Below are 62,878 nucleotides of genomic sequence, written 5' to 3'. Positions count from 1 at the left end.
CGTAGTCGCCTCAGAGGTATGCTGGGCAAAGTGAGACTTCAGGTCTCAGGAACCCCGAGTGAAACATGAGCTTTGCAGCACGTCTGCAAAGAGCCAAACATGCCATCATCCACGGGCTGCGAGAAACCAGGACAGGACTGGGAATCACACAATGATTTATGCTAACATTGCCTTCTACCAGAAACTTTAAGTAAAGATGACCAAATGATGCACAAATTTTATATTTGAACACATTTGTTGTTTCAGTTAGGATAAGGCACACACAACTACATAAATCACAAGCAAATACAGAATTGTATTTCCGTGAGGACATGATTAGGCAGTCAGTGGAAACACCGCATGCATCAGTTTAAAAGCTCAGTGCTCCTGTGTCTTCTGGATCTCCTCCCATTCTTACACCAGCTCTGTCCTTCCCAGAGATACATTTGCACAGCCATCAGTAAATCAGGTTGAAGATCTGATTCAAATTAGAAGTAACAGAGGAAAAGAAGGTTGTTTGTTTGTTTGTGAAAAATTCCTCCTATCAGTTAGTTATATAGAGATGAGACAGAGTTCATGTTTTTCCTATGAAAAACACCCAGGTAGCAATATGGATTGTCGCTACTTTGGACAGCAACTTCTGTGTTCTAAGGTCCCACCCACAAAGGCACAGGGGATGTCCTGCTTCATTAAATGAGGGCTTACAGACCTGGGTGTAGTTAGAGCTTCATTATCACTTCTATCTTCATTCTTAAAATCTTTCATAAAATGTGATTATATAGCACTTAAATTTCTTGTACTACATAGAGATATGATTCACTGAAATACTATTCTGAGACATGTTATTTAGTTATTTAGTGAAGACTCATTGTAGGTTCAGACATTATACTCCAGTGAAGTGACACTTGAAATCAGCGGTGCTTACACAGCCCATTCTGGTTGCTCATACGTGTCTCCAAGCATCCAACCATGCTGCTCACAGAAAGACGTGTAACTGCCTGAACACAGTGCACCCACAACATTCTGGTGGCATCACCAGGCTAGCCAAATGCTGCTGCAGAAGCAGGCATGGTGGCCAAAGGGCACGTTCCCTGGCCTCATGTTACTTGAGAGCAGTACTGACAGGGACCTGGTGCGCAGATGGAAGAGCTGCGCAGCTCTGTGGTTGAAATGTGTCACAGGCCCTGGGCTTCACTGAATCCTTCACACTCCCCTTTAATTTAAGCAGGGGAGCAGACAGGAAAGAGACACTCTGTCCCCTCCACAAAGCTTGGCTGAAGAAAATATACAGTTTGCAAATATCTTTTTCAAAGGTTTAAATTTCAATTTTAAAGCCGTCTCCCAGGCAACATCAAGAAAGATTAAAATGATACCTATCTTTTACCAAAATGCTTTCAGAGCTTGTATCACCACCTCCAGGAAAAAAAAAGAAAAGTAAGTAACAGTCATATGAGTTTATTTCCTCTCCACTTTCCAGTCTAACTAGAGAAAGCAAAAAACAAATAAAAAAAGTCGCACAAACACCATAAAACCAAGACACCATTTTCATCTCAAATCTCTTTGCATAATACAGGGCAAACAACTGTTTCTCTCACTCTCCTACCAGCCAAACCGACAGAGCCTGCAGGCTGAGGTCTTATACTATGGTTTCTCTATCATAGAAACACCAACACTGGAAAATGCCTACAAGATCCTCCAGTCCAATCAATCTCATACCTCCACCATTTCCCACTAATCCATGTCCCTCAGTACAACATCTAAATGTTTCTTGAATACCTCCCTGGGCATTCCATTCCAGCACCTGACCACTCTTTCGGATAAGAAATATTTCCTATGTTGCACAAGGTATCATTATCTTGTACCATTTACTTGTTATTTCTTAGATAGTTAGGTCCTGTGCAATTTGACACTGGGCTGCATACAGAATGATATTATTCTATTCTTCTTTTGAACTACTGATATTCTCAAAAAACAGAAAACATAGCTTTAAGGTTTTCTATAGGTATACCCTTGCAAATTGTATAGAATCTTTATTTTAGCAACTTTACCACCAGAATTACACATTAATGAAACTGAGAAAAGAGTGATCTTATTAAACTGATGATAATACTTCCACTGTCTTCAGGAAGGCAGGAGGTCAGCTTTTATTTGGAACAGTCTGCCTAGAGATATATTCAAAACCTATGCAGCTGCATTCCTGTGCGATCTGCTGTAGGGAACCTGCTGTAGCAGAGTGGGTAAACTAGATGAGCTCCAGAGGTATCTTCCAATCCTTGCAATTATTTAATTCTGTATAATATAATATCTGAGGAACCTGGCCTTAAAGAACACCAGAAAGTGACGAAAACCTCTATCTCTGCCAGTCTACATTACTTATGTCATTTACACACCAAAGAAGAACAAGAACAAGTAGCTCTGCAGAGATCACTGCAGAAAAGCTGGGTACAAATCATAACAAATAAATGGAAAGAAAATGGGAGAATAATCACAATTCAAATAAAATCTATATTTCCTGAAGAAATGCTTGGACTTATCAAGAGTCATTGCAGCAGAATGAAAAGGCAAGATCTTTTCACCACATTTATTTTGGAAACATTCATTTCTGAGAAGGAACAGGGAGTAGAAATCTCAACTCACTGTGTAAATGACAGGGCTTTATGGGACAGAGTCCTTGAGTGGCTTCTGACCTCAGCCTGCAATGGGCTCTCTGGCCAAGCCTCCCATATAGCAGGTGTGGATTTCCAATGAGAGCGCTGGTGGCCGGGGACTCCCCATAGCTGCCTGGCATGGCATGCATGCTCTGGGTCATATGAGCACTGTGGGGCTATTCTAGCCCCGGGTAGTGTTATTTCCATCACTACCTATCTCGTGTGTTCTTATTTTCACTCTCCAAATTCAACAGTGCAATTGCTATTTGCAGGTGTAAAAGATCAGGCCTAAATAGCAACACTGCCACCCTGCTGCTTCTTGCCTAACTCCTAGGTTAAGTTTTCTTGGCAATAAAAGTCCAGTAATAGTTCTGTGCACCTTTAGCACACCCAGGTCAATTTGTGTTTAGCCTGTGCGTAAGTGTTTTACTGAACAAAAAAAAGTTATTTGGATGAGTTATTCAAAACTGAACGTGAGCCTATGTGGCAAGTTGGCATAAATTTGTGTTAAAGAATGAGATTTGCTCACAATGATTTAAGGATATTATTATTATAAGACATACAACAGAAAACAGATGAGGACAAAGAGACCCACTACAGTTCTCCCTTCACCAACTGAATTTTTTATGAAGATATTTTTTCAGCCATAAGAAAACTTTGTGCTATTTCTTTCATGCTTCTGAGTCTTCATAAAAATATCCCTTTCAGGCCAGATGGAGCAATGATATGGTAAATATGTTTATAAAAATATTAGTGAACATATCTGTTTAATGTACCATACACCCACTCATATCACAACAGCTCTGGTGTTAAGGATTAGTCCTTTCCTGTTTTCTCCATTATAACATTAACAACTACTTCATGCCAGGCTTGGGTTTCTCAATGACCATGCTTAATCTCATTCTTGTTGTGTGTGTAATCTCGGAGTGCTAACACATTGATTCTGTGATTTGGGTTAATTCTTTTTTTCCCATTTTTGTTGTTTTGTTTCCTAGTGAAGAGTTACAAATTGCCTATAGGCCTGGTCCCATTCACTTGACTCTCATCCACTAGATATCTATAAGCATTGATAAGATTCCCTCTTTGCCTTCCCTTCTCCAGGCTGAACAGTCAGGTCTCAGCCTTTCCTCAAAAGGGAGACGCTCCAGGCTCCTCATCATCTTTGCAGCCCTCTGCTGGACTCTTTACGGTAGTTCCCTGTCTTCAACTGAGGAGCCTAGACCTGGACACAAGACTCTGTATGTGGCCTCACCAGGGCAGAGGATCACCTCCCCCAACCTGCTAGCCACACTCTTTGATGTACACCAGGATACTGTTGACCTTCTTGGCCATAAGGGCCAAGCTGTTGTCCACCAGGACCCCCAAGTCCTCCACAGAGCTCCTTTCCAGCAAGTCAGTGCATATGGCCCAGGTACAGAACCCTACACTTGCCCTAGTTGAACTTTATCAGGTTCCTCTTCACCCAGCACTCCAGCCTGTCCAGGTCTCAATGAATGGCAGCACAACCTTCTGGCATGTCAGTCACTCCTCCCAGCTGCCCTCAGCAGCAAACTTACCGGGAGGGGGGGGGGGGGGGGGGGTGGGGGGGGTGGTAGGGGGTGGGGGGGTTGGGGTGGGAGGTACTCTATCCCTTCCTCCAGCTCACTGTTAGAGATGTTGAACAAGACTGCTGCCATCGTACAGGTTGGAAATGCTTGCTATTTCTCCGTGCTTAACAGTGTAATTCATTGACTACTATGTTTATTTATAGAGGTTAATGCCAACTTTCCATCTGATATCTTGGAGCTTTAGATCACTCAAAAAAAAAAATCTTATCTAGTTCCAAAAATAACATAGCTAATGACTTGTATTTGCTAGTTGGTGTCAGTCTATGGCATATGTTGCCACATCTGCAGGAAATAACTTGGAATAATAATGAGAAAACATACCTATTGCTAAATTTCACAAGAGTTTCTACTGAAAGCTGAATGAATATTAATAATTCAGCCACTATGAAATGTTTCTTGATGGAATTTGTACTCAGATATTTAAAAGTAAATTGGCATATTTTAAAAGTGAGTGAGATAATTTTTTACTATATTATTTTAGATTATGTTGTTTGTTTTTTTGTTTGTTGGTTTTTGTTTTTCTTTTGTTGTTGTTGTTGTTGTTTTTTTCCTAACTGATATGGAGAATGTATCTCTAAGAAAATTCTACCAGGTTAGGTACATCTAGGATATTAACTAATGGCTGTGGGTAGCTCTATGATGGGAATACTTTTAGAAGCTTCTGGTGATTGAAGAACAGTATAAATGGCTACAGAAAGACTGATTTGCAACATTAGGAGTTGTTTAACGATGTTTATGCTTTGAACTTGACTAAGTTCAGAGCAGCTAGGTCTACAAATACAGAGGAGAACACCACTTGTAGAAGACCAGGAGCCTAGAGTTGCTACTCAGTTCGTAGGACTGGGCCTATGTGAAGTCACTTTTTTGGCATCTGCTATCACACCTGTTCCTTATCTGTGCTGCCAGTAGAAGAGAATTTTCCACTATTCATTTGAAGCTATAGGATGGCTCTAAATTGTGCCTACTTGGAAAAATAAAAAATGAAAAAAAGAAAGAAAAAGAGAAAAAGAATCATTTGATTCATGGATACCAATGAACCACCAAAGTAGCTTGCATTCTGTGCATGGTTCCTGCTTTCTCCAAATACTGTGAATTAAGATAATAAGCAGATTCAAACAATAGAAGGAATTCACTTCTTGAATACTGCAGCGATCTTCAGCATGCTGTTTTTCACTTAGGAATTGCAGTGTGTAGTAAGAAACAGGAGTTTTAGGGCCAGAATAAAACTGCGATGAATTTTCTCTAAATCTCTTTTCCCACTGTCCCCCAGAAGGCACACTGTCTTCTTTTCCAACTCTTTTACCACAGGACCAAAACAATAAAGCAATTAAGTACACATACACTACAAGTGTCCAGAAAAATGCAGTGAAGCTGTGAGGAGTTCTGGCACACAAGTCATAGAGGGATTGACTGAGGGAACTGGGACTGTTCAGTTTGGAGAAGAGGAGGCTCAGGTGAGACTGCATCGCTCCCTATAAGGACCTGAAGGGAGGTTGTAGTGAGGTGGAGGTTGGCCTCTTCTCCTGGACAACAGTGACAGGTGACAGCCTCAAGTTGTGCCAGGGGAAATTCAGTCTGGATATTAGGAAAAATTTATTCTCAGAAAGAGTGGTGAGGTATTGGAACAGGCTGTCCAGGGAGGTGCTGGAGTCACTGTCTGAAATGTGGATATGTGGCACTAAGGGAAATGGTTTAGTAGGCACTGAGGTAATAGGTTGATGGTTGGACTAGACAATCTTAGTGGTGTTTTCCATTCTAACTATTCTTTGATACTATAGTTTTATCAGAAAACTATCATTTTATTTTCCAAGACTATATTATTCAAGAGATTATCTAATGGTAAGTCAGTCAGCTGTAGCAAGAATGAACCCGTACAGTTTCAAACTGAGTATCTTTGTCCTACAGGTACAGTGCCACACAGCCAAAGGCAGCCAAGGCCACTCTGAGCCACTCGTATGTTTCCCACAAGTTCTCCTACCAAGCTCAGACTTAGGGGAAGGTGCCAGCCCAGTCCTGGTGTACTCAGTGCCAGTGTGCATCCTCTCTCTGCCTCACCTGGAGGCTGCAGCTGAGCACTGGGCCCACACAAAGCCATGTGGCTGTGTGCAGGAACGAATCCCCGCACTCCAACCACAGCAACGCACGCGCGCACGGGGCCGCCACGGGTTTCGAACCCGTGTCACTCCCGCACGCCCCGCCCTGTTGTCTCGTGACAGACGCTGCGGCGAGATCAGCTGACCCGGCGTCTCACGTGACGCGGCGGTGCTTGTGCGGGCGGCGCGCGGCCGCGGTGCGGGATGGAGCAGTGACGGGTGAGCGCTGCGCGGGGGCGGGCGGGAGGGAGGCCGCGACCGGGCCCGGCCCGAGCGGCGCTGCCGCCGTCGTCTGCCTTCCTCCGGCCCTCAATGCTGCGGCGGGGCCTAGCGGGGAGGGCGGCGTGGGCCGGGCCGGGCCCGGCCCGTGGCTCCGCGGTCGGCCTGCCGCCGCAGGTTGTGCTTGCAGCTCCCGCTCTCCGGGCCGGCCGCGGGCTCTGTGTGCCCGGGTGCGTAGGCGCGGCCGTGAGGCGGCCCGTAGCTGTGCTGCTCCGCAGTCGGAGCTGCGGCCTCTGCCTGTGGTGCTCGGCTCTGAGGGCCGCGCACCCGGTGCCTGCCGTGAGTTGTAGGAACGGGCGCGGAGAGGCGACGTGGGGAGGCTCGGTGCTGCCGGCCTCGGCGCAACCGGGGAATGTTTGTGCTGAATGGGAAGTACGGTTCCTTCACTTCCCTCTCCGGCCTCGTCGCAGTGCAGATTCTGTTTTGACATTGCTGTGTCTGTTCCCATCGTTGAGACATGCATTCAGGGGCTTCGTTGCTTACATTAGAGCATCCTGCACAAGTGACTTTTCTTTGGAAATTCATTCCATGCAAAAATTAAGCAATATCATTCATTAGTAGTAATGCAAGCGACATTAAAAATAATACATCCATCTGGTGTCAGCTACTGGGGCTCAAAAGAGATACTTTAGAAGGAAACTTAAGAGATGGAATTTTTCAAGAATATTGTAGAAGTGAGCGGTGGTTATTCAACAGGCAGAGCATCCTGGCAGCATGCTTATGTTACCTGAACCTCTTTACAATGGCACGTGGAAGGTGTTTGTACACCTCAGAGGCCTGTTGCAGACATGGTTAGGTGAAGGCATCAAGGAAATCGTGGAGAGCTGCTCTGTTATTGAATCAGAATTGAGCATCCTTTATGAGTGCTAAGTTACTGGTCTTCCAAGGTTAAGTTATTTTCATTAACTTTTAAGATACCAATACTCCAGTACTGGTAATACAATCTAATACTCCCATGCTATCAGTACAGGAGTAGGAATTTCATGACGTGCAGCACTGTAAGAATTGCTGTCACCAGCTTAATGCTGTGTGTAAACTAAAATAAGGGTGATTTGCTTCAGATGTTAGGAAGAAGCTCTTTACTCAGAGGGTGGTGGGGCACTGGCATGGGCCTCCCAGTGGAGCTGTGGTTGTTCCATCCCTGGAGGCATTAAAGGGCAGGGTGGATGGGGCTCTGGACAGTGTTCTGGTGGGTGGCAACGCTAGGGGGTTGGAACTGGGTGGACTTCTAAGGTCCCTTCTAACCCAAGCCATTTTATGATAAAGCTGAAACTCCAGAACCTGCTCTTACAACTTCTACTTAAGTTCTAAAACTGATTCCAAACTTCTGAACTTTGGTTCAGTATTGTCTACAGAGAAATTTTTGTGTAAACTTTGTTTCTTATGTTCCTGACTTAATGAGTTAAGACTTTTTTTTTTTTTATTTCCCAGCTTCATAGCCAATGCTTCTTGCTAAATTGGCCAGAAGGTACAGTGACATCTCAAGAGGTCTTTCACTCCTTGACAGGTAGCTTTATCCATATTCAGCAGAATTAGCACTATGGTTCCTACTTGGCTTAGAATCACTGTGGGTATAGTACTGAATGAACATTAAGACTTAGATTAAATATGTTGCTGCTGTGGAATTGAGTGTTTTAAGTTGATATATTTGTGTGGTAGACAGTTCCATTAGGAATGTGGATATCTGTTTATGAATGTTTCTGCTCTTTTATGAGCGTGCCTCAGAAATAATGGGAATAGCTAAAATAGCTAACAGTAATTAGGTGGAACTATACTATGTCAACTTCTACTCAGTGGCATGTCACAGGGCAGTGCCAGTCATAGATGTATGAGTTGTAAGCAGAAGTTCTTTTGTCAGCTCTTACTGCTGCTTCTTAGTTTTGTACTTGCTAGATCCTTGGCTTTCCCCTGTGTTTGTTGTTCAAAAACATGAAAGCAGACAAGATGAGGAAAACTTTGATTGGAATGATGCTGAGGCTTCCAGTTTGCAAATTCTAGTTGACCTAAAGAGAGAATAAATTTTGCACAGTTGTGGATCTCAAGGAAGGCTTTATGATATATATAAATATCATCTTATAATTAATAAATGTGAGGGGGCTGGAGCATCTCTCCTATGAGGAAAGGTTGAGGGAACTGGGCTTGTTTAGCTTGGAGAAGAGAAGGCTCTGGGGAGACCTCATTGTGGCCTTCCAGTACTTGAAGGGAGTGCATGAACAGGAGGGGGAATGATTGTTTACATGGGTGGATAGTGATAAGACCAGGGGGAATGGTTTTAAACTAAGATGGGAGATTTAGGTTAGATGTTAGGAGGAAGTTTTTCCACTCAGAGGGTGGTGATCTGGAACGGGTTGCCCAGAGAGGTTGTGGATGTCCCATCCCTGGAGGCATTCAAGGCCAGGCTGGATGTGGCTCTGGGCAGCCTGCTAGTGGTTTTGCAACCCTGCCCATGGCAGAAGGGTTGAAACTGCATGATCTTTGAGGTTATTTTCAACCCAGGCTGTTCTACAATTCTGTTATATGACTCTATGAAATTTATATATACCATTATTTGCAATTCTAAGGAAAAAAATAATATTAAAAAAAAAAGCTCTCAACATACTTACATGATCTGAACACTTAGTGTTTCCTGCTTTATTCTCTGGTGCTGTTTAAGTGTGACAGCACTTCTCCTTTTTCCACTTCTTGTTCGTTGTTCTCTTGTTCCGATTGAAAACTCCATCTTCCTTACATTAAACAAACATGCAAGCAAGCATGTAGAACTCCATAAGCTTTTCTGCCTTGTGTCTATTTGAAAGTGTTTCTGGCCCCATAAAAAAGTCCTGCTGCTCAAATTAGTCGGTGTAACTGGCTGGAGTAGTGCTGAGCTGTTGGTCTTTCATCCACAACAAATAATCCTCAGCTCTGCTGGGGTCAGGAATGGGCTGTTAGAAGTGGAGCAGCACTTCAGGAATGTCAGTCGTGCCGGAGGAGAATGGTGGGGCAGGAGAGAGGAATTACCCAGCTCTGCAATTACTGGGAGCTACAGCTGCTGCACCCCTGCTACATTTGTGCAGCTCAATAGTCAAGATCAATTCATTTTTCCCTCAGATATTATGGAATCATGAATTGCTTCTGTTCATTGTTTATTAAGCAAAGATTTGCTGAAGTCTGTAAGGTGTTTTTAACTTTTTTTGTTTGTAGTAGACTTGTCTTAATTTGATATTAGAGTAGTTAATCTTTGAAAACTTGTCTTTAAAAGGCTGAAAAACTAACCAAGGAAATGATACTTTGCAATGGATCTGTTAACATGTCTTCCCAGAAAAAAAATCTTCTAGATTTTTAATAGTGGGATGTTTTACTTTTCCAGTCTGTAACACAGTGAACGAGACAAACTCATGGTGAACGCAGAACTGTTTCCACAGATCATATCATCTAAGGAAACTTTAAACGTTTTCTTTAAGAGCTATTTATTTTTTGGTGGAAAGCTTGAGAGTGTGGTGTTCCATCTATTGCTATGAGCAGGAGCCTTGGGCTTCTGTGTTACAGCTCTTCTGCCTTCTACAAGCACTCTGCTGCTGCCACCTGAACTAGTTCCTCTTATTTATCATCCAACATTCATTCCAAAGCCTCTTCAAGTTCTGGTGTAGCCAGCTCCAAACAAAACAGTCTAAAGATTAAACACTTGGGTGTATGTGCAAGCTGCAGCAGTGTCTCCTGGCGGGCTGAAGTTGAATGTAAACTTGGGGATATATATTTTTTCTTATAGGATCAGGGTTCAGTGAAGCACAGGGAAAAGTAACGTCATGTATTCGCTTAGTTTGGCATGCATTAGGGAATACAATGCATCTGAGTCACTAAATGAAGAAATACTGTCTCATTCCAAAGCGTTGGTAGCAGACCTCCTGTGACAGCCCATTAGTACAGTTAGTGTTTCCCTAAACAAACTCCATAAGATAATCTGTATTTAGTATGTGTACTGTCTTGAATAAAATTAGAATTAGTATGATCTGTGGTAAGAACAGGGGTACCAAGGATAAAAGAGCCCCTCTTCATGTTGAAATGGTTGTTTGCTGGGGAGTCCTCTTTGCTCAAATGAATAAACCAAGGTACCTCATTGAATTTATTTTTTTTCCTGGTATTTACTCACTTCAGAACACTGTCTGAAGCTGAAAAGTCGTTGCAAAAGGTGTAGGGTCAGAGGTGGAATTTATTTTTTCTATATATTTAGAGAAAGTTGTCTGTTCCATTGATACTGGAGACCATGCACAGCTGTGAAAACATGATTGGATCCCACGTTCATAGAATCAGAGAACAATTTGGGTTGAAAGGGACCCTTAAGATCATCTATTTCCAACCCTCCCTGCTATAGGCAGGGCCCCCTCCCTCTAGACCAGGTTGTCACAGCCCCATCCAGCCTACCCTTGAGTGCTTCCAGATAGGGGGCAGCCACAGCCTCATGGGGCAACCTGTGCCAGTGTCTCACCACCCTCACAGTAAATAATTTCTTGATTTATAGTCTGGATGTATCCTTGTCCAATTTAAAGCCATTTCCTCTCGTCCTGTCACTGCATGTCCTTATAAGAAGTCACTACATGTCATTATAACAAGTTCTTCACCAGCTTTCCTGTAGGCCCCCTTCAGGCACTGGAAGGCTGCTATAAGGTCTAATCTCCAGTGTGAAGAGCCCCTGCTCACTGAGTTACTGGGTTTATTTTCAGTTGGATTGCATGTGATCTTTTGTAGGAGTTGCAGGTGTTAACATTGCAAACTCAGTCTTTAATGTGTGGGTTGGGCAGTTTAAAAAGACTGCAACTGTGCAAATGTGATTTGTAAGATGGGAAGAGAATTTGGAACCAGGTGATCAGTGTCAGTAGAATCTCATCAGGTGGCCAGGACTGTACTTTGGTTACATGGAACAAGATGTTTTTCTTCAGGTAAAGCTTAAATCTGGAACTAATGAAGATATTCTTTCTCCCCCAACCCTCTCCTGCTAGCATCTTGCCTCTGTCTTCAGAAGCAGAAAGCGTCACGATAGAGACACAAAGATGACTGAGTTTTGGCTGATTTCTGCTCCTGGGGAAAAAACCTGTCAACAGACATGGGAGAAACTACATGCAGCAACAACAAAGCATAACAATCTCTCTACTAATTCCAAGTTCAATATTCCAGACCTGAAGGTAGGTGAGCCCTCTGTCACGTACCAGGAAATGCATTTTTTTTTTTTGCAGAGTGTTTCTTTCTTTTCTGAAACTGTAGGTGGTGAATGCTTGCAGCCTTTTTGCAAAAATAAACAGCTGATGTCGTTGGAGTATGTGTGGATCCAGAAAATTAATTTAGGCAATCAGTTATCTTTTCATCTGGAAGTCTAAGATAAAATATCTTCACACTGTAAGTTTTAAAGGTTCAGCAAGCTGTGCTCTTTTGGAGAATACAGCATTTTTTTTTCAGGAAAAGCATCTTGGTCTCATGCTGCTAGCAGCTGGACAGAGAAAAAAATTAACTTTGGAAGTTAAAGTGCAAGATGCAATGAAATGCTCAATTTAAAACAGGGCAGATGATCAAACAGCTGTTGTCTTTATGTTAAGAAGTAGCATACTTCAGGTAGAGTAGCAGCTGAGCATTCCAGTGTGACCTGCCAATGTGTGTTACAGAAAATAGGTAGAACACTATTTGAACTATTAGTATAAGAAGGATTGTTCCTCTACAAGCAGGTTTCTCTCAGTTAACTACAATTACCAGGGAAAAGGTAGGAAGATAATGTGTTAAAGAAAAGATCTATCTGATACCTGAATGCTTCTTGAACAAAAAGAATGGGAAGCTTAGTTTAACTTCTAAGAACTAAAAATGGAGGAGAAAAATGCCACCCCTATCTGTCTGTATACAGAGTGGTTCAAGCGGTGTGATGTTTTATCCTGTCTTTGCTGGGGAATAGACCTAGAGCACACTGTTTTTCTGACTCTTAAGGGAATCTTCCGTTTGTGAGGTTAATGTTCTCCTTTAGACCATCCTGAGTTATTTCAGGAGATGCACTCGTAGAGGTGTGAGGGCCCTTAGCAGATGTCAGTCTTCTCCCCAGAGTGCCTTGGACACAAGTCAGGATGATGTTCAACTTAGAAGATGCCAGCAGTATTTAGAAGAGTTAATTCTGAAAATTTGTGTGGTCATTACAGCTATTAACAGTCATTCTTTTTTCTATTCTTGCATTTCCTATGAACTAAAATTATTCAGCTTCTGCCTCCGTTAAGAATATGCTTTATGTACAATGAGACATAATCTGGCTTCTGTGTATCTAGTAAAACTATTTTAGGAGTGACATGCTTAGAGAAAGCTTGTTATTAGAAACAGTCTCCACTGAACAACAGCCGTATTACTCAAGGACTTACTTATCCTGTGTCCTGTAAGCGACCAGTCAGAACAATACCTTCCTTATTCTTGCATGTAGCTCGAAAGAGGGTGAGTCTGGGAAAGATTTTATGACATTGCTTAAGCAGTTGTTCCTCTTTCTGCTTCAAGGCTGAAGAAAGCAGGGATCGTGCCAAGATGAGTGGTCAAATGTATGGATGGAATAAAGATAATAGACTGAAAGATACTGTCATCTTAACTAGGTGGATTTGATTTTGTATAACAATACTCTAGCAAGAAATATAAGCAAATAGCTGAAATTTTAAGAGTTTGAGAGCCATCTTTTTGGAGATATCTCCTATTTTCATTGAACAGAATGAACAAATGTCTCAGTGCTTGAAGAGGGAACCAAAGAAACTCTTATAATTTGACGTATTCAAAACAAAATCTCAATTTGTCTGTTTAATGTGAGCATTACAGGGTTGTTTTTTTTTAAGGTTGTTTGAAATTTGTGTATGAATAAACTAAATCATGGTAACTACTGTGCTGTAATCTTCATGCTTAAATTATACTGAGTCTAACATAGTCATCCCTGACCCTAAAAAGTATGTGTATTGCTCTAGATTATTATATGAGGTTTAGGAAGAAAGTGTTGTCTAGCGGGGTGTGGAAGAAAGTAAAAGCTTGTAGACAAGCTAAAAATATTTAATTACTGTGGATATAGAAAGTCTTAAACTTTTTGGGCAGTCTGCTGCAGAACTATTGCATCTTCAGCATTTTCAAAGTTCTGGTTGCTTTCAGCACAAAGATACCCAACTATAGAAATTTCAGACATGATCTGAAGTAGTAAATTAAATGCTAAATCAAGTCTCCTGTGGCAAATGCAGCCAATTCTTAATATATGAGTTGCTTTAATATGCTTTGAGTGGCTAGAATGCTGCAACAGCATGCTAAGGTAGAGTAAGTTAGATCTAGTGCAGTTGAACTTTAGGGATATTTTAGGCAAATGAAGGAAAGTGTGACTTTCCTAGACAAACATGTCTGAAAACTTTGAGTGCAATATTCTACATAGTTCTGCAAAGGTCCCTATTCAGGAGATTTGGCTTTTATTGTCATGTTTTTATCTTTTTAGGTTTACATACAAGTGCTGACACGTTTTGGTCTTTCCTTCTAGGTTGGCACACTGGATGTTTTGGTTGGTCTGTCAGATGAGCTGGCTAAGTTGGATGCATTTGTGGAGAGGTAACATTTTATTTTTACTAACATGCAAAACATTGGAGTACTTATGTTGATGGTTTACCAATCCATAATGATGCATGGGCTGTTTTCAACTTGTTTTCATGTTGATCTTCTTAGCCTACTAAAATCTTAGCTCATTGATTCACCACAGAAGATGCTGTTTCTTCTAGTATTTGTGTTTGGGGGGAGGGGAAGAATTCAGACTTCTCATGGAATAATGGGACATGATGTATTGATGAAGGATGGTTCCCCCTTTAATAGTGCTGTGTGCTATCAGATACTGGAGAACTGTTAAGAATTGAACTTGACAGCAGCAGGAAGTGCTGAAAACAGACTTTGAAATGGAGTAAAATGTGTTCTTCTAGCATGGTAGAATACTGTTTACAGGCTTCAGGAAGATTCCTAACTGGCAGAGGTAATTAAACAACATTAAATTTTAAAGCTGTCCATTTTGAAGAAGAAAATAATGGTCCTTTGAAAGCAATTTTGAGCAAATGTAACAGAACTTTACATAGCCAGAATTTGTGGAGCCATCTTCTGTTTCAAGGAGGGAATTAAGTAGTTGTTTTTAAGTTATGTTAGAATACTCAGTTGTTCCCAGTGTGGTGTGAGTAATAGTGATCATTGCTTTTCTAGTGGAGAAAGCAGGTCTTGTGCCTCATATCTCATGAGGCTTAGAGCTGGAATTTCTCTGTACTTCTTCAGTTATCTTTGCTGTCTTACTGTCTCAGTTGCCTTGTTTAAATTTTTTTTATTTATTGGCTTCTATCTCACAGTCTATTTTGAGAGAGGAGTTAGGATTTTGAAATTATTGCAGACTTAAAGGATGGAGTATGGCAGAAAGTAACGTCACCTTGTTGAGAACTGATGAACTGCAACACTAGAAAAGGATTTTAAAGAATTCTGACATGTATTTGAGATACTGAGCACAGTCTTCATCTCTCTTTGAAAAGCTGATATATCAAGCAGTTAACACTTTTTTGATTCAGTCTCTTAATTCTTTCCCATGGCAATTTTAAATGTGTTTTATGAATGGTGTTTGTCAAAATGGCAATTTTTCCCTTTTTTTCATGGCTTTATCTTTCATTTTTCAGTGTTGTAAAGAAGGTGGCCCAGTACATGGCTGATGTTTTAGAAGACAGTAAAGATAAAGTTCAGGAAAATCTTCTGGCTAATGGAGGTAAAGTGTTAATATTATTGTAAGAGTGGTGGGAGGGAAGGTGGTGATCCAGAAACATACTTATTGCTGCTTCTCTTCAATGATCTGAAAGTCTGGTTTAGGCATGGAAGTAAGTTTTCCTATGAGTCATTTGCAGTGGAAGAAGTGATAAGATCCAAAGTAGTAAGTTATTATAGATCAGCATATTAAATATTCACCTGTGGAGGCCTTTTGATCCTTTAAGGCTGTCATCACCAGTCTCTGAAGGAAGGAACATAAAGGTTGCTGATGGTTGTAAACATTCTTAGTATTAGTCTGCTATCTGAATAGGTGTGGTTTTATGTAAATTATGCTGGAATACTCTGTTGCTCACAAATATTGGTAGAATGTCTTCATAAAACCAGCTGTCCCATGGAAGTATTCAGCCATGCTAAAGAGTTGTACTATTGTTTTCAGAAGCATTTTCATAAAACTTAAGTGTTAGTTGTCACAGGAGAGGTTAGTACGGACAGGTTAAAATGAGGGGGGAACGTGTAGGTCCTAATGAACACATCTATTCTTAGGGACTTGCAGTAGGTCCCTCATTTAGTTTTGCCAAGCTTCTGCTTCATGTCAGCCTTATAATCTTTTTTCCCCTTGTAAACTTACCAGCTTCTGCTCATTTTTTCCATACAGAATGAAGTAATAGTTGATTTTTTTTCTTTGTGTGTAAGGTTAACAGAATGAATAATACCAAATGGTATTATAACCAAGATATTTTATTGATGGTACAGGTAGACAGATTATTGTGATGAAAACGAGACCTTTGAAATAAAGGGAAAAAATGCTCACCCACATCCTAGGCTCACAATAGGAAACTCAAAAGGAGCTTCCTATCCTTCCCTAGTGGTGGTCAGCCCTTAAATGGGGACTAGGAGAGGTGGAGTCAGATTCCACCCTTTCTGGTCACACAGTGCATTGCCTTCACCTGTGCTGCTGCAGCTGACTCAGTGATTCATCAGTGGTTCAGGCCATGATTCAACAGTTCCCATACACTATGCTTCTCCAGCCATCATAGACTTAATAGTAAATGTCTTTTAGGACATACAGAGATGAAGAAACCAGTATCTGAAGATAGAGATCACAGATGATTTAACACTGGTAGTTTATTTTCAAATTTCTAATGAAAGAAGGCTACGTATCTGTGGAGGTCCACAAACTGTACTACAGTGCCCTGCAGTTCCAGCAGTCCTAAGTGGAATGTAATAAATACATCAGTCTCTTTATTGTCTGTCTTAAAGCCCCTCTTTATCACTTTAGTTGACTTGGTCACCTATATAACAAGGTTCCAGTGGGATATGGCCAAATATCCAATAAAGCAATCATTGAAGAATATTTCAGAAATCATTGCAAAGGTAAGGTCATCTGTTTTTTAAAACTTTCATGATTTTTTGTTATTTCATGCACAATGTGATGTTCAAAGCTTGTTTCTATTTTGCCAGCTTTCTTTAACTTTGACAATAGTAGCAAACCTATAATAGCATTTAGAGTTGTAGTAACCAAATTCAGAATGGGGACAGGAACTGGACACTGTGCTCACTGAAGGCCACATGCTGTGTTTGCTGGTTTTATTTCCTAAGTTAACAAATAACTAGCAGTTATTTTACTTAATTAATTTTTTGCTGTACTAGCTTTACATTTGTCTGACATTATCAAACTTCGTGAGCTGTTAACATTGTAACCACAGTATTTATTTACCTTTCGGAAGCTGTGGTGCTCAGCTGTGAGGAGAAAACTAAGCCTTCAGTGTAAGGAAAGCTCATCTCATTGTTGTGGTTGTTTTCTTTTCTCTCATTTGGTGCTGACAGTGTTGCAGATTTCGTTTCATTTGTACTTGTGAGCATGGGTAATAAGATCTTGAGTACCATGCTACTGCATTTGAATGGTGAAGAGTTCTCTGTAAGCTATTGTTGCTTTAAATATCTTCTGAGCTTTTTCAGTTTCTTTTCTGTAATCTTCAAACAGCTCTGGAGATACTTGCATCAGTAAGATATGTAACCAGGAAAAAAGTGCAGCAGCTTCTCAGGATACCTTTGAGAGAGTTTTTGGTGATGGATGTGTGGATACAATAACTGGGGGCAGTTGTGTGTCAGTTCTGACAGGCTAACACTTGCTGCTTTCTACAGATTGTTTGCTAGTTTCTTTCCTGAAATCATTAGTTTAATTTTTTTTTGCTGAGACTATAAAATCTTAATTGTGTTCTCAGTCATTGTTATTAACACTTTAGCTTTGATATGTGCTTTGTGTTACACTGTGTGTAAACCCAGTGCTTTCACTGCGCCCTGGGTTTTCACCAGGAATTATGTTCAGAAATGATTCCTGAAGAACATCTGCAGTGTGTTATTATGCTGAGGCAATAAGGACTGACTTACCACTTTAAAGTTGGCACATTAAAGTATGAAGTTCTTGAAGTAAATGCCAGTCAATGCAAGTTTTGTTTAGAAGGCTAATGACTTTACAGCTGAGAGTAGTTGAGGGGCTGACAACTAGAAAATAACGAATGGAACTGCTTCATAAAGAGGTTTGGTATCAGCTGTTTTTGATTTGACATTAAGCAGTGTTCATTTCAACAGTTCTTTAAGGTTTTGATTACTGAAAAGTGAAAGGGGGAGGCTGTCAGTCTGGGAAAATATCCAAATGCACCTGCTTTGTAATATCTGATGCTTTTTTTCCTAATGGTGACTTCTTGCTGTACACGTGGTAGTGCTATTTCTTGTAGAATAAATTATTGTCATGGAGATACATGCTTTGTGATGGCTGCCAAAATGTTCCTCGTTCTTCATTAAAAGTGACATCAGTGAAAGAATCTAAGTAACTGTAAAGACTGATATGAGATAAGAGCAATCTCTTATTTCAGAGTATTTTGTCTAAAACATCTCTGTGTATCTGTAAAGGTGCAAGCTATTCACCTGCTGTCGAATGAAACTGCCAGGGTATGGATGCTTTTAACAGCTCCTATCTGCTACAGACAAGTGAACCTGTGTTACTATAAACAAGGTTGCTATATAACAAAGTGACATACTTTTAAGAGGTTTATTTTGTAGAAATAAAAGTTTTGAGTCCCCACACTGAAGTACTGTATACCAGCAGATGTTTTGTCAACAGTCTGGTGCAAATAAAAGGAGAAGCTCTTAACTTTGTATTCAGATACGTGCCCCTGGCACTTCTCGTGTGCTTGTTCCTGTGTGCTGTGGGGAGGGAGTGGAGGAGGGAGCAGGCTGTGGTACGATGCCAAATTAATACTGCTCCAAGTTCTTATCCGACTGTTCTCTAAGTGAACTTGAAATATTTTATTGCATAGGGTACATGGTGATTGAAGTATGACTGGATGCTTGCAAATGACTTATTTCTTAATGTGCTTTTTTCTTCAACTTGCTGCCAAGTTACCTGACTGGGCCACCAGTACTTGCTTAGATAAATGTTTGAAGTAAACTGGGTTTGTCTGAAGTACTGTTCGTCTCTTTACCTTGAAGCTGGACCTGGGTGACTTCGGGCGTTATTAAATGTAGAAAATACCTGTAAAGCAGACTTTCCTTTGTATCTGTAAGCCACTGACAATGTAAAAAAGCAGCATGGCAGTTCATGAAGGGAGATGATGACAGAATTTATAGTATAATCCTTTCAAAATACAGAAAATGGGGAATAAATGATTGGGGGAAAATGTGATAACACTTCGAATTGTAAATAGTAACAGCCACTTGGACTCAGATTTGTGAAACATTTGTTAATGCTCTATCTTTCAGAGTGAGCAAGGCCGTTCTTCTCAAAGAGAAGTGCAAGAAAAAACATGCATTAAGCAAATGTAGTGCAACTGTCTCCTCTGAAGTTGTAGGCGATGCAAAGCAGTAATGCTTTGTATTGCTCAATTATTGCTTTCCTACTCATAAGACTGTACCATCATTCATGTAATTTAAACTTTAATGGGAGGAAAGTGTAAGAATAGAGGAAACAGCAGAAGGAAATGATGCTCAGCATTTACCAGTAAGCTTGTCACCGTGTGAAGGTGAACTTAAATATCCTGTCTGCTGAGCTAGAGGGTGGGAACACAGTAAGCAGGTGGGGTAATGATCAGCTGGGTGCAGTACCGTGTTCAGTTGGCACCACTAATCCAGATGAGGATGTGTAATTCTTACTGTTGGCTCATATTCCTTTATAGGAGTTATAACCTAACATTTCCTGAGTTTTGAGTGAAGTTTGTTAAGCCCTAGAGAAATAAGCATTTTATTTTGTCTACTTTTCATCAAGTTCTTGCTGGCAGGTAAAGGATCTATGCTTTGAAATTAAGTAATTGTTTTTTAAAAAATCCATTCTTCAGTCACTTCTTTCTTCTTCATCTTTAAGGGAGTAAACCAGATTGACAATGATCTTAAAGCAAGAGCCTCAGCATACAATAATCTAAAGGGGAACCTTCAGAATTTGGAAAGAAAGAATGCGTAAGTCACACCTGTTGTTTTTTGCTTAAGTGTGAGGAGGTGGTGTCTGTAAGCTTTGTGTTTTTGAGGCATTTATCATAATCTTGAACAATGGATGACACAGAATAGTATTTCTTGCCAGCTGACTTGCTGATATTAGCTCACTTGTGCTTGGCTAGTGGTTTTGAAATATCCAAAAGCATGTATAAGTTGCTGAAGCCTTTGAGAGAAGTTTGCTGTTAAAGTGGTATGTTACACTGATATTTCAATGTCTAGCTAAACAAGGAACACTTTCCCTTTACTCCAGTTCATGCTGTGAGCATATCGATGTCACTGGGTTTCTTCCATCAAAATTAATGAGCAGAGAGACAGGTGTTGCATAAATGCAATTAAGAATGAAATAAAAAGACCTGCATGCTGCCCTGTCAGGTACATGTAATTATTCAAAGTACTTCTAAGTATGGTTGATTTAATTTGTTTTAGCACTGCCATTACTGTTAATGATTGTTTTATGAGTGAGCCATAAATGCCACCTTGTGCCATAGTAATCTGTCAGCTAAGCCCCATTGTATCTGTGTAGGTTCTTATTCCTTTGTGAATAAGGCAATATGCCACTGCTTTAAATTTCCTGAGTGTAGGTCTGCAGTAGCTTTGTTGTAACTCTGAAGCCCCATATAGCATTAATGGTTCTTGTGGTTTTAAATCCCTCTTTAAAAGAGAACTTGGCTTTGTAAGTCTGTGAGGTATTTGGAATATGGAAATGCCACACAGCAGCGGAGCTACTGATAAAAATAATTAAAAAAACACCACCAACTTTCAGTGACTTTAGACAGTAAGCTATAATGTTTATAAGAGAACTTTTTGCTCCTATGCTGAATGCTTAAGTGAAATATTTTTTTTTAATGTGTATACTACCAGGCACTAGAGACTATTGTGAATACCAGCTCAGTTTTCAAACATGCGTTTACTGTGGTTGTCTTTATTTCTCTACAGGGGAAGCTTGTTAACCAGAAGTCTTGCTGATATTGTAAAGAAAGAGGACTTTGTACTTGATTCAGAATATTTGGTCACGTTATTAGTGATTGTACCCAAGTAAGTTTGTTTATCTGAAGAGCAGAAGAAAATAAGTTTTAATCGAGCAATAGATCTCACAGCTCTATAACACTGTAAGAGAGGATACCTGAAATTGCCTTGTATTTTTGTGGATCTACTTATGAAAGCATCTGGATGTCTACAGCAAATGAGCTTGCGTGCATAGCCATTGTTCATAGGAATGCTGGATTCTCATGATTTTATTTTCAGAAACTGCACATTGTACTTAAGTCTCTTATGTAACATCAGCTGTGACCATGCTGTGGAAGATAACTTTAAGAAAATCATTACTATGGAGTAAAAACATGAGTTGTTCTCTGTGAGAAGGCTTGTGTTAGAATTGTCCAGATTAGCTCTGTGCTGTCTTTCACCACTTAATGAACCATGAAAACCTTTTGCAACTTAACTCTGTGCTCTTTCAGGTTGGTAGGACATTGCAGTTGTACTTAGTAGACAAGCAGTATTGTATTGGTGATTACTTAGATCATGTCTAAGGTTTTCTGGGAGCAGGTTGTTCCTAATCCAAAATGACAACAGATCTGAAATAAAGCAACAGAAGAAAAAACCCAGCCCTTTATCCAAGGCAAAGTGGTAATGCATATATCTTTAAAACTTGTAAAATGAGAAAATGGCTGTGTTCTAGACAGGTAGTTCTGTAAACTTTGCAGTGCTAGACTGTCTTCCTGGAGCTGGGAACAAGGAGAGTTTGTAACTTGTAAAGACAGTGTGTAAAACTGTTCATCACATGAGGCAGTAGTCTGTCACTTGTGAAACTCCAAAGACAAAACAGGTCCAGTGGTTTTGGCAGAGAACTGGTGGCTGGTTTACCTTGTTTGTTATCTTTCTTTTACACTTATTTTTGGTGTTAAAAGGGTGCAGTCTTTTCACCACTGTCTACAGAAAGGTAGAGCTTCCCACATTTTCCAGAGTATTTTAGGCAATTACAGCACTCTGGTGAACCCACTTGTAAGTGCAGAAGGAATGTTCCCTTCAGTAATAAGAGAGCAGATTTCCATACGAAGTTTGATAAACCTTCACAGTTAAGTGTTTGATTCTCTGAGATTTGTACTGAAGGATGATTGATTTTGTTGTTCCCCGATTTAAAAAAAAAAAAAAAAAAAAAGTGTGTGCCTGTCAACTTATATGAAACTGAAGGTAAAATATGCTCCTCACTTTTGTCAGTGTAGCTTACTTAGCAATAATTGTAAAAATTATAAGGGGGGAATTGTTGTGTATTTCTGACAACCTACAGCTGGGTTGGAAGATGTAATGATTTAATGCATCTAATTTGTTTTGAAAAACTTTTTCAATTTGGATTTTTCTACAATAATAGAAATAATCATAACCTGTGTATTTTTTAGGTTAAATTATAATGACTGGGTTAAGCAATATGAAACGTTAGCAGAGATGGTTGTTCCACGTTCCAGCAAGTAAGTTGTCAGTGTGAATTCTCATGTTATGTATTTGGTGTTCTTTGCCTGTAGTGACTTTGGGTAGTCTAAAACTTGCCAAAATGTCTAGCTTCACAGCCTGATCTGAGTCAGTCAAGCTTGACTGTGTTGTGGATGAGGAAAAACCTCTCCCTATGAGGTTGATGAACTACCAAACTCCTCAATTATGTAGGAAGGGCAAGTTAATCTAGTTCAGGTCAGGTGTTTTTTGGTAAGCTTTGAAACTGCTAAAGAATGAAAAACCAGAGATGTAGGCTTTGGTCTTCTGTGTAAACAGTTAGTCACTTCTCTCATGTGCTAGCAAGGGTCCTCACTACCGAACTGTTGTGTGTAATGGGGAAAACTGATGCAGAGATTTGGTTAACATTGTTTAAGCAACTTTTGCAATCTTATTACCATATCAAAAATACAGTCCTAGTATAGCTTTAGAGAGCATTACTGTACTTAATTTGAACTGACAGAGTGGGGTTTTGATCAGGCAGATCAGATATTACCAGCTCTCTGCCAGTTACAAAATATGAACTTGCTCAGCCAAAATTCATGTTTGAGTTGGATCATCTTCAGCCTAGTAGATCTGTTGATGATTCTGAATTAATTACTGGGAAGCCATCACCTAGAGGTGTATTGAGAAGAGGTTTAAACCATTGTATAATGCTTGTATTGAAGACAGTGCATCACTGAGGAACAGTTTCTTCAAGCTTTTTTCTCAAAGTGAACTCTCAAAATAGGTATTATTGTATTGACCTGGGTGGGCTGGAGAGTTGACAGAATCCCTAGAGTTGGAAGGGACCTTTAAAGGTCATCTGGTCCAACTCCCCTGCAGTTAACAGGGACACCTATTGCTAGATTGCATACTCAAGAGTCTGCTCCAGCCTGACCTTGAAAATCTCCAGGGATGTGACATCCACCACATCTCTGGGCTACCTGTTCTAGTACCTCACCATCCTCAGTTTCTTTCCTTATCTCCAATGTAAACCTACCTTCTTTAAGCAGTTTTCCCTTTTCCTGTTGTCACAGACCCTGCTGAAGAGTGTCCCAGTCTTTCCTGTTGCTCCCCTTTAGATACTGAAAGGCTGCTATCACGTCACCTTGAGCCTTCTCTTGTTCAGACTGAAAAGCCCCACTGTTTCATCCTGTCCTGTACACCTGTAGGAGAGGTGTTCCATCCTTTGGATCATTTTTGTGAACCTCCTCTAGGTACACTCCAACAGGTCTGTGCCTCTCCTGTACTGAGGGCTCCACATCTGGATGCAGTATTCCAGGTGAGGTTTCACCTTTAGCAGAGTAGAGAGGCAGGAATCACCTCCCTCAACCTGCTGCCTGTGCTGCTTTGGATGCCGTCCTTGATATGGTTGACTTTTTTGGCTGCCAATGTGCCAAGAAGGCCAGTGGTACCCAGGGGCACAAAGAAAAAAAGAGTGTGGTCAGCAGGCTGAGAGAGGTGATCCCTCCCCTCCACTCTACCTTTGTGAGGCCAAATTTAGATTACTGCATCCAATTCTGGTCTCCCCGGTTCAAAGACAGGGATCTTCTAGGAGTCCAGCAGAGGGCCACAAAGATGATAAAAGACCTGGAGCATCTCCCATATGAAGAAAGATGGAGTAACCTGGCTCTGTTCAGCCTGAGGGGGTGTGATAAACATTTATAAATGTCTGCAGGGAGATGAGAGGCAAATGGGTGAGGTCAGGCTCTTCTCAGTGGTACCTGGTAATAGGACAAGGAACAATGACCTAAAACTTGAACATAGGAAGTTCCATACAGACATGCAGAAGAAATTCTTTAGGGTAAGGGTGATGGAGCACTGGAACAGGCTGCCCAAAGGGGTTATGGAGTCTCCTTCTGTGGAGATATTCAGGATCCATCTGACCACCTACCTGTGTGACCTATTGTAGGGAACCTGCTTTTAGCAGAGGGTTGGACTCAGTGATTGCCTGATGTTCCTTCCAACCCCTGTGATTCTGTGGAAGGATAAAATAGTGAATCTAGGCATCTTCTTTAAACAACAGTATTACTTTCTAACAATCCTCTCTTTATTTCCTTTTTCTTTAGAATGTGTTTCTAAGAATTCTGTAGTCTAAACTTTTCAATATTAAGTCAAATCTAGTTCCTGTTTGAGTAAATAGTTTTAATTTGAACAAATAACTAGGCACATATGAGGTGTTTCTGTATGGTACAGTGTCACTCTTTACAAAGGGAATAGTGAATAGTGGCTGTTGAAGCTTTTGTTACTTTCTATAGAGTGTTTAATGTGGGATCTAATCATATGTGACTATTCACAATTACATTCCTGCTTAAGTAGCAATAAAGAGCAACTTAAAACGTTGTATTTCAGATCTTTAGTGACTTGAACCTTAATTCTAATTTTGTCTATGTAGTGTACTCTTTGAGGATCAGGACAGTTACCTTTGTAACGTCACCTTGTTCAGGAAGGCAGTGGATGACTTCAAGCATAAAGCCAGAGAATACAAGTAAGGCTTATTTTGTGTGTTCTCTCTTGTGCTTTGAAGCATCTCCGGATAGCCACTTCTGACTCTGTTCACTTCCAAATGCAGATTTCTGGTCCGTGACTTCCAGTATAACGAAGAAGAGATGAAAGCTGATAAAGAGGAAATGAATAGACTGTCAACTGACAAGAAGAAACAGTTTGTAAGTCTGTAAGCTAGTCATTATAGAAACTTAAGATGTCTAAGACTTGTTACTGCTACACAGCAATTTCATGAGCCTGTGATTCTGAGTGAGTGTTGCAGGGGTGTCATGTCACTACAAATATTGAATATCAGCTTGAATGTGTGTAGTAGTCTGAATCTTTTCCTGAAGATTTTTTTTCTCCTTCACAGGGGCCTCTGGTACGATGGCTGAAAGTTAATTTCAGTGAAGCTTTTATTGCGTGGATTCATGTGAAAGCACTGCGAGTTTTTGTTGAATCTGTTCTAAGGTAATGAGACAGGCCTGAACAGAAAATTCTAGGAAGAAAAGCACATCCAGTTTGGCTTTGATTGCCTCAGTTTTGTTAATGCCACTCTTCCAGAGAGGAGGAAATGGTGGACTAGGGCAGCAGGAGCAACTGCTGGCATAGTTCCTGTTGTCAGTTGTGGAACATTTGAGGTAGATAACTCCGTGTCATTCCTTCAGTGCTTTAGGGGAGTTACCTGTCCGTCGTAGCAAGGCATTTCTGCTGTGTTTTTTTTTAGCTTGCTTATTTGAACTACCTGTAAAAAGAGCTTACTGTATCTTGTGTTTAGGTGAGAAGTGTGAATAGTTCAGAGTAAAAAGTTTTGGGGCTTTGAGTGACAGTACAGTTTGACATCTTGAAATGTGTGCTAATACAGGGAAGTTCTTGTTCAGTACTGCAGCTGTAAGATTTCTCTTAGTTTTCCTTTGTAGCCAACCAGAAGCATAGCTAATAAGTTGAGATAGTTGCAATAGTTCAAACAGATCTTGGTGGGGATTTTTTTTTTTGTTTTTTTTTTTTTTTTTGAGTGTAAAGAACTTAGGCAGAAAAACAGAAGGTGTTTTTAAATTAATTTTCATTAGAGATGTTATCAAGGAGGCCTCCAGAGCAGGCCTTGCAATCTTGCAAACTTGCAGTCTGATTTGTTTTTCATAGCTGCTGCAGGCTTATTTTGAAGGCAGTCTTAAGGTAAAGAGGGTAGTTTGTCTTAATTTGAATGCTGGCAGATGTTTCTGCAGTCCAGAAAGGAGGATGGAATTGAAACTTGATTCGCCACCTAGTGGCATAAGGAATGTCTTGCGAGAGCTTTAATGTCAGTGTTCGAAGCTTAGTCCAGACTTCAGGTAACATCTTGAGAATTTTGTAAAGCACTCAGATTAAAAAAAAGTAAAAAAAATTAGACATTTGTTTTTGTTATTTTAAACTTAAAAATAGTTCCACTTCATATCTTACTATGAGCGGTACAAGCAGAATGATTTTGCAAAAACAGAAATGAGCAGACCTTCCTTATCAGCAGTGGGGTTCTTTCTCAAAATAAAGTTCATAGAAAAAAGTTTATTTCATCATTTTCATAATTGTTTGCTTGACTTCTTCAGGTATGGTTTGCCAGTAAACTTCCAAGCGATGCTGCTTCAGCCTAATAAGAAAACAATGAAGAAACTGAGGGAGGTTTTGTATGACTTATATAAACATCTTGACAGCAGTGCAGCAGCTATCATTGATGTAAGTGTTTTTGTAGTTGCTAAGCTTAAGTTTATTGTGATTAAACAAAAAAAAAGTTTACTTGCTTAAAAAGCTACATCTCTCCATTGTTTTTTCACAGTACAGAAAACAGTCGCTGTATAAAAGTGCAGCTCCTATCTTACATTTTTGCAAAGGAGATAGTATGTGAAGTTGCTACCAGTGTATTTGAAGAGCTGTCTGGTGTAAAAGTTGTTTCACTTCTTACTGCGTTCTTTCCTGCTACCAATGGAAGGATGTCTTGCAGAATGGGTACATACTCACATTCTCAAAGAGTTGGAAGAGAGGGGATTTTAATCTGAAATTAGACTTAGAAACTTGAATGTATTTCATATCTCGCTTTACTCTTAAAGAGATATTTAAATTGTCCTTTGCCTAAGGTAACCGTGGCCTTAAAGTACTGAAATGATCTTTGCTTTAGTTGCTCATTTGTTTTTTAAGTTCATGTCACTGTCCTCTGCTAACAGAGTCTGAACTGTGCAGGTGGAGTCATCTGTTCCACTTTTGTCTTATATTCCCATTTAAAACTGGTTTGTTGGGAGACTTATTGTGCTACTAAACTTCATACTGAATAGCAGTGTTTTTCAGAGTTAAAAAGTATATCAGTAAAAATAGATGACACAATGAGTTCAGCTGTTGTTTAAAATCTTTTAGTTATATTTATTGCAGTGTTTTTTCCAAAGTATTTCAAGGCTTTTTGGTGGAGAAAGGAATGTGAGGCAATTAAAGTGAGAGCTGCTAAGCTTCATGTAGCTTCTCAGATCAGTACCCTGTAACATTATTTGCATAAGCTGGCTGAATTTAGTAGCAGTAGAACATAATTGGAGTCTTCTACCTTCCTTTTAGTGGTGCTGTGTTGACTATCAAAGTAGATGCAAATTATTGATGCAAATAGATTCTGGAAAATGCGCTTGGTTCATTTTTGGCAGAGGTTTTTCAAAGTTCTAACTTTTCATTTGTTACTTAGTTTTCCATTTGGAAATGAATGTTTAAGTTTGAAGCCTTGCCTGTCCGATTGGCTTCTCAAACATCTGAACATTTAAACCAATTTCTGAAGAGAGATCGGAGTTCTAAGAGTCTAACCAGCTTCAAAACTTCATTTGCAGGCAACTATGGATATTCCAGGCTTAAACCTCAGTCAGCAGGAGTATTACCCATACGTGTACTACAAGATCGATTGCAACTTACTGGAATTCAAGTAAAAATTCCCTAATGTGACAATCCTGTATTGGTGTAAGCAAACAGAAGTGAGGTTGAAGTACAGTAATACCTTTAACACTCTACTAATCATATGCTTGCTTCTTATGTTAGGTGAATTTTAACCACAGTGGTCCATCTATAGACATTTTCTTTTTAAAGGAAAGTGTAGGTAATCTGCTTTTAAACAAATACCTGTAAATGTATATTGAGAGAATTGAAGTATTTATAAACAGAGTGATTTATTTAAGGGAAAGGTCATTCCTCTTTCGTATGGTGATCCGCATTAATTCCATTCCCTGTTGTTTATTAAGAAATTTGTTTACAGAAGAATAGTGTAAATGTTTATGGCCATTTTGTTCATTTGATTTAGTAGATAACACGTGTTAACATTGTTGAACTGTGATGTAAAGTATGTAAGATTGGTATGAAATTGTGCTCTGGATGTTGTAAAATTACAATCGAAGCACTGTAAGCACACAGGAAAAATAAACATACCTGTGCAAATGTGTCACTTGCTTGTACTGCATCTCATTGTAGTTCTGTGTCCAAACTGAAATAATGTGTTGCAGCTTAAGCACGATGCCTCTGTCTGCACTGGTACCACTCTGCCTGCAGTGATACAAAAATGCCATTGACTTAAACACCTTTAAGGGTTGTAGGCGTTTCTCTCACTTTGTGCAGAAATATAGAAGTGCTTTGACTGCTCAGCAGACCTACGGATGAGAGTTTGCCTTGTTTTATATCTTCATGACTCTCAGGGAAGGATTTGAGATAATTCTTCTGCAAGTGGAGGTGAGGTGGGATCCTGATGAGCTATGCTGACATGGGATTTTTTTTATATATATAATTCTGCATTCTCTGCAATCACTTGCAGCCTGGAACTACTTTTTGTTCTGTTGTGACATCCTTCCTTTCATACAATACATATGACAGCTGCCATTTAGTGTGTAGCTAGAGGGGCTTTCCTAGTGGTGAAGAAAGATCGTTTGAGTACAGGGATGGGAGTTAGTCTGTGTCAGATTTAACTTGCAACAAAATGCTGCAGTAATAACCTCTTTATTCAGTTCAGTATATTTCTGCAGTCCTCAAAATAATTGTGGCAAATAGAGTGAGGTTTGAAGTGGATAAAAATGGAAAGCTTTCATTCCAACTCTGAGAAGCACGCCAAGTGATTAAAATGAAAAGTAAACAGGAATTTGTGGAAGAAATGAGGTGTATAGTCTTCTCTGGAATGTGAGTGGTGTGGAAATTCAATTTGTACTATAGTAAGTAACAACAGGTGATTCGTGGCCTAATAGGAACAGCAGGCATATATGGATTTTCACAATTTACGTGGCTGAAAATAGTTGAAATCTGAGGAGAGACAGCTGCTGCACAGCAGAAGTATCCAAAATAGCAGTGCACCAGTGTTTTAGTGAGTTTAGTAAGGATCTGGAAATGTTGATGGTTAGCTTTAGAAGACTCACAAATAGAGTGTAGTGATTAAATTGTTTTAGAAAACAATACCTTAAGTGAGTTCTAGGATCACCTGGACTGGGAGAAGTGGAGAACTATGCAGGAGGAGATAGGAATGTTGGGGAAAACTGGGCAGTGAGGAGATGCAGGCTGGGTGAGGGGACAGGCTCAAAGCAGGGTAATCCATGGCATGAAGGCCACCCAGGAGGTTACTAGTGCTGTGCCCTCAGGGACAGTACTGGTGCTGATACAGGGTGATAGGGCAGAGTGCACCCTCAGCAAGTTTTTCTGATTTTGCAAAACTGAGAGGAGTGCATGACAGACCCAATGGCCTCCATTTACAGGAGCCTCAGTGTGGTGGAGGAGAAATGGGATGACAGGAACCTCATGAAGTTCAGCAGAGAGAAGCCTAAAGCCACGCATCTGGGAAGGAATAACTAGGAGATGTGGTCAACCAGCCGGGAGAGAAATCCTGTGCAAGATGGCTGCAGCTCACAGGCAGGGAGAGGGGTGTCCTGTGTGCCATAAAATCAAACAGTAAGTAGGCTTTAAAAGGAGGTTTTAATCAGGTGAGGTGACAGACATAGGAGGCAACATGGTGACGTGAATTCCTGGTTATTTTTTTCTTTTATGTAGTTAAGTTGGTCCTAATTATTGCTATTTTTCTTGAGCAGAGGCAGACGTGTGAGTGCTGCAGTATTCAAGAATTTCCTTCTGGGGCTGTGTTTGGCTTAAGGACTACAGCTGCTACACACAGCAAACCATAGTGACCAGCAGATGTCGGCTCTTTGGTTTGGTTCATTTGTTTTAAACATATAAGTATTTTTGAAACACTCAGCTTTTAAACCTCAGCATTAATTTAATGAATTTAATGATATTAATGCTTAATTATTAGATACAGAACACTGTGGCCCACAGTGATTGGTTCCTGAGCAGACGTGGTAAGAAGGTAACCAGATGCCTTTGGTTTGGCTTTGTTTTGATAGAATTCACACTATGGAGAGGATGCTTGAATTCTGCTCATCTCTTAGATCACTAAAGGCAGTTTGTCTTCCACCTAGATTTGGTTCTTAGTGTGAAAGACATTTTCGAGCAGCTTGGTATTTGGTTCCAGACAGGCACTATATAGTGTACAGTTTATCTTACAGTACCTTATGTATCCTTAGGACACAATATACAAGATGAGTCATAAGCAAATGTCAGTGCCCTTCACTTGGTAGAGATGGGCTGTTTTAGTACAAGTGAATGAACTCGTGCACTTTAAGATGTCACTGACCATGGGAACCATTGCTAGAATAAATCATGACTCCTCACTCTTGCAAGTGTCAGTGGTTTCTGTATCGCTAACTTTGAGTTTTGTATAGCCAAGGAGAACACAAGTGTAATATACGGATTCCTGCTAGTGCAACTTCACTGTGCCAAGGGAGGTTTAGATCAGACATCAGGAAAGATCTTTTCGTGGAGAGGGCGGCCAAGCAGTGGAACGGGCTGCACGGGGAAGTGGTGGAGTCCCCATCTCCAGAGGTATTTAAGAGGTGACTGCACAAGGTGCCCAGGGATGTCATTTAATGGTGGCACTTGGTAGGTCAGGTGGGTGGTTGGGCTTGCTGATCTTGAAGGTTCTAGATTTATCTTGTTCAACCAAGATAATTCTATGATTCTGTTCTATAAATTCCATATGTTTTTCTTCATTTTCTTGAGCTTCGTTTGAGCCCATAAGCGATTTACTGCAGCATTATACTTCTCTGAAACTTTTGGGCTGGGCGGAATAGGTACCATTTTTCTCTCTCCAGTGAGAAGAAAGTTTGTGACTGTTTTGTATAAATTAATCTATAGGGGAAGCTAAATTTTAAAGTAGATGATGGAGAGCCAGCTTTGAATAGCAAATGCCATTTGGCAATCCTGTAGCATTCATGTTAGAGCTTAAAAAAAAATAGCAAACATGCGCACTATTATAGGTCTGCTCACTACTTATTGTTCTGTGCTTGGTTACTCTAAAAAGAGAGTGCTTATAGCTTTTGTGCTATGTAGACTCATTAAGGACTTCTGCTTTGGCTGAATAAACGAAAGCTTGATTGTTTCTTTCCAGCTCTAGAGGGCAACCTCGAGCTGCTTTCAAAGAGCAGTCTGAGTGATTAAGGTTTGAATGTAAAGGTTTGATCTTTTAATTATTGCATTCTGTAGTCTTATACTACCAAGGAAATAGTTAATATTGCATGTGATTACGATGTTTTCTTCCCCCTACTCTGAGATTAACATTCTGCTGCACGTGTGCACTCACTGGTGAGCTGGAAGGGAAGGTATAGATGCATCTTGATAGTAAACAGAATTCTATTGGATTCGCATTTGCTACCTACATCTTGTATCTGAAATTAAAAATACAAGCTTCCAGAACTGGATTTAGCTACACTGTCTATTCTTCCAGTTGATTTCAGGCTTGCCTTTTCTTTTCAGTTTCATCAGGAGGAAATCACATTTGCTGTGGACAAGAGTACACAAGGTACTTTACTCCTCTGTAAACGTTTGGCTGTTCTCTGCCTTGTGTCAGTGATGAGGCCAGTATGAGAAAGCAGAGCTGCAATGGATCCAGCTGGGTTTTCTGTGCTGGCATGTGGCATTGCACAACACTAGTGGTAGCAGAAGGGAAGCGGAAACAAGCCTGGGTGTAGGAAGTGCTTGTGAAGATTGTGGCTGCAGTGCAAGGCCAACCCAGGAGCTCTGTCCCTCTTGTTGCTCTCATCTTGGCTTAGAAAGCAGGGGAAGAGGAGGCTCTGGTCAGAAAAGGGTTCTTCACCTTAAAACGTAATGGAGAAAGCAACTGCAAAAATGAATACTGATTTAGTGTCCACGGAACAGTCTCACTCCATAAGAACCCATTCTCCACCCAGAGCAGTCAGGGACAATGGCCTTACCAGTCTCCTTTTGCTCTGTCATGTCACCTTTCATCATGTCACTGTGTGCTCTTTCCTGAGTCTCAGCTTTTGTCCTTCTACTGCTTTGACTTTCCTATCTTACTGTCATTCTTTCATGCTCCTCCACCACCGGATGCTGCAGTTCTGAATGCTTTCGTGTTGCTAAGCAATATTCTTTCTCCCTTCTCAGCAGCTTGGTTTACTTAGAAATAGTCTGTAGTTGCAGTCCTTGCCTGCTTGTCCTGAATTCTGATGTCTCCTAGTCTTTAGCTATGAGAGATAAACAATCTAACTTGCCAAATTCACCCATGTGAATGTAGGCATTGCTAAGACTTCTTGGACAGTACTGTTTTGCTGTTGGTTATATTTCACATGATCCTCACTGACTGTGTGGTTGTGAGACGTGCAGGCTGCTTGTTGCTGCTTGTCTGCCCCAGGCCACGTGTGTGCCGTGGGGCCCACTGTGCTGCTCCAAAGGGCCCCCAGACAAAATGCACTCGAATTACACATTACTAGTCATTATGCTCCACTGATGAAGGGTCTTGAAAATTATATGTGGATTTCTCACTCACCAGTTGTACAGAAGATGTTGAGAGGTGCAGTTTTGACCACCTGCTAAACCCAAACTGTCCCCAGAATCCAAGTTGCCCGTTGCAAAATCACGTCCAGAAATACTGGTGCCAGTGTGAATGTTTTTACATCTCATTTGAAGGGTAAGGTTAACTGCTAGTAAGTGCCAGGAAAGCAGGGATTGTAATTGCTTGAGAAACAATGCTTTGTTAAGAAGACCACCTGCAGAGCAGCAAAGAAAAGCCAGCAGCTCCCTATTGCATAGAAAAGCACAAGTACCTGTCTGTTACACTCCTTCATTGGGAAATGTGTATGAGAAGGCTGTATTGCAGAATTGGCTTGGCAGGCAGAAGTACACATAATTATCAGAGGTGACTCCAGTGCCACATCATTTATGTGTTTAAAGTTATCACAGAATCACAGAACTGTAGGGGTTGGAAGAGACCTCTAGAGATCATGGAGTCCAACCCCCTGCCAAAGCAGCTCCCTATCCCAGGTTGCACAGGTAGGCGTCCAGGTGGGTCTTGAGCAACTCCACAGAAGGAGACCCTACCACCTCTCTGTGCAGCTGTGTCACTGCTCCATCACTGCACTGTGGAGAACAGGTATAGTTGTTTCCCTATGGAAAACCCAATCAAGAATTCTTCAAATAGGCTACCTAAGTTTTGTGTCTTTAGCATGCAAATCATTTAAAGTAACAATTTTTATAGGAAACAATTGCAAGCATAGAGGATTGGGAAAGGCAGGGGAGAGTGCGTGCTTGGATCTCTTATCAGAACAGAATGTGGAAACGAGCATCCTGAGCTGCAGCTTACGTGTTTTAGATGAGCCTAACAGAATGCACAGTGCATGTAATCAGAGAGAGGTGGTAAGCCTGGGTCGTACTTTAACAACAGGTTGACATCAGCAAGATGAAATAGGAATGTTAAAATCCTTGGACATCGAATGGGTGTGATGTGAATTCGTCACCTTTGTGTCCAAAGCTGTTAGTTTCTGCAGGCATGTAAATGACCCACTTGTAGTGACAGGCTTCTCACAAGAATTGAGAAAAGTGCCTGCAAGTGTTTTATCTCCAAATGATCTTTGTTACAGGTGAAGGTGACAAAGGCTTTCAACTTGATTTAGGTGAAAATCCAGTTATTATTCAGGTATTGAAATGGACTTCCCTGCCTGTGCAAATGCCACAGCTTAGAGTATCACACTCCTTTTCTCAAGTCTGATAACTAAATAATAGAACTGTACAATCACAGAATGGTTTGGAAGGGACCCTAAAGCCCACACAGTTCCAGCCCAGTGCCACGGGTAGGGCTGGGCAGGGCTGGTCGTTGCCATCACACCCAGCGCTATCCGTGCCTCTGTGATGGCCACAATTAGTGCAAATGACAGTTTCAAGCCCATTACGCTGAGTGCATCCAAGAGGGGCTAAAAGCTGTGGAAAACGTATCATTAAACTATTTGGGGACGCTTAGGCCAACTGATACCAGAATGAATTATGACACGTGCAGCTTGTTTTTCTAACGAGTAATACAGTTAGTGCTATAAAGTAGCTGTTTCTAATAATTCTCTAGTTTTCAATATATTAAGATCATCACTTAGGTAGAATCTAATAATAGGTTAAAAACAACAGATCTGAATTCATTAAACACAGCTTTACATTCATTCAGTACTTTAGCTGACCTCATAAAAATACATTGCTTCAAAAAGCGGGAAATCATTCTTTTGTGGTGAGGTGGGTGAGAAAAGTAGTTTTAATAACCAAAATATTTTTAAATTTAAATATGCAAGTGCTTCAAACCTTGCAGCTTCAAAAGTGAAAAAGATGAATGTGTCAGACTTTGTCCCCATTTCAGCTAAGGACAGTCTTGTCACTTATTTCAGTCGGGTGTGGGTGATGCTCAAAGCAGTGAATCTCACCTGTAATTTTCCTGCTGCTGTGCTTTGCTTTGCTGCAAGGTGATGCACTGACCTCGTTCAGGCCTTTGTATCTCATTAGCTCTCATTCAAAGACCCCAAGGAGTTTAACAGCAGAAACTGAGCAGTCGTGCATCCATGTAGGGGTGCTATCAACTTGCGAGGTTCAAGTCTTAAAAAGATTATTGTAAATTTCACAAAAATCTTTACAAGTGCGTGTTTTTTTTTCCCATGTAACTCTTAACACAATGGCACGTTTTGATTTAAGTAAACCATTCTTTGATATAATATTTGCAATAGATTCTGAAGCGTCCAATAGTTCTGTGTAACATGGAGAAGGTCCCTGTGTTGTAGTGTTATGTGGGGAAGCTTTAAGATGGCTCACTCTTTGTTGTCGCTTTCTAACTATTCTTGAAGCTATTAAATGTGTGGTCTTTTTCTCCCTATCCTTACAATGAATCACACAGGGAGAATGAAACAAAGGTGATGATGCCACCTGCTGTGTGTGAACTCAGCCCCATGCTGAACGCTTGCGTTGTATGGGTAATAAATCCGCACTCAATTACAGCAGATTTGGGCTCATCTCTTTGCCTCAATCATCAAGAACGCAAACAGTAAACAGCAACCAAGCCCAGCCACTATCAGCCTGCCATCTCTCGGAGCCAGGTGAGTCATGCTGCTCTCTGTGCACAGATGTGGTACAACATACGTGCAGTTCATGGGAAGGGCTCCCAGGTGCAGGGTCAAACTGCTAATAAATAACCCGTGTGCCAAAGAGATCGGTGTTGGTAGGCTTGCTGAGGAAGTGAGGAGATGCCCCGTGGTGTTGCATTGGTCTGCAGCACAGCATCTTCTAAGAACAACAGCTGAGTAATTCCAGAATTTCAGGGAATGTTCTCAGCATGAATGGGTGGCATTTGTTTCCGTTGGGTGACATCAGATGGAGGATGATATTTCACTGAAATAACTGCTTAATCTCTCTCGTCTGCACTCAGTGCAACTGACATAGGGCCGTGGCTGGGCTGCAGGCCCAGAGGCCAAGCAGCAGGCTGGGCCATGTGCTAGCACAGCCTCAAGGCCTCTGCAGCATGACCAGCACCAGGATCACATGTGAACTCCTCCTCCACGTCCTGGACACTAGATCCCTTCTCATAGGTGTGTGATACCTGCATTCCCTAATGCCTGCACGCATCTTGCACAGACCTCTGGATTTTCTTTTCCTGAAGGGCAGGAAAAACAGAAGCATTCCTTTAGTAGGGACAGAACTGACTTTGCTAACCTTCTCTCATAGCTGTATTGATGTAATTGGAGCACGACTCCTGAAGTTTTTGCACGAGGACCTTCGCTGCCAGAAATCAGCAGAGCCTGATCTCTTCCCTCCCTGACCTTTAGGGCTGGGACTGTTCTGATCCCACAGCTCTGTTATATCTTTCCTCATACAATATGCTGCTACCCAAGAAGACCAGAAAGAGGAGCAGAATTAGTTTATCTTAATCTGTGGTCCCTGGTGTCCTCTAGATTGATGAACTCCCATGTAGTGAATTCATCTCCCGAGGCATGGAAGAAGACCACAGCAGGAGCCCCAAAGTGTGCTGTGGAAAATGGATAGGGAAAAGCTCACATTGCCGTGGGAGAATTTCTCCCGTGTGCGTCGGTAGCACAGACATCTTCCCATTCAGTGCCAAGTAGATATGGATAAATTCTTCTGAGAAGGTGACTTTCAAAGCTATCAAGCCTTTTTGTAATGTTTTTTTTTCTATTCATTCACAACAAGAAGTTCCAGTTGATAGAACCTGGTGAGTGAGTAGACTTCAAGCCCTACAGGACCATTGTAGGTAACAACACCCACAAGATTTCCACGGCTTATCTTCTGCAGCTGGCTCAAAATGGCACACTGAACTGGAGCTTATCTGCTGGCAATGTGTGTAGTCTTAAGCAGCCAAACAGTACTTCAGTAAGCCATAGTCCTACTGAAACTGCTCCAATGCCATCCGCTCTGATTAAAAAACAAAGCACGCTTCAGTACTGTCTGTTCTGTTCGCATACATCTTTAGCCATTTGTGATAAGCTGCATTCTAGTAAACTGTCTCTTTCCCATGTTGACCACAGGTGGGATTTGCCTTTTAAAGTGCAAAATAAGATAAGAAAGAAGGCTGATAGAGAAAACCATAGCTCTTGAAAACAGTGTGTTCTCATACAATGTGTAGAGCCTCGGCTTTCTGTTTTTGAAGGAGAGCAGCAGTGCCATAATGCTCTAAGCAGAAATTATTCAGAACATCTCCCACTGAAATGTGATAAATGCGGAAATAAATATCATGTCAAATCCTCGGCTCATCATCAGCTCCTAGAGAAAAGTACACTCCTGAGGTTTTTTTAAATGATGTGTTGTGCTACGTATGTCTGGAGGTTAAAAAAGCGCCTTAAGAAAATAAATAAAAGCTTTCTGATTGTTAAAAACTGATGTGGAATTAGGTATTTGTGAGGGAGACTGATGCATGGAGAATGTCTAATAAAGAATGTGGAAAATCTTGGGAGAATGATGCCTGTGAGATGCCACACATCAGCGTGCACGGCCTGGGTTAGAGGGCGCTGAGAGGAGGCCCTCAGAGGGCTCCACTTTGTGCTTCGGCCTTCAGACAGAGCCACACCTGAGAGCTGTCCGTGTCAATTATTGGTGATGGGAAAGCAGGTGAAAGCAAATTTGAAACACAGCCCTGGAGATCTGGTATCTCCAGAGGAGGGCAGATGGACAGACAGACCCAGCAGCTCTCTCAGGACAGGGTGGCTGAGGAGGTGCTGCCCGGGGGTGACAGTACCCTGCTTTGCTGGATTTGAGAAATAAGGCACGGAACCAGAATGCTAAATTTCCAGCCGTGTTCCAATTCTGATGTCAGTTTAAACCTGAATACTCAGATATATTTAAATGCCCTTTACATGCAAAGTGTGATGGAGCAGAGAACCATGAAACCAGCTGTGAGACACCACGCTGCCACTAGGCAGCAGCTGGCTGCTCCAACCAAGTGCTCTGTCCCAGATCTGACCCACTTGCCCCGTGCAATCTGCTTCCCCACAGGTGCTTGGAGCAGTAGCAAATCAGCAGTGACCAGTGAGTCTGTCTGCTCCTTCTCTTAGGTTACAGGCCCCTGAATCATCGCTGTTTGCAGACTGCATAGAGGCAAACAGAGATCAGGGCTCAGCTGTGTTTGCTCAGTGCTTTAAGAAAGTGCAGACGGACTTGCTCTTTGTAGAGGTGGTAGATCTCAACCAAAGACAACAGTTTTCCTCATAGGAAAGGGCTCAGCCGTTCAGCGAAAAGGGGAAATTCCACTCCTGTCACGCTGTGGTTCTGCAGCCCCCCAAATGAATTGACCAGATGAATTGACAAAGGGAAGGCAGAGCCTCCAGCCCTGTGCCACCCCCAGCAGAAAAGCACACAGCCCTGTTGTCGTCAACCTGAGAAGGATTGGGAGAAAGAAACAAATAACCTGCTGAGTTGGGCACGGGTAACGGAGATGTATTTTGAAGCTGATGTAAATCCTGTTGGGTGACGCTAGGTGAGTCACTGCAGTGGGTGGCAGCGGTTTCACATAATAGCGGTATCATCTGCCTTCTCCCATTGCTGTGACACGCCGCAAACACAGGCACCGTGCAGCAACTGGTGACTCACACCCTGTGTACCAAACTGAAACGGCTGAGGCCTCACAATATTTACAGTTGCGTTTCACATCTTTGCTTACAAAGCGGTGGAGCACTGCTGGGCCGCTCTTTCCCCTCCCAGCTCCTGGAGCTGGCTGCACCGTACCAAGGGGAGCACTTGGAGGGGTCTCGGGGTGAGCTGCTGGAGGCTGAAGGTGCTTGGGCATAAAAGAGGAAACGAGCAGCGAGTCAGGCTCCTTCACAGTCACGGTTTTTAAAGAATGGCATTAATTTGTGCTCGGGTAAGTTTACAGTTCCGCTTGGAAACATCTCAGCAGAAACATTGGAGCTGGAAGGAAGATTTGCACAGCAGGGGATGATTAGCTCTGTTGTGCCAAAGCTTAGAAATATTCCACGTGCTTATTGATGGGGATGGTCTCTGCTGTTTTAAATCGTTCTGACTATTAAATTGCAAAACAGGATTCAAAAATCCAGCGTGATTACTTCTAACTGAACTCTGAACTAAAACTCTGATAACGCAAGCAGATAAACTCTGCCAGTTCTTCTCTCCTTTTTCTCCACCCTGTTGGCAAAGCAGAAAATGGTGCAAAGCACAAGAAGAGCAGAGAGGAAAATGTTTAGGGTTTACAGCAGACAGAATGCACTCTGTATGTGTAGTGTTAGCAGCTCCCCTTGGTCACATAGCTCTCCATGTAGCACAGAGCCAGCTGAGCCTAATGCCTTACTAATTTAGATTTCATTGTGTTGCTGCTTTGGACTGTTACAGCACTTAGTTTATAGCGGAATAAATAAATTACCTGTAAGAAATTAAAACATAGCTTAATCTTGTGCTATCTGCAGATAGAATGCATCAGAAGGAAAAAATCAGATCTATTTTAGTTAAGATTTGTGTGCTAGGGCCATAAAACATCAGACTCATTCTACCAGGAACATCTTCAATGATAAATTCCCACACAGGATGCTATGCGGTGCCGTAAAACATTGAGTTCATAACTATGTTTTGTGCTTTACCTTTTTAACTAGGGACGAACTGTTGTTTGGAACACAGCACAAAGAAAGCAGGTTATGAGGAAGAGCTGTGCAGGGCCTTGGGCAGTGGGAGCAAAGGCATTACCATGCAGTTTGAGGTCCCTATGTCACCACGGCTGACACCCAGACCAGCAGCTGGTTTTCAGCACACCCATCTGCTCTCTCCTCTCAGTACTGCCCATTAATGGCCCTCATGAGCCATGCGCAGCCTCCCTGGCTGTAACTGTGCAGTTTGCATTGGAGATGTTGTGCTCAGGCTCCTTGGCTGATAGATGTTGGATCACCCTTAAGTAACACGTTGTGCATGGCTGGCAAATTTGGTCCTAGGAAATAGTTTCACTACCTTCCGTTTATTTTAGTAGGTTTGGGATACCCAAAGGAGCCAAAGGAGGGTGGTTTACCATCTTCAAAAGGGAGATCTCATCTTGTGTGTCACAGCACGGCATTGTCTTGCTGCTTGTTGCTTAAGACTACACACATCAGAACCCTGCTTGTTGAAGGTTCTGATGCCTTTCAAACACTGGGCTGAAGGGAATGGCTATTGAGAACAACCAGCAACTCTCTGTATTAAAAAAGTAATACAACCAAATCTGCAGGAAGAACGTATTTTCCCCAAGGGCAGATAGGCCCTGCCATTGGCAAACTGTACAGAATCAGAGTCATTTATGTTGAAGACCTCCAACAACATCAAGTCCAACAACCACCTAACACTAAAAAATCCACCACTAAACCTTTAAAATCCTGACTTTTCAGAAGTTAGAGGCAATCTCACGCAGGGGTTCTGTAGGAAGAGTGAGCTGCTGCAGAGCAGGTGATGTGCAGGGCAGGGGCAAAGCATGGCTGGGGACTTCCCTTTGGAAAGTTTAGGTGACTGAAATTTTTTGGTCATTATCTCAGGAAATTTCAGTACTGCTGGGCACAGTTATTCATGACTAGGGATAACAATTCTTCTGGGGGGTTCAATCTAATTTGAATCTAAATTGGCAGGCTTGGATATGCAAGCTCAAAATCTATTTTTTATGAGTATTAGGATGTTGGAGTCATCTTTAAATGAGAAAACATGGAGAGGAGTGGAAGGACAGCATAACTAACCTTTTCCTGATTGTGAGCTCTTTGGAGCCACCTCTCCAAACCTTCAGGTATAGTTAGAAAATTAGATATAAGTATCTCATTTTCAGTAAGTCATGAATCAGCAAAACCGTAAATCAGCAACTTTCCTGAATGGACATATAAGATCAATGAATGTCAATGTTTCCTTGTCAGAAGATACTGACTGAGCGCAATGAACGCACAGTACTGTGGAAATCACATGGTACCCATTTGGAAGTTGTTTTAGAGAGAAGTATTTGAGTAATCAAGCCAAGAAAACAGTATTTTAGAAGTATCCATTACAATAAAGATCATTTCCTTGAGGTAAATGCCTTTCTGTTAGGAGGAAAGCTGACTCATGAATATGGTGTGAAAGCTTCAGAAGTAAGCTTGCTTCCAGGCATGTTGCAAGTTTAGAGCGATGGTCCAATGACCACAACACAGCTAATTCATTTTAATTCTCCTCAGGTGCATGTATTTTGTTCTGTCTAAAAAGAATAAGTTTTAAAATACTGGTGTCCAGTTTTACTTACATAAAACAACATACATATCTTGCAAATATGGAGTGTATATACAGAAGGTTTGTAACACTGAGCAGTACTGAATTCTTGCATCTGTATGTCTTTAGGCTAGCTTGAAAGCAATCAGGATCTAGAACCACAGTGCTGTTGTGTGACATCCTGATGACTCAAAGGCTGCCCTAGGATTACACTCACACACAAAGGTGAGTGTAACCCAGCCCACCTTCTACAGATGCCACATTGGACACCTCTTCAGTTTCTTACCAGCTCCCTGTGCCTGTGGGGTGCTGGTGACTTAGTTCAGAAGAGGATGAAAAGAAGTAGGATATAGTACTGAAATCCATAAAGGCTGCACAAAGGACATCAGGACAGAGGTGGCACCTGGTTTCAGAAGTGAATTGGGCCATAACCAGAGTCAGTAGCTGGCAGTCGCTGTCATGGGTTAAACCAAGGATCTTAAATGCCCTCCACTTCATTTCTGCGCTATTGTGGCTCTCTGAGGGGAGAGCTCTACCATGCATGGGGCTACACGAGTCACTAACAGCCTGCTGCATCTATCAGGAGCGCAGTGCTGCTTAGGATACTCTGCAGCCTGCACATTAGGAGACAAACAGCACTTTCCCACCTAACCATGGGCTTGAACTGCAGGGTAAGCAAGTAAAGCTGAGCTTCTGCCTGCTTCCCCGTGCAGAGGGAACAGGTTTATGAAAGAATCTGAGACCCCCAAAGGGGTTTACCTGGTGTACATCAGATGATGTACAATGCCAACTAATACAGCAAGCTGAGATACCACCTAAAAACTGAAGACAGGCAGGACATCTTTTGCCTAAAACTCCTATTGCTACTGAGCAAAACATGCAAAAAGAACCTAAAAGTTGACATACAGCTAGCAATGTCCTTGGGATGCAAGGCTGTTAACTCAACCCTGTAATGCTGTGTGGGGAAAGTAATCATGGGTTCTACCACACGTCTGCCTGTATTTTATGAGGAGAAGTATATAATCAAATTATTTAAATCTATTTTGCAAAATTGTAATTGTAAAGGCAGACCGTCCCCTTGTTCATCCCCTGCCATCCTGCAGCCTTACTCACCATGCCACGGAACAGACACAGCAAACAGCATTACTGGCAGCTATTGGGAACACACTGCTGTGTGTCATACACCAAGCAGCATGAAGCCAGAACAGCTACAGCACAGCACAAGCTCCGTTAATAGGATTTATGTGAGAACATACTTGTACTAAAGATTAATATACAAAGATCACGTTTTACTTCACTGCTAAGCTCCTGGCGTGATGGTAACAGCATGATAAATTAAATGAGACAAAAAAAACTGCATTCTCTATCTCACTCCTGCTAGGCTGAAGCACTTCAGGTGCTGAAGGGAAAAAAAGTCATGAAGTTTCTCCCAGTGCCATCGCTGCAGACTTGGTGTGGCCATCAGCTGCCTGTCCTGCTCCACTGGCACCCATCCCCAGCAGCACTCAGTGCGTGGCTGCCTGCAGCACGGCTCAGGTGGGCTTGTGCCGAGGGTTGGTTCAATTTGGGGGTGTTTTTCTGAATCTGAGGGCAGATTCCTGTTCCACATTCTTCCCTGATATGGTTCTGAGTGCAAGGAAAAGCTAATATTATCGAATGAATATTCTTGTTATACTGCTCTATTAAAACCACCACCAGTTTTTCATGTCAGCCAGAATTCAGGGAAGTGCATTTAGTTCTGATAGAAAATTGTACTTTATGGCCAGGGGCCCATCCACACCCGAGCAGTGTGTGTCTCGGGGTTTGTCCTCAGCTCGGGTTTGGAGCAGAAGCGAGCAGCCTGGAGCATCTGAGGTCCTCAGTTCAAGAAGGACTCTTAGAGTCCAGCAGAGGGCTGCAGAGATGATGAACCTGGAGCGTCTCCCGTACGAGGAAAGGCTGAGCCCTGGGGCTGTGCAGAGGGCTGAGAGGGGACCGATCAGTGCCTGTGAGCGTCTGAAGGGCAGGAGCCAAGCGGTCAGCACGAGGGGCAACCGGCAGGAACCGCAACGCGGGATGTCCCGGACGAACACGGGGAAGAGCTCCGTTGCTGTGGGGCTGACAGAGCACTGGAGCAAGCGGTACACAGAGGCTGTGCAGTCTCCGGAGACACTCAAAGCCCACATGGACGCGTGATCTGCCGGGCTGCTGCAGGCAGGGGGTGGGCTGGGTGATCCCCAGAGGTCCCCTCCAATCGCTGCGGGGGAACACGGGAGGGTGGACGGGGGGAGAGGGGAAGGGCTGGGAGAGGGCGACGCGAGGGAGGGGACAGCGGAGAGGGAGGGATGGAGGGAGGACGAGGGAGCCGATAAAGGCGGATGGAGCGGGAAGAGCACGCCGGGCGGCTATGGGGCGGAGGGAGTGAGCGAGCCGTAGACGGGCAGCGAAGGCGGATCGCTCCGTGTCCGTACGGTGCCCGGGGCCGGGGCACGGCGCGGGGAGGGAGCGACGTGATGCTGCCGGGGCGGCGACTGTGAGCGGCGGCCGCGATGGGCTGCGGGGGCAGCCGGGCCGACGCCATCGAGCCTCGCTACTACGAGAGCTGGACGCGGGAGACCGAGTCCACCTGGCTCACCAACACCGACTCCGAGAGCCCGCAGGAGCCCGGCGGCGCCGAGCCCGGCAGCAGGGAGCCGGGCGCGGGGAGAGCCGGTGAGCGGGGCCGGGCGGGGACTGCCCTGAGCCGGGCTTCAGTGTGCGGGGTGTGGGGCTGGCCGCGAGCCTGGGTTCGCAGCGTGTGTAGGGCTGGCTGCGTGCTCTAGCTGCTTTCTAGAGCATGTCTCTTCTCTGCTCCCTCCAAGGAGGGCAGGCAGCGAGGTCTGGGCTGGAGGACACTGCGGGTTTGCGGCGCTGCGCGCCGGAGCATCCCCTGCGCGCTCAGGGACCGACCGGCACTGCTCGGCTGTGTGCGGGATGAGCTTCTCCGAGTCTGGCGTGCTTGGGAAGGGCCGAGAGAAGGAAACTCGGTCTTCTCGCTGTGATATATTTGCTTTTCTATTTATTTATTTATTGGTAAAAACGACTCATTAAGAAATAGGTTTAAAATGCCGAAGAGGCGGCGGTGCACCAGCCTTCATCCAGGTGCCGTCGAATCAGGGTGACAGAAGTACGAAACCGATCAAGTGGTGTCCCGCCAGTTCCTCGGTTCATGGAACGTTCTGAGTCGTGCACCTGCGGTATTGCAGCAGCAAGGACAGAGGTGGGAGAGGGAATGAGGAGCTCTGGCATGATGCGGGTTTCCTAGTGTTTTCAGAATCAGTGTCCAGCAGTATCTGAAAATCTCAGACTAGGTGCAGAAATCAGAACGTCTGGAGATGTTCAAGGCCCACCTGGACTCCTACCTGTGCAACCTGGGCTAGGGAGCTGCTCTGGCAGGGAGCTGGACTCGGTGTTCCCTAGAGGTCCCTTCCAACCCCTACAGTTCTGTGATTCTGTGAAATCCCTTGTGCTGGGTGCTGTGCAAACACAATGCGACAACGATTCAATGACTGCTGCCCAGGTAGATTGTAATTTGTATACAGAGCGGTTAACGCCTGTAGGCACCTTCAGGGTGTGTGAGGGTAACTTTACAAACTTCTATAATGAGCTGCGAAGCACCAGGAGGAGATCACAGGCGTGGCTGAAGGCTCCGGGGTGGGCAGCGCAGGCAGCTGGAGAGGGCAGAGGACAATTCCACACCGACCGAAATACGAAATACGGAGGAGAGGGAGGTGGGAAGGGTGTGCTGTGCTCCTGGAGGCTGGAGGGAGACTTCACGGCAATCCCATAGGAAATTGAGAGAATTAGAAGGTGGGTTGGAATATGAAACGCTGTATGGAAAATAAAAAGTTAGATAAGGATTTTGAAGAGGTTTGAGATGATATTGACTGGGAAGGTTGGATGGAGGCAATGGTGTTATCACCATCAGTGAAGGGTAAACACAGCAGGAGGAGGTTCCTTATGTTTATCATTATTTTAGCTGTGTTTAGTTTGTGTTGGTGGGTGAAGATCATAAAGCAAAGTCAGATACAGCCTGAGATTTGATATGGGATACGAGGTGGCAAAGGGGTAGGTCAGTAAGCATTCTGCACAGAAACGACTGAACAGATGAGAATAACAGAGATAAGAGGAGGGCAAGAGACAACTCTGAAATGCAATAGTAAATGATAAATGAAAGGGAAAGGAAGCAACAACAGGAGGGGCAAATGAGGTCAGGTGTGGGCTTAAGACTTAACGAAGAAAACACAGTATCATTGTGAGCTTGGGACTGCAGAACAGGGAGAGGCATAAGAGTAAGGGAGGGGAGAAGAGGACGATGGGGCATTGAGGAGAGGGTTGTGCTGCTGGCACAGCTGGAGGAAAGAAGCCTCTGTAACTGGATGAGGGGCAAAATACTCAGCGGTGAAGGAACACACTGTATACAGAATCATTGAGCATAGGAATGAGGAACGGTCTAATTGCCACGTACTAATCTCAGTAATCTCATCCCACCCCAAATTTCATTATATCCTTCTCCTCAGGCAGCGTATTTAACTTCTGTGTCTACTCTCATTGGAATTATCTGTAGTTGTGCAGCCAGATGTTTGAATCTCTACTGAGGCATTCTGAGAGCTGAAGGAAACCATACCTCAGTATTTTTAGTTTTCTCTTCACTTATTTCTATTTCAGGTGGTCATTTTTGAAGATGTTTATTCACTTCCCTACTTGTTTTTTTTTGTTTGTTTGTTTGTTTTTACATTTCAATATTTTTCTTTCTCTTTTTCTTTGTGAGAAAACATATAGAATGATAGCCATTGTTATAACAAAGCTCAAGTAAGACAGAACATTTCCTGGGTTCAAGACCAGCCACTAACAGCCACAGAGATGTGTCAGCAGCTTGCTGCAGCATAGTGCTGAGCCCCTGGCGGGGATGAGCAGGATGAGCTGGTAATGGTGAGTTGCAGCACATAGGTAATAAACAACTTTATCAGGCACAGCAGGGGGCAGAATGGAAAGACACCTTTTAAAGCATCAGGTTTTGTACTGTTCACAGGGCGAATGGCTTCCTGGAGGGAGAGAAATAATGGAAACTTAAATGAGGCTGCAAAGGAGCAGCTTCTTGTACGGACACCTGCCAATGTGCCAGCTGAGAACTCTTCATGAGCTTTGGCCACTGTGTAGGCTGTAACTGGGGAAATAGCAGGAAGCATTTCTGCTTGTCCCAGTTTCCTTGGGCCCTGCAACCCTCTGCACAAACAGCCTTCTCTCTTTCGGGCAGCCTGGTTCAACCAAGTGGAGTTGTCAACACTGGAAGGGAGAACCTGCAGGATCAGGCTGGTCCCAAGGGCAGTCACCACAGGTCACAAGCAAACCACAGGGAAAGGTTAAACTGAAAAAAAAAAGAAAGCATAAAAACCATGAGGAGTTATGAAACACATTTGTGTATTCTGCTTTGTTATGCAGTCAGGTCTGTGTGTATATGCAGGCTGGGAAGTTAAGATGCACAATTTCCTTCACAGAATCACAGAACTGTAGGGGTTGGAAAGGACCTCCAGAGATCATGGAGTCCAACCCCCTGCCAAAGCAGCTCCCTAGCCCAGGTTGCACAGGTAGGCGTCCAGGCGGGTCTGGAACGTCTCCAGAGAAGGAGACTCCACCACCTCTCTGTGCAGCTGTGCCACTGCTCCGTCACTGCACTGGGAAGAAGTTCCCACACACATTTGTGCAGAACTTCCTATACTTCAGTTTGTGGCTGTTTCCCCTCGTCCTATTGCCACACACTGCTGGGAAGAGTCTGGCCTCGTCCCTTTGCCTCTTGCTCCTTAGATATTTACAGATGCGGATCGGATCCTTCTGAGTCTTCTCTTTTCAAGGCTGAACAAATCCAGGTCTCTCAGACAGTACTGAAGAAGTGCTTTATAAAATGATTATGTAGCAACAATAACAAACAAATTGTATATTTTTCTTGAGCAGGCCTTAAGCCGTCCCATCCTGTTACTATTTCTTTACGTATATTTCTTTTTTCCAGCAACTAAGCTTCTGTATTCAATTATTTTTAATTCATTACTGCTGGAAGTGGCTCGGATTGGATAAAGCAGCATGTTGCCTTGCGGGCAGAAAGAGTTCACAGCCATGGGTGAGCTCAAGTGCTGCAGTGTCCTCAGGGCAGGCTCTGTCTTTGCCGTGTTCCTGCATTGACAGCACTGTGAGCAATCTTGGCTGGAGACTGCTGCTGAAACTCAAAGACAAGTAATTAATTTTTTAATGATGTAGTGACTAATGAAAAGGAACTCCATGTATCAGAACTGAGAAGCTGCATATCGACTGCCCCTGAACTCATTTGTTCAGTGCCTCAGCTAACAAAATGCTCGTGTATTTTTCATCACTGCCTAGCTCACGGTACCGGCCCAGGCTTTAAAAGCCAAGACAACTGGAGAAGTTGAGCTGCTGCGGTGCAGCTGTGTGCTCACTGCCCACTGCAGGGAGCTAGGCAGTGCGGGTTCATCTTTGCAGTCAGCCCCCAGCCAGGGGTGCCGTGCTCCAGTGGCAGTCTCTCCTACAGAAGTTTTTGAAAATTGTGTTTCCACTCTTTGCAGTAGGAGAGGCAGACTGCAGTTGTGGGGAGATTCTGGGGCTGGTTGAATGCCTGTCACCATGGCAACACAGCCCCGCTGGGTTCTGACCACAGCTGCAGTCATCTCCTGCTTCATCCACCAGGTAAACATGAAGTTAAATCTTAATGTAAATGAATAAGCGACCGCCAGGTTGTAAACAAAATCTGCTTTGTGCAGCAGATTGTTTCTTGTAATTCAGACCGCAGAGAAGTATTTCATAAAAAACTGTGTTCTAGCTTAAGAGCTCAAGTGTGATCACTTTTGCTAGTGGTATCAATGTGTCGGGATATATCACTATGCCTCTGTGCTCCTATGCCTGTTAGAGCTGCTTGCTTATGAGCTGCTTGGTTCAGAGTCTGGTATGCCTAAGGATCGATTACAGCAGCCATTCTGGCATGCAGTATTTTAAGGAGATAATCTTATTGCAGCTCGGAATTGCACAGAATGAACAGAGCTTCTTCCCGGACTCCAAACACATTACAGTAACTCCATACTCTGCCTTAATCCTGACCTCAGATACAGTAATCTGGTATTAGTTAAAGTAACCGATTTGCTTATAATTTCTGGATTTCAGATGTATGGTCTCTTTCAAGTTGACTTGTAACTGGACACTGAATTGAGGACAGTACTGAAAGAAACCCTTCAAAGTCACAGAAAAAAAAAAGCCAATCAAAAACAGAGAAGAAAGGAAAATACAGCACATGGGGTATTTCTCAGAGAAATAAAGCTTTTGCTTCTAATGTTTATCATCTAGCTTTCAGAAGGCAGTCTTCTTATGTGTCTGCTCAACTTTGTACACCAGCTCCTTGGAAGAAATAGACCTGTGGATACTGGTTGATGCTTAGATAAATGTGATCCAGCTAAATGTGCCCGGGTGACCAAGAAGGCCAATAGCATCCTGGCTTGTATCAGAAATAGTGCAGCCAGCAGGAGCAGGGAGGTGATAGTCCCCCTGTACTCAAAACTGCTGAGACCATACTTCGAGTGTTGTGTTCATTTTTGGGCCCCTCACTAAAAGAAAGATGTGGAAGCTCTGGAGGGAGTCTGTAGCACAAGTCTTATGAGGAGCTGCTGAAGGAACTGGGATTGTTCAGTATGGAAAAAAGGAGCCTCAGGGAAGACCTTATTACTTTCTACAGCTGCCTGAAGGGAGGCTGTGGTGTGTGGAGGTCAGCCTCTTGTCCTGTGTAACTAGCAATAGGATGAGAGGGAATGGCCTCAAGCTGAGACAGGGAGGTTCAGGTTGGATGTTAGGAAACATCTCTGAATGCATGGTCAGTTGCTGGCACAGGCTGCCCTGGGAGGTGGCAGTCTCACTGTCCCTGGAGGTGTTCAGGAAATGTTTAGATGTTGTACTGAGGGACACGTTTTAGTGCAGAAGTATTGACGGGAGGTGGACGCTTGGACTGAATGATCGTGGAGGTCTTTTCCAACCTTAGTGATTCTATGATTCTTGTGTGTTAACATTTGCGTGGAGGAACAATAGCCTTGATCTGGAGCTAAGGCTTGGAAATTCTGTGTTAATGTGGGACTCTTCCCTACTCCCAGAGGCGTTCTGTAAAAAAAGAAAAGAAAATTAGATTTTTATTTAATTATTTATTTGATTGCCCACTCCCCTGTGGGTTTGGGCATGTGTAAGAAGAGAAGTGAGTTGGGAGAACTGAAGGCTGGCTCTTTACAGTACAGTGAATCCCACCCAGAAGCTTGCAGCTGGCAGTGCAGTCTGTGCCGTGCTCATGAAGCAGCAAACCTCACTGACAGGGCTGGGGGTACAAACCCAGTGCTGAAGACCCCCAGCAGACAGCTGTTTTAGAAGAACTGATCATTCACAAACACTTCAGTGACTTTAGCTAAACTTCTCACAGCATGTCTGCTTGAGGTGACAGAAAAGAGAATAGCACAGTGCACTGCCCAGCTGTACTGCTGCCTCAGGAGTGGGAAAATAACAGTAGCCTTTGCCAGTAAAAAAAAGACATCTTTGCATCAGTCTATGATTCAGGGAATTATAAAGAGCCTTAGATAGAAATAGAGGAAAATAATAGAATTAAAGGGATAATTTGTGTAGTAAGCAATCATGGTCAACCCACTGAACTGAAAGTGCTCAATGCTGCCGCTCTCCATTCTGTACCTACACTTGAGCTTTGCCCTGCATCAAACCCAGCACTGGCCTGAAACAATATTTACATCACCGTAAGGCAGCTTTAACATTTCTGGAAAAAATTTCTGGCTCACCTGATGAATAGAACTGTTTTTAATGGCCATGCATTTTAGCACAAACATGGCTGTTTATTTTTCCAAGCTGTAAGTTTTCATCTTTTCTCTAGCTTGATAATATAACATTGCCTTAATTTCATGTAGGTACTTATGTTTTTTGAAGAACAAACACTAAGGTACGAATTAAAAACAGCAAAATACCTCACTGTGCTGTCAGAGAATGTAGGGAGATTTTCCTTCCCTGCCCCTGAGTCACCAGACCTCCTCCCACCTCTCTCCTGAAATTAAGCATCTCCTTATTTTTGACCATGGAGAAAAATCTTGATACTGACACCACACGTGTTTAAACTTTTTGCTTGATTATGAGAGGATTACTACAGAATAAATGTCTGGGGACTATAGGGAAAATGATTTGGGTAGGACTGCTGCTGCTGTTGTGCACTACTGTCATTCTGTGTAACTATCGGCTGCATGGGTGCTTTTATTTGTTGTCTTCTGTTGGTTCACTGTAAAGATGTCAGTGTGTCCTGGTGGGAAAATTAAGCTCTCAGTATTTTGTAGTAAATTCTTCATTAATAAGTATCAACTGCCATATTGAGAGAGTCTGTAGTAAGATAAATTTCATTAAAATTATCAGATATAATTGATAGATGTGAAAAAGACCTTCATTATGAGCCTTCAGCATGCTTTTTTTTTTTTTTTTTTTTTTTGTTAGCTGCATTAAGCATTATTGCTATAGGAAATGACTGGGGGTGGATCATTCAATCTGAACCCCAACCCGTTATGAATTTTAAATATACTGTGATGGTTTTTCCTGCAGGTCTCTTGGCCTATGGTTAATACCACATCAAACAAAGTCCAAGTCTTGCTAAATCCCTCCTGCAGCCTCTACCTGTATTTCATACAGGAAATATGTCACAGAGTCCAGTTTACTTTATTGTCCATTGACTGTATTTTCCTAAATTTCCACACTGAGTACAAAGCATGGTAATCCAGCACAAAAGTCACAGGAATCTGGATACCTCCGATCAAGTCTAGAAACATATTTTTGAGTAGAAACAGATCATATCACTCAGGCCACTTTTTCTCTTGGGTACTTCTGCAATTTAAAATGAAATAAACTGATTGCCAATAAAAATACTGAGGTTTAAATCTGAGCTTTATCTTAAGTTGAAATATAGAAAGATTTAACAATTCTATGATCAAAGCCATGATTTGATTATTTGGCAGCACTCTTTTCTATGTGGGCAATATTTCAGAATGTGCATTATGTGATTATGTCCCATGCTCAGACGTGCCCTTGCATGAAAAATACAGCTTGTTCCTTAATTGTACTGTGACAAATCCTGTGGTCCTCCTGCAATTTTATTATCTGATGAGCACATGAGTAATCGGTTCCCCAGACTGTCACACTGCTTTTTCTGCTCTGATTAGGAGAAATACAGGTTAAGAGCAAAAGAAACGAGTAAATGAGGGAGTAACATTTTACTGGCTGTGTTGGCAGTTAAAGGCTGCAAGGCAGGGTTTTCCATTGTAATGTTTTCTTGAACGCACTGAGAGCCTCCAGATGGTTTTTAAGTTGCTGTTGGCTTGACCAAGCCTTTAATTTTAAACATCTGATGGGGTTCTGTTCAGTCTCTTGTTCCTCCTGGTGGGTTCAGGCTGACCTGTTCAGGTGGAACTGAAGAGCAAAATAATCAGGCAGCCAACTCCTCAATTGGTTTACTGACATTTTTGCCAGTTTCCTGGCAATGCGTACGGTTCTGTTTCTGTACGTTTCAGATGGATGTTATCCTCTCCCTATTTCCTCTCATGTTGCAGCTGTCATTCTTGTAAACTGCTAGCATTTCCCAGGAGAGCCATCAGAGGGATTGTCAGCTAACAATTGCTGTGCTAGAAGTCTGAATTTCTGCCACTCACATCTGAGTGATTTCTGAGTCACTGGCAGGAGAAAAGATGAAAAAACTTTCATGGAATTGTTTAGTAGACTGTTAACAGGCGATGAACACAAAATGTGAGTGACTGCTTTTTCACACACATATGGATAGATTGAGCCAAAGGATTTTGTGATCACAGTCATACCATGAGGCAATTAAGTCATCAATATCCATTGGATATCCAGGCTGGAAGTATCACCTGACCACACAGCACTTTGGTCTTTTCTGAATTCATTTCCATATGAGGCAGGTTTGTCTTTGGGACAAAGTATGGAAATCATTGAATCATGGCCTCAGCCACTGATTGATCACCTGAGTTGAGCACTGAGTCAGCTGTGGGAGCACAGGTGAAGGCAATGGACCTGTGTGGCAGGAAGGGATGGAGTCTGGCTCCACCACTCTCAGATCCCACTTTTAAGGGGTGGCCAGCACTAGGGACAGATCTATTTCTGGAGATTGCTTCTTTGGAGTTTCCTACCATGAGCCTAGGACATGGGTGAGCATTTTCCTTTCTTTTGATAGTGTCTTTCCCTCACAGTAATCTTTCTAACTGCACCATCTGTAAAATATCTTGGCTACAGCACCATTTGGCATTATTCATTCTGTTAACCATGCAGATGTTCAGTCTGAATTTGAAACTTGTCTGTTGTTGACATTTTGCCAAAGCTATTGTAAATTATACCAGTAGCTAATCACTCATTGCTAAAATACATCCCATATCTTACCTGGAACCTTCAGCTTTGATTTCCAGCTACTGAAACTCAAAGAGCAAAATTGAAGAGATTTCAGCTCAAATGTCATGTGCTTATAGTTGCTTTTCATGAAGGCTTCTATTTAATCCGTCTAAATATTTTGCTGCTCCTGGGTATGATTAATTGAAATGATACCACCTACTCATCTTAAGTTTCCAGACGTGATTAGTTAGGTGATGAGAATGGTAATAATACTTCCTGTTTCTGTACAGGAAATTGCTCTAAAGTATAGTGAATGATGTTTCACTGCCCTATCCCTAAGTGCCATGTGAAGAAGAAGGATATGCCATGAGAACATCTGCAACTCAAATTCAGATTCTCCCTTAAAATGATGAGGGTGTGGTTGTGATAAGGATGGCTGGGAGAGGGCCAGCAGGTTGCTTCTTGCTTTTCATCCAGCGTGGTACTTTCCTATAGTGGGAACTTCTTTTTTTTCGCATTTTACAAGGAAAAGTTCAGATAAGAACTGAGCCAAATATAAGCACTATAAGCAAATATAAGTAAATAGGCCAACTAGACTTTTTGACTTTAGACTGTTTGGACTACCATGAAGTAAGCCACTGTGTGTGGAGTGTATCACTGTTACGGTGAGTTTTTATAGACAGTACTGGAATGTGGAATACATCTCTCTACATGCAGAAGTAGGTCGATGTGCTATGTCTACATTCTAAAATACAGTAGTACCAAAAGTGCTTTGATGGCTTGCTATTTGTATGTTGATTTTTTTCTACTTTAGAGGCACAAGTGATCTGTTTCTGACACATCAAGCAACATGAGTATCTTTCTCAGTAAGTTCTGTCTCCAGATTTTCCCAAGGTTGAAAAATACACAGCCATTGATGCCTCCTGCTTCTCCCTGTACGTGAAGGCTCTTCCAAAATGTTGCCACTTATTCCACAGTGTATTGGAAATTCAGTTTATCATTCCTGTTCCAGGTATTAAAAGCTGTCTCTTCATTAATTACATTACATTGCCTTTCTGCCATTCAGTCCTACCCTTCTTACAGCTCTTTTTCTTCTAAGTTTATATTTCTTACCCTCCCTTCAGGATGATATCAGATTCCCCTTACTCTCCTTCTGGAGTCTGTTTTCCTTGCCATATCCCTTGGCTTGACTCTTGAAGTGATCACTGCATCTTCAAAACATTCAAATTTCCATGCAGCATGACAGCTCTACAGATCTAAAACCCAGATTGTGCCTCTTGCTCCAAAGTATCATTGTTGAAGACCGTTGTGATGTGCTTTATCTATCTGGGGGTTGGACTCGATGATCTCTAGAGGTCCCCTCCAACCCCTACAATTCTGTGATTCTGGTATAAATGTGAATTTTATATGTGCTTTTCATTTGTGTTGCAAACCTGTCAGGTTTGTTTCTAAGGCAGTTGTGCAGTGATGCTGATATTTTAAAATAAAAACATACCAATACCCAGTTAGCATCTGCCTGTACCTGATAAATAACACCATTCAGGGAATATCAAGGTTTGCAGCTTTAATGCTGTCCTTCATTTCTGCTGGAATCCTGCATAATCTATAGCAGAAATCTTTCTATTACAGCACTACCTCTGCCTAGACTTTCAGAGCTATTTTTCATGTGCTTATTTATGCATATACCTGTTGAATTTCAGTGTTGTAATCTTTCAAAGTTTCCTTTTATCATCTACCAAAGGGGAGCATCTTTCTAAACAACTGTGATAAGAAGTTTTGAATTGACAGATCTCTAATAACCCTTTTTGTCTCTCACTCAGAAACGAAGTGAGGGGAAGGAGCAAAATGGCAAACTGAGATGGAGTGCTGAATCTCACCATTTTGTCAGGGCCTATATGTGCATATGTTTAGAGGTATTAAGTTTATTCACCACAAGACAGTTCTTTTAGTAGAGAATTAATGCCATTGTTTTATAGAAGAGTGTAATTCCATAAGGCTCCTGAATGTGACAAAACCATGGCCAGGTGAGGATCAGACTTTTTTTTTTTTTGCTCTCTGCTGTCTATCAGCTGTTATGAGTTGTCTTATCCTGCATCAACAAAGATGGCCTCATATTCTTCATCCACATTACCTACTTCATTAATGTTGAAGTTAGAGTTACATTCTAAACAGAAAAAGCATCTGCCTTTGCTCTGAGTTCCAGAGGGCATGCTATGGGGCACAGCCCTGTGGCACTGGGGAATGCTACAAGCTGGGGGCAATGTGTGGACCAGAGCTCCAAATGCAAATACTCCTGTTTGGTTTTTGTCTTGCTTTGCCATCTGCAATTTGCATCATGGTAGAGTTCAGATAAATCACTCTGGATTTTCTGAATGCCTGGGCAGTAAATATATTGCATTATTATATTTGCTCATTCTGTAAACACTGACTTGTTTCTGAGTGCTTTCCTGCCACAACAGGCCTTCCCCCTGAAGATCTCCCAGCTCCTTCATCCTCATGCACAAATTCACTGTTAATGTCTGAAAGTTTCTAAATTATTCCTTCTTGTGGGGGTGAATATCTACTGTGGTGTTTCTGGCCTTCTGGCCTTATCCCTCAGGCTTCTGCTTCAGAGGCAATGACTTGAGCCCTTCACAGCCTCCTCTCCATTTTAATAGGATCTGTTCTGCACTGCATTTATGCTACAGGAGTACATAAGTTCTGCAGATGCATATTTTTCTCAGGCATGAGTAGATTCAAATGAGGAGAGCAGACATAGAAGACAGGTATTTCAATGTTCTGCACGCTTATTATCCATCTGTGTGACATTAAAAGCAAGGAACTCAAGGCTGATACTGAATACATATTTTCTCTGGAAGCCAATGCATGTTGTAGTAGTGGTGTTCATTCTTCTTTACAGCAAATTATCTCTGAGTCTTTACAGTGCACTGTGCCTGGGTATCATTATGCAAGATTTTATAAACTGGTATCTTATGAATTATTCAGGAGATAAGTTGTGATAAACAAACAAGGAAAAAGGTGCTGCTGAACCAGAAAATGCAACCTTACTGGTTTGTCTAAGTCAGTTTCAAAGATATAAATGTGACATACTTTCAACAATGCCATGTGTGCTGGGTCAGACCTGCACCCCACTGGGGTCAAATTTGTGTCCAGCTGTGACCGCCACCCGATGCTCTGACCCCCAGGGAAGTGAGCAGTGTGAGAAATGCATGGGGAATCATTTAACCATCAGACTTTTGTGGAGAAGATTAACTTAGCTCTGTGCTACAAGGCTTCAAACCCCTTCCGAGCTTCTTGGCAACATTAGCTATTGTAACTGTTTTTCTAGACCTCAGAGATAGTCCCACACTAAAATCTACTTAAAAAGTGTTAAATCTTCATATTAAAAATTTCTTCTTCATGAGAATGGTTTACGCACTTAATCCTTAGATTCAACCAGACTCTGTAAAGCACTACAGCAACATCTATAGTTTGTTCTTGGCTTTGTCATTGCTTGTGTTGTGCATTTTTAATGACATTTAAAACAATTCCATGTTTTACGTGTTCTTCAACTTTTCTATGATGATCCTATTTATTAAAAGGATCCTTGAACAATCTCTCTTAGGTTGTTCCCATTTAAATGGTTCTGGAAAGCTACAGAGTGCGATTTTTAAACATGGTTTGTTTTAGGTGGATATCAGCTTGCATGTCTCTGTGCAACTTTCTGGAATGTGGTTTTCAAGTGTAGTTTAAGAATGGAAGTATGCCTTTGGGTGATATTATTTACTGCCTGGGCTTTTGTTATGAAGAAAATGTCATTTAAACCATGGCAGTGTCTTATCCCTGACTACTCCATGACTTAGAAGTCTGAAACACTAAGGAACTTGGTGGTAGTAGCAATTGTTATTTAATAAAGAGAAATTTAGAGCTGGAATAGAACTAAGGAATGGAATCACTGAAGTGTTCAGACTCTTCCTTCTGAAAGCTAATTCTGATGTTTATTCATACACTGTTTTTTTTGTTTGTTTTGTTTTTCATCTTCTACAGTGAAGAAAGTAGGCAGTTTTCCCAGAAAGACTGGAAAAACTTGGTTTCCTAGAAATGAGTCTGAATACTCTGAGCTTAGATAATTAAGAGTAGCAGCAGGAGACCTTTAGTAGGTCTTCTGTTCTTCATGTATGACATACATTTCAGGCAGATTTTCCCATCTTGCTGATCTTTGTGCTTGTATTGAGACAGCTTTCAGTTCAGGTATCTCTGCTCACTTCATATTGATACAACTGTAAAACTGCTCTTGAATCCCCTTCTTCTAAGCTGTGGAACACTTGGAACATGCACAGAGCATCCCAGCTCAAGCTGTTTTCTGCTGCTTGTTCTCTGCTGCCTCTATTACCTTCTAAGTTGTGCCAAGGCTACTGCCTGTGTCACTGGATGATGAAGCCTGGGGATTGATTTCAGTTAAAAATAACCTTTTTTTTACTTGATGCTGCTGAATGGACTGTTGGTTGAACTACAGTCGACAAGATTTTAATGGAATTGACAAGAAATTCAAACATCAGCTTGCCTAGGAAGCCAGTCAAAATTGCCCCGTCGCTGGGGAAGAACAAATCCTTCTAAGTGTAGATCTCAGTGTGATGCAGTACTTGGATTTCTGGGGCTGTTCAGTATGTGCTCTCCCTGCAGCCATCAATGGGACTAAATACTGTCCAACCATTCCTGAGGAGGTCATCATTACTTTGGTGGTGGTTTGATAACCACTCAGAAACCCTGATTCTGGGAACAGAGGGATAAGAATATCCTAGGCTTGCCAGTTCACATGAAGATGAAAATAAAATACATGTGGAGTTGTCAGAGCGTTGTGATGGGATCTACAATTTTCCCCAGGCTTGGGAGGCCAATGGAGTTCTATCAGGAGTTGTCCTGTCAGGCTGCAGGAGAGAAGCTCAGTAACACTACTGAGCCCTTTCCTTTACACTTCTACTCTAGCTCTACAGTGAGCAGCTTTTTCGCAAGACAACTTTGAGGCCAGGTGGCCGAAGAGGTACATAATAGAAAGTAATTTAGTAAGATAACTCCATAGAAAGACATTTCAAGCATACATGAGTTTTTCTAAGATTCAATTAATGGAATTAGTAGGGGATGCTCAGAGGATTCTGCCTGTTCATAGCTGTGCTTGAGTTTGTTCACATAGCTCCACTGCAGGGTGAGTAAATGAACTATGTCATGACCACTGGCTTAGAGCTTGTACTCAGGCTGAGCTACTGGTATCTCAATCTCACTTGCTGAAAACTGATTTTTCTGTGTAGTATCAGCTGATACTGCTTCATGACACTTTTCTCTCTCATTGCGCACTGTGGAGCGATAGGGAGACATATGACCTATAGTACAAGTAGAAATGGACTTTCTGGAGATGCAGAAGACATGGCCTACTGGTGTCACTTAGAAGAAATCTGCAGATCAATGTGTAAGAACAGTATTAGTTTTCATATCTAGAAGCAGAATACAGCTTCAAAATGCAACTATTTTTTTACTTCTTAAATATACTATAATGTTTTCAAGTTTCGAATCAACATTTTCTTTCTATCAGGTATGTAGATAATTTAGGATGATTCTCAGTAACCAGTGCAAATTACGCTGTCCTAGGGAAGCTCTAACACCATCTTCTGACTGCTTAGGGAAGTGCAATGGCTGGTTTCTGTTTAGGCTTCATAAATCTTAACACAACTTCACACATCTTCTAAATCACAAATTTGAATATTTGGGTGAAGCTTCATTGTTGGTTTTTTTTCTTTCATTGGCTTTGAAAGCAACGTTGCTTTCCATTGATAAAGCAACTTTTCTGACACGTCTCCAGGAGATAATTCAGGCATTGCTTTGTTTCACTTTTAACATCCCAAGTATTTTCCTTGGATTACCACCTGATTCGTAGCAGAATGCACATGATGATGATGATTCATTGCACTCTTCAAGTCTTTGGTTTTTCTCATGTGTATTTTATCCTTAGAATCTGTGACTACTAGCTTCTTCTTCAGCTTTGATATCTGCATTGCCAGTTAGTAAGTTTACTTGTAGGTTTTTCTTATTTGCTAATTTTATTCTAATAAAACTCTTCATAAATAAGCTTTGTTGGAAATAAAATTGAGAGCTATGGTCCTATGTCTCTCTTGCTCTTTGAGTTTGAACTTCAGACCTGGTATTGCAACCAGATGCATAGTGCTCTGCACTCTCCATAAAGGACAACTGATTTTTGTTAATGCAATAAGATGAGAAAATTCTTTTAGGCTGGTTAGTATCATACTGTACAATGTCAGCCTTCTCCACCCAGCTACAGCAGAAAGTAAATTAATCATTTATTTGATTACAGAAAGTCAAAACAGTATGAAATGTATTTTTTTTCCTGAGTTTCTTACATCTAATTCTGACTACTCTATTTCTGGCCTCCAGTTTTTTAATCCTTCCATTCATACTGATTGCATCTGTTATGGTCATGTCTAGGCCCTATGTTTGCTATAAGTGGAACAGCTTTTACAGGAGCCTGCTCTGGTGCTTGCCTCTGGGTCCTGAGACAAATCCTCAGTCATGTAGAATGATGTATGTGGGAAGTCCCAACGTTTGAAGTAGATGGAGAACTGCTATGAGCGTGTTATGCTTCTTAATCCATTTTCCAACTTTCCCGAGCCAGTGTTTCACAGTGAAATAAAGGTGAAAAGGAAGTCATCCAAAATGTACTACGAAGCTACAAAAGGAGGTAGGATGCTCTCACCACAGTGCTGTGAAGCACCTTTTCTGGCTTGTACTGTCACAAAAAGGTGAAATAGGAGAAAGCCACAGTTACCAACCACAGCTCAGTGCTTTTGTCAATTTCCTGTATCCCCACTAGGTATTCTGGAGGATGGCAAATCTACTCAGACAGGAGGAACCACAATGCCAGCCACTATGGGGATTCTGGGTGCCGAGAAGAGGGCCATCAGTGGGCCCCAGTGTGTGAATGCTGCTGGAACTGGGCCACCACGGCAGAGCAGCTTCCGAGCAGCAGAGGTGAGGGTGCAGCTGTGTGCATGGTGCTGGGCTCTGGCCTCAGCTGGATCAACGTCACTTTTGTGATGATCTCCCCTTGTTGGAGTCAAAATAGGATGAGATGCAATGACTGCACTATGCCAGAGCATGATTAGACCCAGCATCTCTGGTGATGTCTGGTGCCCAAATGGCCATAGAATTGATTTATTTGTTGGTTGCAAGAATTCATGTGCTTATTGGGGGGGGGGGGGGGGGGAAAAAGCTTACTGTTTTTCAGTTCAGTCCTTCTGTGTCGTGTATTGTGCAAACTGTTTTGACTAATAATCTGAAAGGAATGTGTTTTTTCCTTCATTACTGCTTTGCTGAAATCATGTGCACTGCATGGTTGTTCATGGCTGGATGCAAAGCCTGAAGAAGGCAGTGGGAGTCCTTTCATCAGTGTCCCTAGGTTTTGGATCAGACCCTGCCTCTCTATTGTCCTCTTTGTAGGAGGATCATCCAGTTTAACGACCATGAAAAAGCAATGCTTTGAGGCCCGAGCAAATGGAAAATGCAACCTATTTTAAACTCTAACTTGGATTTTCTAACAAACACCACATTTTGGTTCCTTTGTGCTTATTTTAAAGCTTAGCTTTATTACCTGCTGCACTCGTGAGGAACAGAAGCATTCCCCAGTGACACGAATCCTGCTGTTTGCCACAGCTTCAAAAATATAGGAAAATGTCCTACATCAGCATGATACTCAGGACCACGGGTTTGCTGTACAGAAAAGACATAAATGCTTCTTATAAACATTAGCCTACAGAGAAAAATCAATTGGTCAGGCTGAACGTGGCTGAACATAAGTAACATCTTTATGATTAATCTATTTTGAAAGAGACTTGGCCACACTCAAGACCTATAGTGAATACCTGCCATATTGTTGGAGAAGATTATTTTCCTAATTTTGCAAGCAATTGAAAAAGTTAAACTTCCTAGGAAATATGGACAAATTTCCACAACATACTGATAGTGTGAATGTTAACTATAACCAGCTTTCTCAGCAATGTGTAGGCTCCTGGCCTGGAGTATTATGGTTTTGAATGCATCCTCCCACCTTTTTCTAGTTTAGGATACACTCAGTGAGATATTTGTATTATTGAACCCTAGCATCAGATAATGCCCCACTAAAAGTGCTACAAGCACTAACATAATGCCACACATGTAAATATGTATCTAAGAAAAGAAGATAATTTGTCTAAATTCCTTATTTCCAAAAAGGAAATGAAAATTCATATAGTGGGTAAGGCATACTACCTGCATCAAGCTCCAGCTCTGTATTGCCCTCAGTTTCACTGCTATTCAGGAAAGCACACAATAATAGGTTTCCAATTCAGACACCTAAATTTTAGATACCTAGTGGAGAGAAGGTGATTATTTCTACCCCTTCAACACAAATGTGCCTATTTTATTTGCCTGAGTAGTTACATTAACAACACTTTTGCTATTATCTCTAAATGCTGTAGAAGGCAGCATGATGTAGCACATGCTGCACTCTGAAGACTTGGGTTTTCCCAATGGCTTATGGGATAAATTATTTTTCCTCTACATCTTGTTTGCTTAGGCTCTACAACCTCCTGCTTCTTCATCTGTACTGTTGGTACGTGACAGATTCAGTTTGTGGTGTTGAAAGAGAAGGAATATGATGTGGGCTGTGTCTGGGAAAACTTAGCATTCCCTCATCAGTGTAAAGACTGGACATGGTTCTTGAGACCCAGCTCTGGGTGTCCCTGCTTGAGCAGAATCAACTATCCTGAGATTCTGTGATACCATACTGTAAAAAGGCCTTGAAAGTAAACAATTCTGCCGATGAAAGAAGACCAAGTAACAGTGAAGGTCTATCAACCTCAAAAACAAAGGTGGAGTCCAGGTTATGTCACTGACTGACAATAGCCTACTTGATTTTCATGGTATATGTAGCATTTGGGGAATCATTGTGTGAGTACTGAGAGAGTAGATAGGAAAGGAGTATGTCTATTCGGTTTGTGTATATGAGTAGTTTGCACTGCCCTTTGCAAGTCCCAGGTTTTGCCCTCAGATAAACACATGCTCATGTCAATGAAAGTTTACCAGACATTATTGCTTCTAATATTATTACCAAGCAAATTACACCCAATTTACTTGTTGTTATTTACATTTGCAAACTGTCTCATGAAATACTGGAAAAGCAATTATCAGAAACACCTATCTCAACTCTCTGTTTGCTCTATCTGGTTATGAGTGCCCCTTGCTGGACCTATATGGTTTATTGCACATTTTTTACAGAAACGAGCAGACAAAGTAAGACATGAAGAAGGGTTAGTTTAAATTAGGGCTGCATGTGAATGTCCCAGACAGGTGGGCTTTTCTGAACATTTGGAAATAACTTGGAGTTCTGGAGAATATTTAGAGGTCTTATGTGCGAGGACATAAATCTTAAATACAGGTGGAAATGAGTGTTATTTTGAAACTATGTTTTGATTTATGAAATCTAAGAGACATTAGAGAAAATTCAGTTTTTGGCTAATTACACTTCCTTCCAAGTGACAGCCAAAGGAAGCCTTAATTTTCACTTCTGAACTGAAAACAGATTTGTTCTGCACTTTCAGAATACATGCATACAGAAATGCTAATGATAGCCAAAAGGGTTGATCCAAAACCTATTGACGTCCACAGCCTTTAATGCAGTTATAAAACTTTACATCTCTGTTGCATAAGAAAGTTGCTTCATGTCACTGTGCTGTGGAAGAGATCACTGAGGTCTTTCTGTTCATTCATTAGAACAATTTCCATAAACTGGGGGGCAATGGTCAATGGCTCTGTCCTGTGACTGTACTACTCACTGTGCTGTTTAAATCTTCCACAGGGTAAACGGGACACACAGAAAACATCAACAAAAGAAGTCACCATCAATGTCTCAAAAACCATCAGACCCAGCGACAGAATGATAACAAAGAATTGTGTCAATTAACAAAAGAATGTGAAAGTGAGAATGGACCTAAAGTGTAGCAAAGGATACATATATGTGGTCACTGATGATCTGAAGATCTCCTGATGTTCTGTGTTGGATACAGCAGGCAGCTGCTGCCGAGTGCCTTCAGAATCGTGTTTTGTAGAAAACAGCTGCGGACCCCACAGGGTGTTCAGATGGCATTTGTCTGCAGTGGTGGTACCATGCAGAGAAACACCAATGTTTGTGCCATTTGTTCTCTACAAAAAAAAAAAGTGCTGTGTGTTCTACTCATATGTGCTGTCTTCTGCATGTAGGGTGAACCTGGATGATAATGGGTATTGCTCATCCCCATTTAAAACAGCAAATGAAGATAATGAACCTGCATTATTAGATGTAACGTGTTAAGTGTGCGCATTCAGGTCTACAGAATCTACAGCAGATTTGAATGTTTAAAGAGCTCACTCACACCAAACTCAGCCCCAGGTATCTTGGAGATAGCAACATAGGTGGCTTCCATGAAATCTCTTTTAAACTACATGTATCACTTGAATATAGTGAGTCATGTAATACCCTTTTTATATATTAACCTTTTAATTATTTAATTTTAATTTATTTTATATATGGACAGATTTTAGATCCTGA

The 62,878-nt window shown here is 42.0% G+C and overlaps 2 protein-coding genes across 3 annotated transcripts; both read left to right on the top strand.

The window, feature by feature from the left end:
• The first annotated feature begins 6,462 nt into the window (after positions 1-6,462).
• On the top strand, positions 6,463-28,222 carry ATP6V1C1 (ATPase H+ transporting V1 subunit C1). 2 transcript variants are annotated; one of them, XM_065751811.1, is made up of 14 exons: positions 6,517-6,546; positions 8,038-8,074; positions 11,580-11,762; positions 14,102-14,169; positions 15,261-15,346; positions 16,625-16,719; positions 19,706-19,797; positions 20,770-20,868; positions 22,230-22,298; positions 24,695-24,787; positions 24,872-24,965; positions 25,157-25,254; positions 26,367-26,493; positions 27,618-28,222. In XM_065751811.1, the coding sequence occupies exons 3-14, from the start codon at positions 11,631-11,633 to the stop codon at positions 27,711-27,713; spliced, it is 1,149 nt and encodes a 382-aa protein (XP_065607883.1). In that variant the 5' UTR covers positions 6,517-6,546; positions 8,038-8,074; positions 11,580-11,630; the 3' UTR covers positions 27,714-28,222. The 2 variants fall into 2 exon arrangements, with proteins under 2 accessions (XP_065607882.1, XP_065607883.1); XM_065751810.1 differs by lacking the exon at positions 8,038-8,074 and having other exon boundaries at positions 6,463-6,546.
• Positions 28,223-43,173: 14,951 nt separating this feature from the next.
• BAALC (BAALC binder of MAP3K1 and KLF4) lies at positions 43,174-62,268 on the top strand. Its single transcript, XM_065752225.1, has 3 exons — positions 43,174-43,524; positions 59,129-59,286; positions 62,150-62,268. Exons 1-3 carry the CDS (start codon positions 43,362-43,364, stop codon positions 62,252-62,254), a joined length of 426 nt encoding a protein of 141 aa, XP_065608297.1. The 5' UTR covers positions 43,174-43,361; the 3' UTR covers positions 62,255-62,268.
• Positions 62,269-62,878: the final 610 nt, after the last annotated feature.

This window comes from Cyrtonyx montezumae, unplaced genomic scaffold (assembly GCF_038088225.1).
Source record: "Cyrtonyx montezumae isolate F1298 unplaced genomic scaffold, pur_monq_1.0 scaffold_8, whole genome shotgun sequence".
In the NCBI taxonomy this organism is placed as follows: Eukaryota; Metazoa; Chordata; class Aves; order Galliformes; family Odontophoridae; genus Cyrtonyx; species Cyrtonyx montezumae.
This window is presented reverse-complemented; position numbering and strand designations above follow the sequence as displayed.

What these genes read in the sequence shown, in the direction of transcription:
- ATP6V1C1 (XM_065751810.1), top strand. Translation starts at nt 11,631, where the DNA reads ATGACTGAGTTTTGGCTGATTTCTGCTCCTGGGGAAAAAACCTGTCAA. An exon ending in AAATCTTCTGGCTAATGGAG is followed by an intron (nt 15,347 to 16,624) that starts GTAAAGTGTTAA and finishes TTATCACTTTAG; the next exon opens with TTGACTTGGTCACCTATATA. An exon ending in GTTGTTCCACGTTCCAGCAA is followed by an intron (nt 22,299 to 24,694) that starts GTAAGTTGTCAG and finishes TTGTCTATGTAG; the next exon opens with TGTACTCTTTGAGGATCAGG.
- BAALC (XM_065752225.1), top strand. Translation starts at nt 43,362, where the DNA reads ATGGGCTGCGGGGGCAGCCGGGCCGACGCCATCGAGCCTCGCTACTAC. An exon ending in GCCGGGCGCGGGGAGAGCCG is followed by an intron (nt 43,525 to 59,128) that starts GTGAGCGGGGCC and finishes TATCCCCACTAG; the next exon opens with GTATTCTGGAGGATGGCAAA. An exon ending in GCAGCTTCCGAGCAGCAGAG is followed by an intron (nt 59,287 to 62,149) that starts GTGAGGGTGCAG and finishes AATCTTCCACAG; the next exon opens with GGTAAACGGGACACACAGAA.